This window comes from Dioscorea cayenensis, chromosome 12, assembly GCF_009730915.1.
Source record: "Dioscorea cayenensis subsp. rotundata cultivar TDr96_F1 chromosome 12, TDr96_F1_v2_PseudoChromosome.rev07_lg8_w22 25.fasta, whole genome shotgun sequence".
NCBI lineage: Eukaryota > Viridiplantae > Streptophyta > Magnoliopsida > Dioscoreales > Dioscoreaceae > Dioscorea > Dioscorea cayenensis.
In genome coordinates, this window is record NC_052482.1 from 5875544 (window position 1) to 5947632 (window position 72089).

At 34.6% G+C, this 72089-nt stretch overlaps 1 protein-coding gene across 1 annotated transcript; it reads right to left on the reverse strand.

Annotated features, from left to right (window-relative positions):
• Positions 1 to 31522: 31522 nt before the first annotated feature.
• LOC120273430 (phospholipase A1-Igamma1, chloroplastic-like) lies at positions 31523 to 35204 on the reverse strand. Its single transcript, XM_039280059.1, has 2 exons — positions 33901 to 35204; positions 31523 to 31923 (listed from the first exon to the last, which is right to left on the reverse strand). Exons 1-2 carry the CDS (start codon positions 35184 to 35186, stop codon positions 31680 to 31682), a joined length of 1530 nt encoding a protein of 509 aa, XP_039135993.1. The 5' UTR covers positions 35187 to 35204; the 3' UTR covers positions 31523 to 31679.
• Positions 35205 to 72089: the final 36885 nt, after the last annotated feature.

Here is a 72089-nt window from a genome sequence, read left to right on the forward strand (position 1 = left end):
AAATAGCATCTTTACCCTTTTCTGGCTTTTGCATAGAAAACGGTAAACATGCTACCGTTTTCATTATATTTTACTCAAACAGGAGTTGAAGGGTTGGTGTTGTACCTCAAGTTGCTGCAAAGTGGGAATGAAGACAGGGCTATTTAAATAACCAGCAGGACGGATCTTTGAAATATTGGGCATGGCCAGAGTTGGTGGTTTCTTTGGAGTTGCGAGAAGACCACGCACACTACACCAAAAGAGTGCTTTTGAGGCGGTTTTCAAATCCTATAGAAGCGGTTAAAACCGCCTCTATAGGTATAGCGTTGGTTTTTTTTCACCCGCATTTAAACCGCCTTGTATCAAGCCGACTCTACACTTTAGAGCCGGTTTGTACCGACCATTGGGATAAGTTATATCGATGGAAATGGTTTTTAATAACAAGCGTAGAGGCGGTTTTAACCGCCTCTATAGCTACTAACTTTTCAACACTAGTCAACAGTTATAGAGGCGGTTTTAACCGCCTCTATAGCTACTAATTTTTCAACACTACTCAATAGTTATAGAAGTAGTTATAACCACCTCTATAGCTAATACTTTTTTTATTCCTCATCAAAAGTTTTAGAGGTGGTTACAACCGCCTCTATAACTACTAGTTTCTTACATGATTAGAGGTAGTTATAACGGCCTCTAAATTTATTCATTAATTGAATTGAATTTTACTTTTAATTTATTTTCCTATTAATAACAAATAAATTTGTTTAACCTATAAATAAAAAACCATGAATCTTTCAATAAATTCAAAAATATCCTAAATTCAATTTCAATGACTTTTTATTGACATGTAATAAGTTCAAGTACAAAGTATTTTGATTAATAACAAAATGTGAAAATTTTTACACCATTTATCTACTTTTATTACAAAATATTATTTGGCTTAGTTACACAAAATAAAAAACTTCGTGTATCCTCTTTATCTTCAACCATCTCCATCTTTAACCATGAATTCTCCTACATAAATAAACAAACATTATAAAAAAAAAAAATATAATTGTAATTAAAATCAAATAAAAACTATTAAATGCTAAATTATTTGTAGAATTTCTTATAGCTTGCCATGCTGCTATTTAAGCCAATTATATGATTGCAAAACCAATAAATGCTGCTTGATGAAAGAGCTGAGTTGTATTTGTCATTCTCGTTCAATTACTGCGGTGGAGCAAGTCAAAATAGAAAAACTCACATTGGGTGCCTTGTTGTACCTCACTCCCATCTTCAATGGGGTTTTAAGAAATTACAATGTACACATTTCAAAAATCGGGGCATCAAACATAGTTATAAAAAATATTTCTGCAGATTTGTGTATGTGCGGGCGTGTGTCAATCATTCTACATGTAGATTTATGAGTGTAAAGCACCATAAATTAAATTAGCAAAGTCAAAAAAAGGACCTCTACAATTTGGACAAAAACCTAAATTTATAGTGATAAACATGCCCGACTTGCTTGATGCTTAAAACATTAAATAAAAAAATCTTTTTCTATTAAAAACATATTTTCCTTAAGTGGTAAAAATATACATTTGTGCTTTCATCGAATTCCCATAATTATCATCAAAGAACATTTGTTTACGTTAAACTTTAAATTGCACCTTTCAAGCCAAAGATGAGATTCACACATATGCACATAGAAAACCCGAATCAAAGTTAGAATTAAAAAAACAAGAATAAGATTATTGGAAACAACGTAAGCATATAAACCACTTCGGGTCTTGCCTTCTACAACATATACCACCATTTTGATATATCGGACCATTTTCACCCTACAGTATTGACATTTGAAGTTTTTGAACCACGAGTGTAGAAAAAGTGTAAAAAAAGTGTAACAATATCGAGCTAAATTGTAATTATAGAAGTTATAAGAATCATGCTGCACATATATGCTTCAACAAATAAAGAAGAAAGAAAAATCACACAACCATGTTAACATTAACACGCTTAGAATTATCATCAATTGACATGTGAGTTCAGCCATAACTGTGCATCTAATAAATAACTAGATCATAAAGGCCACATATTTTTGTTTAGAGATTGTAAATCAATAATGGATATGTGTCATCACTGTCAGGTGACAATACTCAAGCAAGTTGTATGTTTCCGACAAAAGAAGTCTTTAGAAATGAACACTAAAGTACTTCTAAGACAATGTAAGTCAAGGTATAAAGCAAATAGTCAAAGGGTAAGCCTTTTCACAGAAATGACTTGAAAAGTATCTATTCCTAGTTTCATTGTTAACAATCTGAATACGAAGAGTTTGACTAAGTTTCAGGCTTTCAGCTAATTTTAAATGTCAAAATTTCAACATGAAGGATGTAAGCTTAGAAACATTGTGAATTGAAATTCCAACCAACCTCTCCGTTCAAGTTTTCAAACTCAAGCAATTGCTCCGCAATAGTTTCAAGGACATGCCGGTTTTTCTCAAGCATCTCTTTTGCTTTGTCATACCCCAAGGCCTATATCTGGAAAAAAAGCACCCATTCAAACTCAATGATTAATAACATGGTATCATTTTAAACCAAAAAAGACTTATCTTAATCTGTAATTACATTGGACAAATTCAAGAAGCCACAAACTAATTGATTTACATTTAATTTATAATAATTAAAAAAAAACCATTGACCATAGTCTGCCTGAAACAATGCGATGCACCTTCTCAACTTTAGCAGCCATCTCCAACTCATGGTCCTTCCCCATACTCAGTGTTCCGAACTAAATTAAAGATAAATAAGGAAGATATGATAAGAGCAAATAGCATATGAACTAGCCTACAAAGTCAATATGCTAATTTTCAAACAATAAAGGAAATTATATTTTAGAACTTGTAAGAGATGTACTATAAAATTGCAATCAGATTGCATGAGCTATATGATGATTGGAAGTTTCAAATCAAGGAAAATACTTCTATATATACATACATACATACATAAATATATATATATATGAATTCAACCTCTCTCATTTTGACAGTTATTTTGGCTAAAACAAAGGCTTCTGGGAGTAGCTCAGTATCGCATTGTTAGTGATGTAAACACCTGGACCAGCCATCAGGACTCCATCCATATTGGATCATCATCCAAGTAGCAATCTGAAGCTAATGCACATAATATTCGTTATAAAGAGAGGAAAGATTATTTTTTTAGTAACCTGCACAAAAGACATGGAAATACAACACAACTTCCTAAATATTATAAGAGAAGCTACTTTCACAATCACAAGGCCACATTCCAGCCAATTCGCATGTGGAATGAAGGATAATGGCACAAACTATTTGGAAGCAAGTGTCTGTGGATTGAACCAAGGATAAATCGCATGAATTCTTGAATACAACTAGGTGTAAAATTACATTGCACATAGTAAAGAGCATTAGCTTCTAGAAATCTAAATTATATCATTATACAGAAACATAAACATACAACCATAAATAAATTGAATTAATATTAGAAGTAATAGCATGATTTTTAAAAAATCATAATAGTTAAGATAGTAAAATTTTCAAAGAAAAAACATGTATCAAGAAAGAAATGATTTAAGCACATCAAAAAACCTTTGATGGAGATTAATATTAATCAATTCTTGCCAAAAAATATATTGTTTATGAATAAAGTATTATATGCATCTACTGCAATGAAATAATAAGTTGTCAACAAGCAGATATTTGATGTTTATTCTTTGAAAGAGAACCTTATCCAATTTAAGGAGCCTTGATGCTCAAAACTATTTTCAAATACTAAGGCACATAAAAAAGAAAAAGAAAATTTTCATTCTGCAATACTCATGGCTTGTCTATCTGTAAATATGTTTTGATAGATAAACCATAGAAAATATATATATATATAACAAAGACAAAGAAAAGAGGGAAACCAAATCCCTAGCTGTTTAGAAAAGTTATCTAACATTTGAAGCACTCTGACCAACCCATAATCCAACCTTTAGTTGTTAAGCTTTGATCACAACAACAGGGAACTTTTAGCCTCTGTAGCTATGGCCAATGCAAGGGAAGTCTTTCTTGTTCCTCTCTCAAAGACAATAAGAATACCCTAAAAATATAAGTACAGTTTTATAAAAGCATTACAGATCTAACATTAGGAGGTGGCATGTCTGTTTTAATGATCACACCACTTCCTTTTGAAATTTGATCTTACTAAAATAAATTTAAAAAAAATTCAAAAATAGATTTTTTAGAATGCTTGTAATCAAATACAAATAATGATAGGAATATGGGTACTGGTCCTAGGTCACTCCAATAAATCTTAGACTGGGAGACCCACAATCCAACTCCACTCATACAAAATAACAAGTGTATACTTCTCTAGACCTTGAGACTAGACATCGATATATAAGAAACAAAATAATAATATCAAAGCCAAAGCATAACTAGAGGTAAAAAATTATAAAAAAATTTTGTTGAATAATGCAATCAAAGGAACAGAAGAGTAATCACCAAAATTTATTTGACATATTCTACGAAGGTAAACCACAAAAGGCACAAGATAAAATGATGCCTAGAATGATTAAGCAAATATGCTCAATAAGGACAACTGAGATAACCATACCCAAGGTGCACAAGCTCCTTTTTCCTCGAAAGCTATGGGATTTTGTAAACATGTCACAATATCATTGATTTCTTCTGTCATAGAGTCAACACTAGCAAACTCACTCAAGCATATTGGTGGATTCTTCACCCTCTAAAAAATTATAATAATGAATAAAATAAGCTTTCAGTGAAACTTATGATTAGTTCTAAATAGAGAAAACCATGATATCATGATCAAATATTAAGCTACTGTCACTATCATACCTTCATTGGATCAATGCCCTCCTTTTTCTCCTAATTCTTCTGTTAAACTGAAATTGATGAGAAAAGTGGTGCACGAGCAGCACGATCAGATCAGTGTCAGTACATTGACGATGATAGAGTGGGGTTGGATACGGTCTCCATGCACAAAACCTTGGTGTCACTGATGCAGATCGCGTCACAAACCTCATCAATGTTGGAGATGTCAACGAAGGTGGTGCAAATCGAGCAGGATCGAGGGAAGAAGCGGGAGAGGAGGGTGTGGGTGTCGCCGTAGAGGCAGTGAGAAGCGATGATGTGCGATCCAGTAGGGCAAAGATGGAGGAGAGCGGAGGAGATAGCGCACATACCACTGGAGGTGCAGTAAGCTGCCTCGGTAGACTCTAGGGCAGCGGCCAAGATTGAGGATGATTGGGTTGAAATGGCGGCTATAAATGAAGAAATCAAGATCAGGGCTGAGCTTGCCGGTGAACACCTGGCGCATAGTTTCAGGATTGATGACGATGAAGGTCACTGAGGCCGCAATCGACATATTGACGCCGCCGTGCTCGCCGAACTCATGGCACGACGATAGGTGGTTCTTCGGCACGATGACGTCATCTTCGCCGGAGCTATGCTTTATGTTAGGGAGAACAAAAGAGAGAGCACGCCAGAGAAGATGGGTTATACGGGGGAGTGTGAGAGAGTTTCATTTCTTTTTATTATTTTAAAATTTAGAGGGGCTTTTTCTAAACTGGCTCTTTTGAAGGACTTAAAATTTTGAAGCTCTATTATTGAGGCAGTTTTTTAAAACCCCTCTACTTATCCGGTTCTATAAGTAGAAAATGGTGTAGTGGCACTGAGAGCCGGCTCTGCTTCTCTTGCTCTTGAAGTTTCATAAGCATCACCTGCTTTGCAGCAGCATAGAGGAGATCATGAGACCTACTCTGAAACCAGTCGAATGGACTCAGAGCTGGCGTGGGAGTCACCGGCGGCACCCAGAAGATGTATTACCTCTCCAACCAAACACCTTTTTCATTATCATCCCCTATTCATTCCTTTCCTCCTCTCTTCATTACTTCATTCCCTCTCATTCCATTACTGTAATCCAAACGCTACCTAAAGTGAATGTTGTTACCTTTGGAACCCATGGAAGTTGAATTATGTAACTAAGATTGAAGAGGTGAAAATGGTGATCAGGCTACTTCTGGTGTGGGCAACAACGATCCTGCTCTGGACTATATATGCTCAGATGATCACATTCTTTGTGGAACAAGCATCAACCATGGAGAGAACCATTGGGGAATTTTAGATCCCTACTAGTTCTTTGATATTTTTCTTTGTTGGAGCTATATTAATCACGTATCACTATGCCATTGTGCAAGAAGTACTGGAATGGAATACTAGGATTCACCTAGCTTGAGAGGGTTGGAATTGGCCTGGTTTTATCAGTTAGAGGAATATTTGTGGCTGCAGTGGCAGATGTAAAACGTCTAGCAGTGGTTAGACAAGTCGGGGAGGCTGGAGCCATGAAGGCCGGCACCATGTTTGGGCTTCCGTTTAGATAACCCCGGCCATCCCTCGACAGCGCACAGTGCAGACTATGGCGACCTGGCCAGGACCTAAAGGAATCCAAACCTTAAGCATTAGAAGAAAATGGTAGCATGTTTATCGTTTTCTGTACAAAAGCCAGAAAACAATAAACATGCTACCGTTTTTTGAAGAATGCATGCAAAACGGTGAATTATTGGTAATTTATTCATAAATTACATATTTATGTAGTTAAATAAAAACTATGTAATATTTGAAAAAAGCCCCCAAAATTGACCAGCAATACTATTTTTTATTTTTTATAAACTAATTCAAAATTTTGGCCGGCCTGCCCATAAATTGAACAGAAATAAAGTTTTATATTTTTGATAAAATATTTTCATCTGTAGAGTTTATATACTTATAATTTGATTTTTTTTTTTTTTCTCAAAAGGTTATATAAGCTATATGCATGGAGATTTATGTTTCTTTGATTGATCTCATCATAGCCATCCAATGTTTAGGGATTGGCTATATATATATATATGCAAGATCTTGCTTTTTATGCTATCCAATGTTTAGGGATTGGCTAAGTATATATATGTCAAGATCTTGCTTTTTTATGCTTTTGATCATGATACGTTCTTGGTGGGAGGTGGAATGCAACTCAACCCCGCCATTAGAGGTTGTAACTTTTTTGGTGAGATCAAGGATATCACCTCTGTGAAAGTTCCCATTGGTGTTTCCTTTGACGGTTGCATCGATCACATGTGAGCTTTTGGAGTAGATCTGATTCATGATCGTTGTGTTATATGGAGTGGTAATTTTTGTGTATAAAATTATTAGGCTAAAACATGTAATCTTACAAAAGCATCTTTTACGTGTGATTAATTAAATTAATTATTATAAGAGTATTGTTACTTTACAATGATACTATTAGGTCAAAAAAATATGACACTACATAAGCATTAGGATTATTTTTTTGGGTGGGCACTTAACTTTGTCCGTGTTACAACTTTAGCACTTAATTTCAATTTGTAACAAAGCGAGCACACATTAATTCAATTTTGTTTCAACGGCAAGGTACTATGACTGTTCCGATAAAGGTTTGCTGATGTATACATCGGTTTGTTGACATGGAATATGTCTCTCCACATTAGCTATGCACGTGGATATTCCACCTAGGCAACTTATCCACTTGTCTTTCCCTCTGCGCCACGTAAGCACCCACCAGCACAAAAACTCGTATTCTCTAGATCTTGATCCTCATCTCGATGTCACAGTTGGTGTCTGGTGAGAACGTCAGTGGCGGCTTCACATTCTTACCCTTGCTCTTCTGCAATGAGCTGTTGATCCTTCCGCAAGAGACTCTAATCATGATCTTCTTCATTTTCAGCGATCCAATCTTGACTATGACCTTCGTCTCCAAATTGATCTCAATCGGAACACTACTCTTATTCTTCTGATCCGAAGCCATAGATGAATCCACCTGGTTCCCCGAGAGCCCAACCATGGTCTTCAACAAGGTGTTGTTCATTGTCCCCTAGATGAACCCTAGGACCAAGTCATCACCGATCGGTAAGCCGTCGAAGGAGAGGAGATGGAAATAGGGTTATAGGAGAAGATCAGTTTGTAGTTAGGGTTTCATGTGGTGATGGAAAGATCTAGGCTGGTGGCGAGTTAGTTGGAGGTGGTGAGGTTGAACACGGAAAAAGAAAGGGTGGAGTTGGTGAAGGTGGGGCGGTATATAAGGTAGAAGATGGTGCCGGCGATGGTTGTGAAGAGGATGAAGGCAGAGATGATGAAGGTGAGTCATATGTAACAGGAGTAAAGCCAACCACAGCGGTGGGTTGCTTTGCTTAGGGCTAGGGCCGGTAAGCCGAACGGGGCTTGATGGTGGGCGGCGAAGGAACCCCATCGCCGTTGGTGGGTTTCCCTAAAACAAACACTGGCTCCACCATTGAGGTACCTCTCTCTCTCTCTCTCTCTCTCTCTCTGAATACTGAGATTAAAAAAGTGGGAGGATTTCTCAGGGGAGAGAAGGAGAAAAGTGGTTTTTGATCTGGTGGGTTCTTGCTTGGTGTGGAGGGAAGCACATGTGGACAAGTTGCCTAGATGGAATGTCCACATGCACAATTGACGTGGAGAGACATATTCCATGTCAACAAACCGATGTACACATCAGCAAACCATACCAGAATAGTTTTAGTACCCTGCCGTTGAGACAAAATTAAAATAATATGCTCACTTTGCTATCAATTAAAATTGAGTGCTCAAGTTGCAACACGGGCAAAGTTAAGTACCCACCCAAAAAAATAACCGCAAGCATTATCTTGAGAGCTAAGGTAAAGGTTGTGACTCTTCAAATAAGTCTTTTGGAGGCTATAAATAATGACTAATTCAAACCATTAGCAATTTGAAGATATTCTTTGTATTTTAACAATTTTCTCTTCAACTATTCTTTCTCCAAATAATGAAATTTTAGAAAATCACATTTTTCCTAAATTATGATTTTAGGTTGTATTATGGGGATATCACATAAAAGAATTTTCTATGATAAGATTCACAAATCTCTTTAAGAAAAACAAAAATATACCACCAAATTGATCTTACTTGTTCAATTTCTACATTTTATGTGAATTATTAGAACACCAACCCTTCATTTTCTTGACATATTACATTAGGCTTGTTGAATTTGCATCTTATGATTTTGAGATATGATTTTTTTATTTTGGATTTGCATTAATCACGTGAGGATGTGATCCATTGCACAAAAATTTCAATTTAGAAACAACTTTTTCCCGTTTCTAATCCGTTTCTAGAGTGAATTAGTAACGGATTAGAAATTGAATGGAAATGGAATTCTTCTATTTATAAAAAAAAACTAGTTTCTACTTAATTAGAAACGAAAATAATACTCCATTTCAATATTTAGAAACCGATTGGAAACAGAATTAAAGTTTCCAACCCGATTTGATACAAAAAATATATTATTTTAATAAAATAAAAATTTTATTAATTCATATAAATTACAAATACTCCAACAAAATTTGCTTTACAAGACAAATAAACAACAAATTTGTTTAAAGAAGGCAAATGTTCCATGCTAATGGCTCTGCCGCCGCTTCGACGCTGCCACGATCTACATCGCCCTGGCAACCACAAGGTCACCCACATGTGCGGTGTGCCCGTCATCTTCAACATGCTTGCAAATGCCCTAATCTCTGATCGCAAACCCTCCCCGGCCACATCGAAGTCCTCATAGCCGGAGCCCAGCCTTCGGCCTCCATCCTCCACCGCGGTGAAGCCCTAGGGTTCTGAGTCATCCATGGATACGACCTCACTGAAACCACCGGCCTAGCCATCTCGCGTGCTAGGAAAGGAGAGTGAAACAAGCTTCTCGCAGATGAGCGAGCCCGACTGAAGGCCTGACAAGGCGTGTGAACTTTAGCCATGGTGGTGATCGACGTGATCAAGGAATCCACTGGCCGGAGCATCCCCGCGACGAATTAACCATAGGAGATCGTTCTCCGGTTAACAACACAAGACGAGGTCTTGCAGGAGTGGCGGCTAGAATGGTTACCAAGGAAAAGAAAAGTTGTAGTTCATGAATATAAACAAATAAATAAATAAATTAGAAGCGGATGAAAAAAAGGGAAAATTACTGTTTACACCTCAGGAATTTCAAATCTTCCCAAATAGCCCCTGCTAGTTTTGAATACCCCGGACAGCCCTTCTGTTATTGTTTCACTTGCTTTTTGCCCCCTGTAGGTCACTCGGGCATTGTCCATGTTGTGAAATTCATTCTTTACCCTTGAAATTGGTGAGAAAAAGGGGCCCAATCACATCATGCCAAACCTTTTTTATACCTTTTTGCATTCTTTTTGTATTCTTTTGGGAAAAAAAACTTTTTGTAATTTTTGTTCATTTCCTTAAACAAAATTTGGAAGACTCATCACCTTGGATTGTTGGAGTTTTCAATTCCTCCCCATTTGGTCTGTTCGATTTGAGTTCTACCAGTAGCCCGATAAAGTGAGAATTTCTTCCTTGCCCTCAGTTTTATCATCACGCGAGAGAGAGTAACAATTTATAAAAATACAGGTTTATTATGGAGAGTTTTTGTGCTATTATTAGATACAATAGGGGGGGACGAGTGCTAGTGTTCACGGCACTGACTTCTTGGGAATCAGTGTTAGTGGAGATATGTAAGCGATGGGGTATTGATGTTTCCCGTATCATGGTGAAGTTTGTCACACCAGATAGACATAAAACGGTTTGTCTGATAGAAAACGAGGTTGACTTCCAGTGCATGTGTCACATGTACTCCCTCTTCAAATGTCTGAAGTCGATCTAGTAATTGAGACAGATGATGTGCCATTATCGCATCCTACTGAAAAACAATTTCTTCTCGTTGTAAAGTTCTTCTCCTTTATGTTTTATGTTTACATAGTTGTACAAGTTAATTATTGCTTAATTATCCCCGTTTTCGCTTAAAAGTATATATTTTCACTTAAATAATCCAGTTTTTCTCTTAAAAAATATATTTCCTCATAAAACAAAGCAAACCCATAAGTTTTGCTTTGCTATCCATTTCCCATCCCAGTTTCTATTTAAAGTTATCCAGTTTCCGTTTAAAAATGTTCTTTTCCACTTACGTTTTTTGTGTTTCCATTTAAAATGTTGGTATTCTGTTTAAAGTTTCTAGTTTTTGTTTAAATGTTTATCTTTCCGCTAAAAATATTGATGTTTTCTGCTTAAACTGAAGTGGTGGCAAGAATTCAGATTCTATGAGCGTATCCGTTCCACCCATGGTGACCTTGACAATGTGGCATGCCTTCCTTCCTCGTCAGATCAATCTGAGGTGTTGTCATTAGATATCGGATAACGTTTTTAAATGTTGACAATTTCAGAGATGCACTTCAAAATTTTGCAATCAAATGGAATTTATATTCAAATTCATAAAGAACGAAAAACACTGGATGACTGTAGAATGCGCTGCCGTTGGTTGTCCATGGTGCCTTCATGCATCAAAGAAATATAATAAGAATACTTTCAGAATCAAGACAATGCACCTGAAATACACTTGCGGTGGTGGAATTGGATCGATATCACATCCGAAAGCATCCAAAAAATGGATAAGTGCACGAGTCATTGAGAAGCTTAAGGGCCAGCTCTTGTACAAGGCCATCGACATTTAGAAGGACATGATATGGGAACATGGTGTCCACATTCCATACAATCAAGCTTGGTTGGGTAAAGAGTATGCCCGGGTGATCCTCGACGACAGCAACATCTCCAGCTATGATTTGTTGCTTTGGTACGTGGATAAAGTGGTTGAGACAAACCCCGGTAACATTGCAATTGTTGAAAAAGACGGTGAGCATTTTAAACATGCATTTTTTTCTTTCTATGGGTGTATCATAGGATTCAATAGGGCTTGTAGGCCGCTGCTATTTCTTGATGGGTGCCACAGCAAAGATGGAAACAATGGTTTTTTCCACATTGCCTTCGGTATTGTCGATAACCAGACTGATGCCAATTAGACGTGGTTCATTTAAAAGGTAGGTGATTCTTTATACGATGAACGACATTATGAAAATATAATTACATCTGTGCTGGACAGGTATAAGGGCCTTGTGAACAACATTGCAAAGGTCTACCCTTCTTCCCCACATACATACTGCCTTCGACACTTGGAGGCCAATTTTATGAAAGCCAATGTTAGACTTGGGCAGGCATTAAAGGAGGAGTGCTGGTCCATATACTTTTGTATTGCGTGGGTATCCACGGCTAAAGAATTTGATGATTCTGTGAATGAACTGCAAGCCACATCACCCGAAGCCTATCACTGGTTGATTCAAAAATCAGATATGTCATATTGGTCGAATTATCTGTTCAGAGGTGAACGTTGGGGTGAGATGTATTCAAATGTGGCAGAGTCGTTCAATGCGTGGATCAACAAAGCTCGGCATTTACCAATGATAAAAATGGTCGACTCGATACGGTATTTGAATGTTGATTTTATTTAATGTTGAAAAATAGTTCTTATCCTATAAACTTGTTTGTTTCTGATTAAATAATGTTGTTTATGTTTAACTATAAAGGTCATCGCTTAATGTCTTTTCTTGTCATTTAAAAATGTTTGATTCTAATTAAATTCCAGTGTCTTAGCTTAACAGTGTTCTACGTCATACAGGTTCAAGCTGATGCGCATGTTATGTACCAACCATGAGCAAGCGAACAAATGGGAGACCGACTTATCCCGACATACATTCAAAGGTAGATGTACTTGTTGCAGAAAGCCGAAATCTCCATGTTGGTCGTTGTGTCGATTATCATTATGAAGTGATTGACCAGTACAGCAACTCCGTAGATCTATCGGGTAAAACTTGCTCATGTCGTAGGCGGCAAGTTTATGGTATCCTGTGCAAACATGCTTGCGCTGCAATAAATAAACAGACACAAACATTCATCGATTTATTAGCGCCTACTTCACATTCGATAATTACAAATTGGCGTATAAGGTAGCTATTTTCCCCATACCCGACCATGACAAGCCTACAGAGTACAATCGAGAATTGCGTTTGCGTCCGCCTATCACGAGAAGGCAACCTGGGCATCCTAGATGGAAGAGGATCGATTCGCAAGTGTCCGAGGTCTGCGAGTTACATTGCAGGTGCTGCCACGAGTCCGGTCACAATCGTAGATCTTGTAATGAATTTGTCGCCAACTAGGCATTGTAAATAAACACAAATTTAAACAAAAACCAACTTATTTACATGTCAATATTTGTTATTTAAACAAAGACTTTGTCTCTTAAAAATTTTACTTAAACATTTTGAGGAACATAAACAGAATATCCTATCTTAAACATATAAGCATTATCTTAATAGTAAAGGGATTATGTTAAACGAAAACATTGATATTTAACTAGAAACAGTTATATTTAATCAGAGACACTGATAGTTAAACAAAAATGCTGATTATTAAATGGGAACATTAAACGTTAAACCGAAACAATGATATTTAAACAGAGACCACACTATTTTCAATGTAAACATAAAAAGTTAAACAGAACAACTGAAAGTTAAACAAAGACAGGTAAGCATACAGACAAGCATGCAGCATTAAACGAACACAAGTAAATTTACATGAGAAAACTTGCCAAGTCAGTGTAAAAAAATGAATGGAATTTAAATTATAATGAGAAACTATTTTACATTTCAAAACAATATTAATTCTATTTTTCCCCAGTCGAAGAATCACCTTTCTCAGTGATGTCGGCTGCTCTCCCTTCCATAAGTATGTGGGCAACATACTTTAATCTCAAATAAATGAGGGATATTATTGTTTTTCTTCTTTTCACAAGCCACTTCAAACGTGGCCCTCTTAGGTTGTCCATCCCAATTACGTCCTCATCGTCAAAATCCGATGTCATCCCACTTACGTTGTCTGCAATTACCGGGGCTACCTCAGCTGCATCCGGGCTATTCCTAGTAGAGTCCGTGTCAGGTACTTCATTTTTTAGGGACATAGTATTCGAATGTGACCGTCTTTCCAACACTTCAACACGAGCAACAAGCCGAGGGAACTCAGTTATCAATATCTCGCAAGCCTGCAACAGTCATAAAATGACATCATCGCCTGTTGCAGTCGGGGGGCTATCACCGTCGGGGGGGGAGGGGGTTGACGTCAGCCGAGGTAGGAGGGGCTTGTCTGGTGCCAAAAAATGCGTGCGCGAGTTGGCCTGGTAGAAGGGGAACGGCGTCGCGCATACCTTGAAGAGGTTGGCCGCTCATCTTTCTTTCGAACCAGTGGTTTGGGAGCAATAGCATCTCCCCGGCGGGTAGCCCAAACAAAAATTCTTCATCTGCATTAGCCGCAATCAGTTCAGGAAACTAACATTTGTAAACAACACAATCTCAGTAAAATGATTTAACTTAAACAATAACAAATATTTTTAAATAGTCAACTCATATATTTAAACGATATCCTATATACTTAAACAACAAATCACCAGGTTAAACAATAAAGCATATTTTTAAATAGAAACTATTATTGTTAAACGATAACAAATAAAATTAAATTTAAACTACTATTGTTAAACGATAATAACAGTATTCCAGACAATTGTAACACATTGTTCATGATTTGTTATCTCCTTTTCTTCGAAAGATGACAACATGGTTCCTATCGACGCTTGCTTCCTATAAATATTTTCGCCGTAACACAGCATCCTTGGTGTCTTGCCAAAACGTAGCTTCTTTCCGATGCTGGTCAGCTCATAAAACAAGATGTTCAGTGCGACCAAGCAACCTTTAATGTACCTTGTGTTGGTCTTCTTCCTAGCCCATCTTGCTTGCACTCAAGTGGCCCTTGTGGAATTATCTGTAGTGAATTTATTTGTATCTGTATTAAGATGCTTATTCAAAAATTGTCTGTAGTTTTTTATCTTGTTTTCATTGTAAAATGCTGGATTTCTATCCACAACATTCCAATTACTGGAATTGAAACAAATTAGAATTCTTAATTCTCTACGAAGTCTAGGAGATAGAATATTTTCAGGAACAAAAAAATCATAATGATTTTTGTCTCCATGTCCTCCATAAGCCATTTGTGCATCGCCTGCGCTCATGCATTTCGTGCCATACCAGGTAGATCATCGACATAATCAGCGATCCAATTCAAAAGCAAGCATGAGGTATTTGGGAAAATGATTATACCCATGAGGTTCACCATCAGGAATTTGACGAAATTTTCTTTTTCTCCCCTTTGCCGAACAAGTTGCTTAAGTGTTCTCTTAATGGAGTCTCTGTGTCTCTCGTAGGTTTTCGATAAATACTTCTCTTCAAAAGCTGAGTGTGTTTTCTTCTTCTGAAATACGACTGCATCTCCATCACATCACAGACCAAGAATGAGAGCTACATCTTTAGGCCTGAAACTCAGCAGGCTTACCCAGATCTTGAATTTATTAGTGCGGTCATCCTAGCTTTGCAACAGAGAATCAAGACGGGGTCACTCTTGGAAAACAGGTTATAGTTTAGTGAATGCTACAAAAGGTGTCGTTCGGATGATCTCCTAGTGTCGTCGACTCATGTAGACTTTCAATTCAGCCATAGTCTCCACTACCGGTGTCAAGTAGCATCGCCCATTAACTAGGTTTACCGCAATAATCACAAGCCTGCGACAATAACAATACATTAAGCAATATTCAAACATCTTAAGAGGAAAGATATGATTTTAAATGGGAAACTCAATTATTAAACAGAAACCTCAATTCTTAAACGGAAAAGCTATAATTTTAAACAAAAAACTCAATCCTTAAATGGAAAACTCTTTTGTTAGACTGATACTATTAAACACTACATAGTGCAACCATATCAAATTAAAGGGGAAACATACTTTATAAACATTACACAGCATAACAATCAAAAAATCTCTTTCGATCGTGTACACATACAAAAATGAAAAACAAAACAAAACCCTAGCCAAGAAATCTCCCTACAAACTTCAATATCATCTAATAAAAACATAACCACAAAACAAAACCAAAAAATCTCTCTTTCTAACAGAATAGTTTACAAATAAAACCATAATCACAACTTCTTTAACGGCATCCACCATGGCTCAATATCTTAAACTGCAACCTGATGAAATGCTGTGATAAGTGCTTGTGTGATATGAATGCGAAGCATTCTTTCCTTATGTTGAGCATTACTTTTCTCGGGTTTTTACACTAATATGTGTGTTTTTATGTTACTTTTGTTCAGGTAGGGTTGTGAGGCCAAGTATGAAGGAAAGAAGCCAATGTGGATCATAATGCATCGATTTTGGAGGAAATCTTGCTAAAGTTCAAACGCAAAGACATAGGTCGCGTGTGAGATGCTAGAGTGTGTGCCAACCTCCTCGTATTCTAGTTGGCACATCCATTTGGAGGGGCACAAGGGCAGTCACACTCGAGCATTCCAACTTATGCACATAGAACAAGAGCTCCACCAACTTGAATTTAGAAAAAACAGGAATTCATAGAATCCACACGGGCGTGTGGAAATTATCCACGCCCGTGTGAAAATTCCACATGGGCGTGTGAAAAATCCACAGGCCCGTGTAGTCGCCCGACTCCAGCCCTATTTAAAGCCGATTCAGCCCCGATTTCAACATTTTTTTCTCCATCTTTTCCCCAACTTAAGAGACGGTTTCGGCTATGGTTTTGAGAGGTATTGGCTAAGGTTTTGGAGAGGTTCTACGGCTCCGACATCGTCATTCCTTAGGAAGAAGGTTGGTAGGGGAGCTTCCGTCAAGCTGTATCCTATACCGGACGAGGGAATCCTTGGACGACGAGTAGAGGACTTTCCACAAGACCATTGGCACGACTATCGAGGGGATTTTAAAATGGATTCATTGCTTTTACATTCTATTTCTTTGATTGTATTTAGCTCCATGGAGAGCTAAACCCCTAGTGAGTACTTGGGTATTTGTGAACCCTAGGATGTATTCATTTCATTGAATCTCTTTATTATGCTTTTAATTAATTGATGTTTATTGTGAGTTCCAACCTTGAATGCTTGATTGTATGAACATTTCCCCTAGAGTGACACTAGGGTTGAGAGTTCTTGTTGGTAACCTTGTGAGTGAGTGACACACCACGAGTGTTAGACAAAGCTAGGTTGGAGAGAGTTGAGAGGGTGAGTCGAGAGGTACAGGAGCGTCCCCTTTCCCCTCCGACGCGATAGATTCTACCTCCGTTCCTCGAGTTCTTTGCGGCCATAATAGAGTGAATGGTCTAAGGGATGACCCTCCGCTGGGGATTAGTTGCGAGTGCAACGGAGTGAAGCGTTGAGGTGATCTTAGTATCTAGGGCTTAATCGTGGTTAGGGACCTTCCACCTGGACCAAAGGGTTAGGTCTATAATTAGGAAGAGATTTATCACTTGGAATCCCTAGAGCTCATTGCAACTCTATGCGAGTGCGAGGTGTTGAGATTGTTCGATTTCTCCTCCGGGACATGTATAGAGTTAGGCATAGTTGACCTTAGATTTGAGACTATGTAATGAAGGATTTCCACGACTCACTATTGCATTGATTAGGAAACATAATAGAGGGTTCTTGCACTTGAAGCGATTGTCCTAGGCGGAGCATTATCCGAGTACCCCATCTTTATCGATTGCCTTACCTTCTCCTTTACTCGTACTCTCTTACTTGTTGATTTTACTTTTGAGAATTGAATCATTGTCACACTTATCACTATTGATTTTTCACATAGCTAAGAAGCGGATTAAGTGCTTTTATTCCCTACTCCCTGTGGATTCGATACCCGCTCATCCGGGATTATTACTTCGACAAACCCGTGCACTTGCCGGATATACGCAAGGGGACCTTGTCATGCTGAATACTTGAATAGGACTTCTCCTTCGAGACATTGGTGGAAAGGGAAATTCCAGTTCTACAAAAGATGTCCAGGAAGAGACAACTATGGAAAGGGAAAAGCTGAAGAAACAAATAGAGAGAAAAAACATAACCGGCGCTAGTAATGGTTGTCTCTTGGGATTACCAAAAAAGAGAAACCCACTTCCTCTCAAACTAGAAAAATGATTGCAGCCAAGGTATTATGGTCAAACCACGTTGCACTGCAACAACTTCCCATGCAAGGGACAATTTTATCCAGAAAATTGAAAACTAACTCTGTTAACCACCGTTACATGCTTTGGGGGTTTGAAAATCATTGTGTTTAAAAGAAAGGGTGTTTAGGGATACACAAATTTAGGGGTTGTGTTTGTGCATATTACAAACTTAGGGGGTGTTTTTGGCAATTTTTTTTAAAAAAAAATTAGTTTGTAATTTTTTTTATAATAATTAATTTTCCAATTATTTTTATAACATAAATAAATTAGAAACGTATTAAGAAATCTGTTTCTAATTTATTTATTATTATTATTATTATTATTATTATTATTACTATTATTATTATTATTATTATTATTATTTATATATTAAAAAATAAAAAAAAATGGTTTAAAATTCATTTATACTCTTAAACTATGTATATTTTTTTTTTAAATTCATTCTATCTATTTATAAAATTTGCATATTATAAATCTTTATAAAGTCATAATCCTTTTACAAGCATATCTATTATTTAATATATTTTGAATTTTTATAATGATTATAAATGTATATTAATTATTTTTTAAAAATAATTACACCATAAACGAAATTTACAAATTTATATAATTATATCTATAAATATTAAAATTTAAATTCATAATATATATATATATAATATTTTTATACAATTTATTTATATATGTAAGTAATTTATTTCTTTTTTTAAATAATTTATAAAATAATAAATATTTTTGTTATAAAATGTAAAATTAGAAATGGATTCAAAAATCCATTTGAAAATTAAAAACAGACTGCATTCCATTTTTAATTTTAGAAGGAAGCAAAATCAGTTTCTAATTTTGAAACGGATTCTAAACTCCGTTTCAAAATTATAAATAGACTACATTCTGTTTCTAATTTTAGAAACGGAAGCAAAATGACTACATTCCGTTTCTAATTTTAGAAACTTCTAAATTATGTATACTATATTAAGAAATTAGAAATAGATTTTAAACTCATTTTTAATTAAGATATATTGAATTTTAAATAATCAAATAACTTAAACTAGTCTAAATATTAAAAACGGATGTTAAATATTTTTTAGTTATAAAAAACATATATAAATTACATATAAAGAATATATATATATATATTATATTAAAAAATAGAATAAATGATTTGGGGTTTAGGTTTTGTGAATTAATATCTTTTTTTTTCTTTTGATTTTTTAATTGAGATATATTGAATGTATGTTAAAATTCTAGATTTCTTAGGTTTGATTTATTTGTTTATTTTGTTATTTGGATGACAGAAGATGCTAGTCTTTTTTATGGGATTTCTTGACCTCGTAATAGTGATTAGGCTTTTTCCAATTGTCGATTGGAATTGCACCTTACTGATGGTTAGGGACGAAGTTAGGTATGCTCCAAGTTACCTTATTTTTTTTACAAATTAGTATTTATGATGTAGAAACTATATATTTTAAAAAACATATTTGTAAAATTATATTATTTGGTGCCTTAAATTTTTATAAATTAGTATGTTATATAAATATTATAATTTTAGCAAAATTTTTGGAAAACTCCCTACTTTATACAAATGGGTATATATTGTATTAAAAATTATATTTTTGGAGAAATATTCAAGAAAATCTATTGTTAGCCCTTAGCTTTTTATAAATTGATATACATAGAAATTATATATCCATCCCTAGTTATAACCTATTAATGTTCTTTTGGAGCTACATATTTCGACATATGTATAGAAAATTTTCATCTAATGTACTATTGTGTTTTTACTAGTTGAAGCTTTCTATTTCTTGATTTATGCATTTGTTCTTGCATGGTTCTATTTACATTTTCTTTTAGGTTTCTAGTGGTTAAAAAATTATACTACTTATTTTTTCTTAGAATAGCGAATGGTTTTTTCTTGTACTAATTTGAAATTTAGTAATTAAGGGAAAAGTATTTTATTTAATTACTAATGCATGGCAACTCAATATGACAAGGGTTAATGCTAATGATGAAGATTCAGTCAAGGTTACACTAGAGATGGAAAACTAGTATATTTTATTCTATTATATATTTCTCTCTAATTCAAACTTATTTTATTCTGTTTAGGTTGCCAAATGGAGGAAGTGCTCTAAATGAGATTGAGATTGAAATTTATGCTCCTCAAGTGCAAGTTTTGATGGAAACCAACATGAATGGAAGTGGTAATCAATTTAATATTTTTTATTTAAAAAATTGGTATAATATTTATTCAAAAGAGTAACACTTTCTACTGCAGCAATTTCACTGTAACAGTTTTCTGTAGTATCTGGAGATTTTTTGAGACATAAATTTTGGCCTAAGTCATGAGACTTCTATATGGGTCCATATATATCAAACCCGTATGCCCTCTGGTATAGACCCCGGTGTACAACGGGATTTCATCATTCTAGCTTCGTACGGTCTTCATACGGCCTCTATAAGACTCATATGGCTCGGGGTATTTAAGGGGTCTTCTAGGGCTGAAAGAGGGGTGCTTGGCTACCGAAAAGAAGGAAAAAAACCCTAGAAATGACAGCGATCTTTGAGACAATTTCAAGGGTTCTTAAGGTTCCAAACCACTGCACTCAAAGAGGAGATCCACCACCTTGGGAAGAGAGGAGTTCTTAGGATTGGGAAGCCGTCTTCAGCTAGGGGAAGCGTCATTCGGCCATCATTGTAAGAGGGAAACGTCATTTGACCTGATCTACCTCATCTTCATCATCATTTTCATCTAAGGAGTGTCACTTATGAACTTTTCTTGTGTTTTTATTTACATTGTTGTTTACACTTGTTAAATGGCGCACTAGACCCCCAAGGCCACCAAATGTTGGTGAACCTTGAGAGGTTCATCATGTATTTTGGATGATTGGTACTTAATTCTATTGTATTGGTTTGGTTTGTGATTTAATCCATTGTGCTTTTATGCAATGTAGTCAAATCGAGATTCCAATCGTAAATCAAAATTCTAAATTTGTGAATCGAGAATCTTGAATAGAATCAAATCGTAAGATTCAGTTCAACATTTCAAAATCAAAATATATATATATATATATAATTATATACATATATATATAACATGATTATACCAAAAATTAAATAAATAAATTCTAAGTCATGTATTAAATATAAAATATAAACTTAAAAACAACTTAGATCAAAACACTTATCTACCAACCAAGTTAATATTTAAAAAATATAAGAAGCTCAAAGGCTCAAACTTAGTTGCTCAAACTATCAAATTATAAGTTTCATGTCCATGATTCCATATCAACACCCATTCAAATTTGTAACCCTTCATCGTCGTCATCATCATCTTCTTCTACCATAACATCTTCTTGCTCCTCTTCCTCTGTATTAACTTCTTCATCATCTTCTGCCTCCTCTACCTCCTCTTCATCTACAATAACTTTTCCTTTCCTTTTCCTGTCAAGTTTTAAGTTTCTTGGTCATATATAAAATACATTATATATTATATAAAATAATATAATTCAATATTTTAATAATGAATGCTTATGCATTTAGAGAGTGTGTTATTTACCTCATTTTCTTTTGTTATTCGATCCAAGCCCTCCATCATCTTCAAAATAGTCATTCATATCCATCTATGAATTGTCTTGGGGTAAACAAGCTTCCATTACTTCGGTGATCAACTCATCATCCGACTCCATATAACTCAAACAAATTAGATCATATGTCCACTTTTTTTCTCCCTTTTTTCTTGTCTTGATTCAAGTTGAATGTTGTACTTGACTAACACGAGCATTTAATCTTTGTTCTTTGTTGCTCCAAACGGTTTCTGTTTTTGGAATGTACGTGTTGTACTCCAATTTCTTTCGCATCCTGTAGCGCTACATGTAAGGCTTAGAACCCGAATGCCAAGATTTTGAAGCTCTTTCATTCTTCCCCACAACTTTCCCACCATAAAGCTATATTACATAAGATAGGTAGTTAGATTTTTTTTTTGGCAGAACTAATACTAAAAAAAAATTCACAATTCATCTACAAAATTAAAAAACATTACCAGGTTGCTTCTTTTCTCTTGTTAAAATAGCCATGCTCATGCCAAATAATCCCTCTACCTTCTTTAAATTTTCTAATTATTGATCAATTTTGATTCTTGTTTCAAGATTGGGATACATTTTTTCAATTGTCTTGTACAATCCCATTTTCACTTCCATGTCCGCATTGAAAGAATCACTATATTGGAACCTATAAAATTATAAAATTTAATGCAGTGCAAGTAAAAATTGGCAAAAATTGAAAATTAAAATTAACAAAAATATTTTGTAAATTAATTTGGGATTGAGAAAATAGGCCTCGCCGTGAAGTGGCCTATTGAGTTGCAAATCCCATCTTGTGTCAATAATATGTCAAATGCGTTCGTATCTTGCCTTTTGACAATTGAAATTTTGATCAATTTGTTCTTTTGCTCTATCCATGGCTTCATATACGTAACCCATTGCGGGTTTTGCATCAACATCCACAAGTCTAACTTTAATGAGATGACTTGGACACTTCAAACAATACTTAATAGATTTCCAAAACTTTTCATCCAATAACAAGTTGGCCTCTACCCCCTTTGTCTCCATCTTAGAAGAATAAGAACATCTAGCCCACTCTTCCAATGCAAACATTGCCCTAAGAGCAAGTTTAGAGTCATCAATATTTTTCAAAGAGAGAAATGATGTAGCAAATCTTGTAACCCCCGGCCTCTTCTTGGAGTACTTTCTAAACATGTTAAGAACCCAAACATGTCAATAGATGTAAGCACACACTTCCTTTGCTTTTTTTATAGCATCTCTAAAAATTTGCGATTCACCCATGTCATGCAAAATCAGATTAATGCAATGTGCAGCACATGGAGACCAAAATAATTTTGTCCTATTCTGCATTAATAAATCACCAGCAACCACATAAGCTGGAGCACTATAGGTCACCACATGGATAACATTTTCCTCCCAATTTCCTCCACAATTGAATCAAGCAACTTAAACAACTTCTGAGCATCTTTTACTACATCTAATGTATCAACAGATTTAAGGAAAACAGTTCCACTAGGGCTATTAACCAAAAAATTAGTGAGAGATCTATTTTTCCAATCACTCTATCCATCGGACATCAAAGTACACCCTGCCTTTTTCCACTCCTTTTTATACTTCTCCACCATTAAGTTCACATTATCAACTTGTTTTTTCAAAAATGAAATTTAGCTTCATGATAGGAAGGAAGTTTTAACCCTCTCCCATAATAACCAACCATCTCCATCATTGAAGAAAATAATGGACTTTTTACCAAAGTAAAGGGCAAAGCATATCCATACAAAAATTTGCAAATGCTCTAGACGACCGGTTCTCTTTTTTTAACCATTGCATTTATAGTTTGTTGCTTGACTCCCTTCTCTTTGATGATAAAGGCATCCATAGCTTTTCCTTTTCCTTTTCCTTTTCCTCCTACACATTGAACATCTTCTCCCACTTGTTCTTGAAAGCATTCAGTCCCATCTAAAACTTTTTGGTTTTCCATTTCATTTAAAAGCTTGGTAAAATTTTCTCAAATTATCTGGACATTGTTTGCAAGGAGCAACATCATGAGTCCCAGCTAAGTGATGTTTCATTTGAATTATCCCTCCCCACTTTTCAGATCCACAATAATTACATTTCAAATGCATTCTATTGTCTCCAATTCAAAAGCAATGTTTCTAAGTCGGATCTATTTTCTTAGTTTGAGATCCTTTTTTAAACGTGTAAGACATTATCAAGTATTAAGCAAACCTATATATATTTTAAAAAAAACAAATTAGTTATTTCAAAAATAGTTCAGATTTAAAAAATAATGAAATAATCACATAAATATTAAATTATGTTAAAGATTAGATTTTTAATTAAAAAAAATTCTTCTATAACAAGCTTTTTAAGATAACAAATTAATTTGATATTAAAATTTTAAAAGAAAACATTATCTTTTAATTAATCTTTGAATTTGTTTTTGATAACAAATTTAAAGATTAATTAAATAAAAACTAATTTAAAGAACTTTTAAAATAACATAATAGTTGACCGTATATATTAATAAAGAATTAAAAATAAAGAAGAATGGCAAGAAAGATGAAGGGATGATGAAAAATACCTACTGTTGAGGATGTTGGAATAAAACCACAAAATTTCTCCTAGTCCTTTCTCTTTCTTCTATTCTTCTTTCTCTTTTTAGTCTTCCTTTTGCTTTGATTTTTTTTTAAAAAAAATTTGGTATCTGGATCATCGGCCTTCGTTTTCTACAAAGGCTAATTTGTCTTTTTCTTTATTTAAAATGATTGATTTGTTTTTTTTAATTCAAAACTCAATAAATCAATAACTAAATTCTTGATCTTCTCGATTCATATCGATTCGATTAATTCAAGACTGATTCAAACGATTCATTCACGATTCTGGATTAATTTCGATTCTTTTATAGGATTCGAACAGTTACGGATGGAAAATGATATGAATCGTACAATTCTAACTATACTGCTTTTATGCTTGAATTACATGTGGAGAGATCTGTAGTTCTTTTATGAGTTGTTCACATTGATGTAACTTGCTCATGTGCACTAGATCTTGCATGTATTAGAAGGGGTTGCTTGTACTAAAACTCCGAGAGATCGGGTACTGGTAGCCCTTCGGCATTTAAGAATAAACCTAGGTTGTGTTTACTCTTATTTTGAGATTTTCTCATTCTTAATGCAATCGTATGAGGATTGGTCTGGAAGAGATTCCAATCAACACTCGTCTGGGATTGGAGTTCAATCACCAAGAGATTGGGATTGACCTAATTTAGAAATCCCTTGGTCCAAACCACCTTTGCACTTTTGTTGTTCATCCTTGTTCATGATGATCCCCTAAGGGGATCCATATTTGTGCCCTGTTGATCATCATTGTTGTGTTTGTAGCCTCTTGCTTTATCTTTCACTTTGTAGTGCCCTTTTATTTGTTTTCCCATAACTAGTTAAGTAGAAACCCTTCACTTAAAAGTTAGGTTAGAAAGTAGATAGCGAAGGAGTAATAGCAAATCCTTAACCCTCGAGGAATATGATCCTTGTGTTTTACATGAGGTATTACTTGGCGACCCCATGCATTTGCCGGATACACCACCATCCTGCTTAAAAAAAATTGGTTATGTTTAAAGATGTTTCATGAACTTTAAAATGTTGATTGTTTATTGTTACTTTAGAATGCTGCTTGTTTTTTGTTTTAAGAACTTTGTTAGTTCTAGGGGGATATTAGTGTGGTGATTTTCACTCAATCTCTCATGTAATGTAAACACACACTCTCAATGTAAAATCAAACAAGGAAAAGAAAGGAGATACACGAATTATTTACCCAGTTCGGCACAACTTGCCTATATCTGGAGGGATCGAGCTTGGAGGTAATAAATTTACTAAAGAGGGGAATAAGAATGAGTACAACTCTCACACTCATCCTCACAAAGGCAAAGAATAACCCTCTCTAGATTTCCTGATGCCTACTCTCACTTACACACACACTTGGGTCTCTCTCTGGTGGCTCATCCTAAATCTCAGAGGATAGCCTCTTATATAGACGTCTCAACGTCCTAAATATAGCATGTCTCTCCTTTAAAATCTCTACAACTCCTAATTTGAATACCTTCCAAACTTAGACATTACAACTCCTGTTGTAAACGAGATTGCAACATGACCAACCTGCTGACCTTGATTGAGTCGCAGTTTCTATTGCAACGCAACTTGTAGACACCTTCAGTCCTCCCGATTATGTCCAAGTCTGAGTCACTGTAGTGGAACTCTCCAAATCTCAACCTACAAAAACCTAGCTTGCCTTCTCACATCCTTATCAACAATACTCTCTCCCGAGGATCATACCAACATGGTGCATCTCTATCTCACCAAAGATGTTCTTTAAAATCTTTTTTCCAAACTTGATTTTTACTTCATCCAATTTTGGTTCATCAATATTCTTATTACTAAACTTGATCTCATTTCATCCAAGTTTAGCTCTTTAGTATCTTCCAAACATGATTTTCATTCATCCAAGCCTAGGCTTCAATTATCTCCATGTATATATTTATGCCTTCAAATAGATTGGTCCTTGAATAGTTTGTACCTTCAAATAAATAGCTTTGTCTCCTTAATTAGTTGTGACCATAGATATTCTCCATTTATCTTTGCCACATCACTATGTGCCTTGTCACCTTGGCATGTAATCTTGTTTGCTACATCATCTTTTACCATATCATTTTTTTTTCCCAAGTCATCTTCAACATGTGTCAAATAATGCCAATTATGGAGCTCCATCTCTAACAAACTTGAGTGATATGCACCCTTTGATATTTTATTTTGATTTACTGGAATTGTTTAATATTAACTTTGTGTATCAATTTTATATTTATCACATTAATTAGAATATTGAATTAAAATAATTGAGATCCTATATACAGGTTTATATTCGGATCCTTCTATATAGGTATTTAAATATAGTAATAAATCCAAAAACATAGATCTGTTAGTAAAATATTTATACTCATTTGTAAATCAAAAAACATAAATTCATTAGTATAGGTACTTGATTCCATTGGTAATTCAAAAAAATAAATTTAATTAAAAATATATGAATCCATTGGTAAATTCAAAACATAAATCCATTAATATAAGTATTTAAATCCATTGGTATACATCTACAATATACACTAATGGATGTTTAAACCATTGGTATAGGTACAAGGTCTACACTAGTAGATGAGAAACTACTGGTATATTCTTTCCGCTACGAGGTTTTGGCCAACGAATTGAGATTCCATTGGTGTGGTATGTACAATAGGCTTCAGAGGTACATACTGACAGTTTAGTCTAGTGTTGGTAAATAGCAACTAGTTTATAATGCTTAAAGCTTGCAATGAATTATGTCTGTTAGAGCTAGGCTCTATAGTTGGCATCATTTGACACTAAGTCAAAGTGACTTGGAAAGATGACATGGCAACCAAGATGGTGTGGCAAAGAATGATGACATGGCAAGACCTTAATGACAAGACAAAGTGATGTGGCAAGAAATAACAAGAAGATATGAAGCTATCTTTGAAGGGAGTTATTTTTGGCAAGCAATCAACTTGGAGGATCTCTTGAAGTGCAAGCAATGACCATGTGAAGGGTAAAGCTATATTTGGCAAGTGAATCAAGCATGGAAGATCAACTACCATGGAGGCCAAGTTTAGTGGAGCCAAATGAAGGCAATCTCTAAATTGGAGAGAAGATAATTATGGGTTGATCTATTTGAAGACACAAGCTATTCAAGGACAAATCTATTTAAAAAGACAAATATATTTGGAGATAATTGAAGCCCAAGCTTAGATGAACGATCATTCTTGGAAGATATTAAAGAGCTAAACTTGGATGAAAGGAGATTAAGTTTAGTGACAAGAATATTAATGAACCAAACTTGGATGAATGAATATCAAGTTTGAAGATTATGAATACTAAACTTAGTAACAAGAATATTGATGAACCAAACTTGGATATGAATGGAAATCAAATTTGAAGATTATGAAGACCAAACTTGGATGAATGGATATCAAGTTTGAAAATAAGATTTTGAAGATCTTTGAAGACCATCTTTGGTGAGATGGAGAATCGCCTTGGTGGGTTCGACCCTCGCAAGAGGGACCTACTGATATGATATGATGAGGCAAACTAGTTTCTAGCAGGAAGAGCTCAGGAAAAGTTGACTGCATTGACTTGGACTGCCACAACTGGGAGGGTTGGAGGCATCACAAGGTTGCGTTGTAACGGAAGCTAGAATTCAGTCAGGATCACCAGGTGGGCCGTGTCGTAAACTCATTTACAATAGGAGTTGCAACATCTAATTTTGGAAGGTATCTAAATTAGGAGCCTTGGAGATTCTAAAAGAGGGAGATGCTATATTTAAGACGTTGAGATGTTTATATAAGAGACCCTGCTCTTAGATTTAGGATGTGCCACTAAAGGAGACCCTTAGGTAAGGATGAGTGAGAGTGGACATCGGGCAATCTAGAGAGGGTTCATGTACTGGTTGTGAGAGTGAGAGTGAGTGTTATACTCTTCTTTCTTTACCTCTTTTAGTGGATTGTTATCTCCAGGCTCGGCCCCTAGACGTAGGCAAGTTATGCCAAACTAGGTAACTAATTCGTATGTCTTCTTTCTTTTTCTTGTTTGATTTGACATTGAGTGTATGTGTGTGTGTGTGTGTGTGTGTGTGCACTTACATTACATGAGAGATTGAATAAAATCATCACATTAATGCCCAACTGGAGCTAACATTAATATCCAATAGTTTGTTCATATCTTGCTGCTCTTCCTTGGATCATAACTCATATTTGTGTTGAAATCCTTGGAGCTTAGTGCGCGCTAACTCAAGTATCTATGTTTTGACCATTCTTTGTAAGGGATAACTACTACAGTGGTTAGTGAGTGGTATGTTTGTATGCTTATTTCCCATCCAAGACAGTATGAAGGTTTTGTTGAGCCTTGCCATATAAGAGTGAGTTAATATTAATTAAGCATGGGAAATTCTCTTGTTAGCTTTCTGTCATTGTTGGCATTAATAGTTGACCATCTTCTATTATGGCGTACTTGGGAATTTTAAAAAATTGTTAGCCTTAAATCCAGAATTTGGAAAGATGTTAATTTTCATTGCATTGCATGTTTATAAGATTGTGGAACCTCTTCAAGAGTGTTGTTTCTAGTGTTTGGATTGAGAGTTTTAGAGTTCGAGGAATTTGTCCAAGTGATTCAATCACCATGTAAAATAATTATTTCTTTATTAATTGTTTATTTATCAATTATTTAATTACTGTCATTTATTTGTTTTTTATATTTCATCTCTATATTCAAGATTATTTATTTATTTATTTGTCGTTTACCCAATTATTCATTTCATTGTTGGGTTGCATTGGATAATTATTGTTTATTTATTTATTTTAAAAATCAATGGTTTGACCGTGAAATTTTGTATTTCAACATATATAAGAACTTGGAAAACTTATGAATATTTTTATACTTTGGCTCTAAGATTTGTTTAGTATGCGAATATATTTAGTCTCAAAACGAGCTATGCTCAACCCTATCAATGGGGCCAAACATTGGGTATGTCTAGAGGGGGGCACGGGATGTCTTTTGGCCCGGCCCGGCCCGCCCAAACCTGTCGGTTCAGCTGACCCGGCGGGCCGGGCCGGTAACCCGTAACCGGCCCAGCATCAGCAGGACCCGAGTTACGGGTTGAGGGTCAGTCCCAACCCGGCAACCCGGCTGGTTGAGTCCTTTTTTTTATTTAAAAAAAAAAACTCAAATTCAAAGCACCAAAGATTTGAACCCATAACCTCTTCATCCTTCAAACACACCTTATGCACCAACCCAAATTTTTTCCTTGTTTAATTAAAGGAAGGAAAAATATATAAACATATTTTAAAAAGAATAAAAAATTATTTTTTCACTTTCTGTTTAATTATATATATCCTTTTAGATTCCATTATTTTTTTGCATTTTTGTGTCAAATTATTTACTTTTAATTGTTAGTAGCAACCATTATAGGGTATTACTCAATCTTTTTTTGTGTTACTCAACATTATAATCCATTGTTTTTTTATATGTATTACTTATCTCCATTATTAATATTATTTAAAAATAAATATAAAAATATAATGTCATTGATGTGTAATAGTATAACCTTATTGTTAATTTAAAAACTATAATCTTTCATACATATTTTTTTGTATATTTTTTTGGGTGAAAAATTCTAAAAATTTTTATGTATTTCTAGATATATTATTAACTTAAAATTAGAATATTCACCAAAATCCTGGTGAATAAATAACTAATAAAATTTTGTTAATAATATATTTTAATGTAAGAAAACTAAATTATGTTAAAAAAATATTTATCATAACATAATGTTAAATAACGGTAAAAAAACATTATTATTTTTAATTTCTCAATTATATATTTAATTGTTTTTTTATAGAAAAATTAAATTTCTTATATAATAAGTTTTTTTCAATTTCCATCGTCTCATGTTCCCTTTTTAATCAAATCTATGATTCTTGAAAAATATTTAAATTTAATCCTATACTAACAAGTATCATCTTTTTAAAAACATTATCAAAAATATTCAATAATAAGCATTTAAAAAAATAAATTAATACTAAAAGTTTTTAATTTTTGTGATTTATTTGAAATTATCCTAAATAGTTTTTAAAATTTTAAAGTTTAGATTTGATTTAAAACAAATAAAGAACAACAATTGTGGTCACCAAGATTTGAACTCAAAACTTCATCAACCATTAAAACCAATCATATACTACTCTAACCAATCTACCAATAAATTTTGTTTTGACAAAAGTGCTATACTAAAAGCTAGAATCAATAAACAAGTCTTTTACTATTGTAATTTAGTCCCACATCGACTAATTTCAAATAAATTGCATAACAACTGCCTATAAAATCAGTCACATACCAACCTTGTTTGTTATTATTTGTTTTGGATATTTTGTTTTATATTTAAAATTATATTGATAAATTTATAAATTTATTTAAAATATTAAAATTTTATAAAAAAACCTGGCGGGCCGGCCCGTGAACCGGCGGGTTCTGGCCTGGCCCGCCGGTTTGGCACTGTACCCGGGCCGGGTCCGGGTCACCCTCCCGTGACCCGACGGGTTACGGGTCGGCCTTGTTGGCCGGGCCGGTTACGGGTCGGCCAAGACCGACCCGGACCTGCCGGGTTGGGCCCAGCGGGCCCGATTAACTGGCATGTGCCCATGTCTAGGTATGTCGATATAAATTTCTAAGAAATTAGACTGTAGTTTCGCATGGATCTTCAGTAAAATAATAAAGGCTTCTGTTAATATGGTTTGGGTAATCGAGCTTAAGTAAATGACTTTTGCATTCATTCTCAAGTTATAGAGGATAAATAAATGACTTCTATTATTCAGTCTCATGTCATAAAAGATAAATAAATAATTTCTATTATTCAACCTCCAGTCATTGAAGGTATTATGCTAGTTTTAGTATATTTTGGAAACAATTATCCTTTGGGTTTATATCTCTGATGAATTACTTTACTTTGTATTTTGGTCAAGTTTCTGATAAATTATGAAGTTGTTTTAAACTTTTTTTCAGATTAAAAGTAGTAGAGCAGCGAGTTATTTCTCAAGTTATCAGTATCTGGTGTTTTTTTGGTGTCATGTTTGGGTTATTGTATTTGTTTGTTATGGACCCTAACTCTTGCATTTTGGACATTCATGTATATGTGTTTCTATTTGTTTGTTATATTTTTCTACTCTGAAACATAATCTAAGGGCTTGTAAGTTTACTGGGTTCGCTGGATCATGGGCGTGACAATTAGATAATATATATAGATTATTTCCAATAAAAACACTATCTAAATAGATATTTCTAATATACTAAGATGCTATTTAATACTGAAATAGTGTCTTGATATAATAAAATACCTAACATATATATATATCAGCAACAAACAACTTAATTTATAATACACTACAAACAATTTGTTATGATACACCATGACTCATACAAAGTCCGCTTAATTATTTATATCCATTGTCATTCCTGTACTTTAAAAAAAAAAAAACAAAATAAATAATTACCAAAAACCACAAAAGAGATCAAGCCTAACTAGACCCAAGCTCCAAAATATGAACGTAAATCTAGTGATCCAAATTAAGGCCAAGTTGCATGAGACGATGGTACATGTCAGGAGGATGTTCATCCATCTTTTGCCTCTCTGGTTGCACCCACCTGCCATCTCCTGATCTAACCATCCCCTTGTTCAAATCTTGTCTCCAATATGGTGGAACCATGTGATGGTCTTTGAGGAAATCACAAGCCTTATTAATTAGAGCTGGATCTCTTCCACTTGCTAGAACAAATCTTTGTCCCTTTCCATGGTATCTGTTTCAATGATTTTCGTAGCAAACTTTAGGTATATTTGCTTCCTAAGTTTTCTGAGGCCTATAACAATCTCTTGGATGATATTTGTTCTATTTTATATCATAGATTAAGAGATGTAACATTGCTTTTGTCAAAAAATAAAAACAAAAAAGAGATGTGACATTGGGGCAGTTTAAATTCACTTGTGCAACTAGTGCATGTGTTCTACCTATCAAGTATTAAGTGACGAGCCAACGATCTTTGGGTCTATTGGTACATGGGTCGTTGATAGAGCTCTCACCGAGTGGTGAGAGTTCGATTCTCGGCTGAGGGCACATTTCTGGGAGTTGTGAATAATGATTGTGTACGGGTGGTTCCAGCGCCCACGTGAGCGCGGCCCCGTCCCCACTTGTTCCACCGAGGCTTGTGCACGCCATTGGGGTCTCTAGTGGGTTCGTCCCGCTCTTCTTCCTCAAAAAAGTATCAAGTGACGAGCAACACTAAAATTTGATTATTAAATTTATGTATTTAAATAATTAAATTAATATAAAAAAAAAAATATCATTGATGGTATAATTCTTGGGTGTTTGGTTAAAAGCGAAATCGACTTTATCTCCTAATCTTACACTCCCCTTAAATCTCTTGCTTAACCTGTCCGTATGACTTTATCTGATCTAATGAGTTTAACTAATTAGCCTGACTCTGCGTTTGGATGAATCTAGCATTTTAATAATACTAAGTTGTAACAAGTTTCTTGTTCCATTGTGTATGTAATTAACATTAAAATAATACTAAGTTGTTGAGATTTATTTTTATCACATATTTTATGTAAAACTCTTATAAATTAGACAGCATTATAGATCAGATGGCATCATTAATAATCCAAGATAATTTCTATATATTAATTGGGTTTATGCATGCAAGCAGCAAGTGCAAGCAAGCACAACCCCAACCTTGGTATGAGCATGGCAATGTTTTTACTGAAGCTCAACTGGTTTATTTTCCAAACAAGTTGAGTGAATAAAATATTCATAGTTCTTGTGAAGTTTTCACCTTGGTTAACAACCCTAATAATATCCAACATACCAACTAGATAATAATAAATATAACACTATTTTTTAAAAAATAATTTATATAGAAAAATATAGGTATAATTACCAAAATAGTCCATGTACTTTTCTCCATTTTTTTTTTGGTCCCTCTACTCAGAAATACTCCCGACTAGTCTCTCTACTTTGGAAAATGTGTCCATTTAGTTAAAAATGCTCTCAACCAGTCCCTCTATTTTTAGAAATGTGCCCACTTAGGAGCATTTTAAAAGTAGAGGGACTGGTTGGGAGCATTTTCAACTAAATGGACACATTTTCAAAAATAGAGGGACTAATCAGGAGCATTTCTGAGTAAAAAGACCAAAAAAAAATAGAGAAAAGTAGAGGGACCAACTAGGGTATTATACCAAAAATATAACACTATTCTTTTAAAAAAAAATATATAGAAAAAAAAACTCAAATCCGCTACATTTGACTTGAGAGAATATGAATCTTTCTTCTCCTAATGTAAAGGTGGTAACTAAAAATTCATATTAATGCTATCAACGCTACCGATGGCATCTTTAATTCAAATCTTTAAAGTAAATATATATTTTACACATGTACTCATGAAATTGTATAATTACAACATATATATATATGTATATATATAAGAGGATAGTTTAGGGGTTTTTTTTTATACGGATAAGCCACTAATGCAAGGTAGATTATAACTCTTATATTTCAATCAAAAATTAAAAATTAAAAAAATAATTAAATTATCCTTTATATTTTTTTTACACCTCCATGTGTAAATATTTATTATTTAATATATATATATATATGTTATAGAATTATCCTTTAATTTATTTATATAGAATTATTATTATATTATACACTTCATATATATCTATATATATAGAAAAAGAAGAAGAGTTTACTATGAGAGTGGTGTAATAGTAATACATACCCATCAAGAAGGTGGAGATGAGCCTCAAGGTTATGGAAGCAAGAAGGATCACCAGTATCCTTGAGAAACGGCGAGTTCTTGTGATCCAACGCCAGCTCCACCCCAACATGACAGTAACTCCATGGCAACCCTTCGGCCAACCTCTGCACCAACGCCGGCACCCTTTCATTGAACAAAATCCCCGGCACCTTCGGCACTGTATCATGAACATTCACCACTCTCAACGCCTTCAATCCCAACCCTTCAAACCTCTCCTTGAAAGCTCTGTTCCCAACCCTCGGTCCTGAGAATGAGAACACGCACACCGTCTTCCCTCCGCTGACCCCGGTCTCGACCAGATCGTATGCGCTTAGCATCGCCAGAGCGCTGCCGAGACTATGCCCAGTCACCGAGATGCTCACTTCTTCTCCATTTTTAACAGCGTAGTGGTCTATGAGCTTCTTGACCTCAGCTAGTACCTGCTCGCGAGCAGAGTATTTGCAGAACCGGCAGGATGGGTCCTTATCGGTGTACAAATCTACGAACCCTGATTCGACCTTGACGGAAGGATCTGGGCAAGGGATGCCTACGGATGAGATAGGGCGTAGGAAATCCATGAGATCTGCGATCCATTCGAGCTTGGTGACGGTGCCGCGCCAGGCGATGACGATGTCACGGCGACCGAGAAGGGCGGTAGTAGCATCAGAGGAGACTGCGATGTAGCCGATCCAGTTGGCGCGTTCGCTCCAGGTGCGATCCCAGCGAGATCGGGAGAAGAAATTGGGGAGGTTGATGTTGGAAGTGGCGTAGAGGAAGCGGGAGACTTCGTAGCCGTAGGAGTCCATGGCGAGACTAGAGAAGAACTTGCGCCGAGGGTACTTGGAACTGCCGCAGTAGCGGGAGAAGGGGTCGAAGTCGAAGGCGTCGTAGCAAGCTTGGGAGAACTCGCCGTAGCGGATGAGCTCGGAGCGGAGAAGAGGGTCGATAGGGTCGAGAAGGCCGGACCAGTCTTGTTCGCCGTGGAGCTCAGGCCATCTGGAAGGGAGATGATGGTGGTGAGAAGGTGAGAGGGATCTGGTTGTGAACTCGTCGGTGTCGATGAGGGGATCGTCTTGGAGGTCGGAGAGAAGGGAGGTGAGGGAGGAGTCGTCTTTGGTGGTGGCGGTTGTGGAGAGGTGGAGTTGGTGGGGTTTGGGAAGGAGAGGGAATGAGAGGAGAGATGGATAGGGATGGAGAGGGAGGAGAGGAGGAGTAGGAATAGGATGATGGAGAGGAGTAGATGGGAGCTTGAGGAATGGGATCGCCATGGAATTAATGGAACGGTGTTGTTGCTGGGGATGGACTTGAGGAAGAGGGAGTTGATTATTTATAATATTATAATATTGTTATGATATGCATGGTTGGTGTGGTCCATGTTAAAAAAATATTATAAACGTGATGTGACAAAATTTATTTTTTTTTCAAAAAACAATTTAAAACAAAAACTAGGTTAGTGGTCTAGCCGGATTGCCGCCACTGCCATAATTGTTTCGTGCAAAATTCAAATAATTATAGTCCTGGTTTATAACAGCGAACTTAAAGTCTAAACAGAATAGACTGAATTAGCTGTAAGTGAAAATGCTGTAAATAATAACTCTTACAATCACCACTCTTATCATCCACACTTTTGCCGCCATCCTATCAGCTCCTCCGACCTCATGGTCCCCACCTATTCTCCCGACCCTTACGCAGACTCTCGTCGATCCATGGAAGAGATTGTCGCTACCCTCTGCTTAAGCCTCGCCGGCCATGTCGCCTCTAGGAGATCCTCCTCTGCTACCTCGACCTCAACCGCTGCCACGCTCACAAGTACATCATCGGCGCCTTCGATGATCTCCTTGTCGGCCTCTCCACCGCCTCTGGATCCAAACCTTATAAGAGGTTTTTTTGGTTTAATATGGAAATGGTTTTATAATGTTGTGTATGTTATAAATAAATATTATAATGGATACATACTGCAGCAAATCATTGTAGCAACCGGCATTACTCTTGAAACTTCTAGATGGCACTGTAACAGATGCAACACTATAGCAGTCGGCCATGTGGTACCGTAGCAGCTGCCAGTATTATTACTATTCCACTAACCAGGGTATTTTGGACCGTCGAATCAAATTGATCCTGGCTGTTCATTCAACTCTTGTAACCCTATAAATACTCCCTTCATTTGTATAATTTGTGATAGAGAAGAGAAAGAAAAGAGAGAGAAATAAAAGAAGAAGAAGAGGTCAATTTACATGGTTTTTGGGTTTTTGGTAAATATTCTGGCTCTCTATTCTTATTACTCTCTTTATATTTATAAAATATTCTTAACATGTTATCAGCACGAACTTGCTCATATGACTTTAATTTTCTTTGGCTTATCTAATATATATGTTATATATATGGCATCTATTTTTAATACTGAATGAAAGGAGGTCCTGCAGGTAAGCAAAATACTGCTAGCAAACCATACATTTTGTTTAATACATAATTTCAGTCAACCATATATAGGATTTTCTTAGAAGCATACATAAAAAACATACAATACAAAAGCCACTGAGGCTAACAATATTAGTACATCTAAAATAAACATGAAAAACAATAATATTAATATTACAATGCGTTTTTCTATCAAATCCAAATCCTCTAGTATGATCTTCCCCAAGTTTGCCATGGCGAACCTCAGATCTCGGCAATAAGGTAAAAACCCTTTTTTCTTCTCCGCGGCCCCTTCGATCTTCCCCGTTGGGTCTTCTTCTCCGTCGGCCCCTACTTTCTTCTCTCCCTTATTTTTCATTCTTCTTCCTCTTAACTCATACTCACTTTTAAACAAATTTTCATTCCCGATGCTACAATAATTGCATCGTATGAACAGTATGATATGAATAGTACCGTACATGAATAGTATTGTATTTATATACAGTATCAATCAGTATATAGAATTTATATTTTATTCTGTACACTCTATTCTAATTACCTGCTATATTATTTTGAAGAAAATGGCAAATATCGCAAAAAGAGAATTCGAGGCCCTTCATATCTCAAGAAGCAATTATATATCTTGGAGCCTCGATATCAAGCTCCATTTGAAAGCAAGGAACCTGAGCAAAACTATTGAGGCTAATAACAATGAGCCTAATGATAATAAGACGAAAGCCTTAATATTTATAAGGCATCATATTGATGATGGCCTGAAGAATGAATATTTGACCATTGAGGATCCATAGGAATTGTGGTTATCCCTGAAAGAAAGATTTGAGCATCTCAGAATGGTCTACTTGCCTAAAGCACGTAATGATTAGTCAAGCCTCAAGCTTCAAGACTTTAAAAGCGTGCAACAATATAATTTTGAGCTATTTAAAATTGTTTCAGTGCTACGTCTTTGTGGAGAAACAGTGACGAAAGGTATGATGCTCGAGAAAACATTTACAACATTTCACGCACGAAATGTTATATTACAACAACAATATAGAGAAAAGAATTTCACAAAATTCTCTGAATTAATTTCTTGTCTCTTTGTGGCGGAGCAAAACAAAGAATTGTTGATACAGAATCATCAATCTCGATCATCTGGATCAACACCACTGCCAGAAATTAATTTTGTGCAAAGAAGATGGCGTAGTCGCGGTACTGGTTTTAAAAACCGCAGTGAACGAGGATATTATGGTGGTCGAGGACTACGCGGCCGTGGTGGGGGCCGAAATAATATCGGATCACGCGATAGCAAAATTGATGTACATCAACAAAAGCAACAAAGTCACAAGATGGGGTTAGAGACAAAGAAGGATACCTGCTATCGTTGTGGCCTGGAAGGTCATTGGTCCAGAATTTGAAGGACCCAAAACATTTTGTCCATCTTTACTAAGAATCACTTAAAAATAAGAAAGGTAAAGATATTGAGACAAATTTTGCTGACAACCACATAGTTGATCCAATTGAGGATAATTCTATAAATAATTTAAATATAACTGAAAATACATATTTATATATGTCAAATTTCCTTATAGACTAATTTGTAATATGTCTTTATGTTTTATTAAATTATATTTTTCTTCTGTTTTGTTAGAATATGGCTGATGATGAATGCATTATTGATTGCGGGGCAACGCATACTATTTTGATAAGAAAAATATATTTTATATCCTTATCAATAAGAAAGGCATGTATAACCACAATAGTAGGGTCATCAGACCTGATTGAAGGTTCTGGAGAAGCAGCATTGATGTTACCAAATGGGACATCCTTGCAGATGAAAAATGCTCTCTATTCCCCTAAGTCTAGGAGGAACCTTTTAAGCTTTAAAGATATACGTCTCAATGGATATCATTTAGAGACGGTTGATAAAGAAGGAAAAGAATATCTTTATATTACACAAGTAATTTCATGCCAAAAATGTGTACTTGAAAGCTTTCCCTGTATATCCTCAGGATTATATTTTACACGTATTAAAGTGATGGAATCACATACGGTATTAACCCGGAAGGTTAATGACCCAGAGATATTTAAAATATGGCATGAAACACATGGACATCCGGGTGCTATTATATTGCGCCGGATTATTACTAGTTCTCATAGACACCCACTGAAGGATTATAAAATCCTAACACATAATGAATATGCATGTTCAGCATGCTCAATGGGAAAGCTAATAACCAGACCTTCTATGGCTAAGGTGACTGGTGAATCTACTAAATTTTTAGAAAAAATACAAGGAGACATATGTGGACCAATACATCCATCATGTGGACCATTTAGGTATTTTACGGTTTTAATCGATGCATCGATTAGATGGTCCCATGTTTCACTTCTGTCTACAAGAAATGTAGCATTTGCAAGGTTATTGGCACAAATTATTAGGCTTAAAGCTCAATTTCCAGATTATCCTATAAAGACAATTCGTCTTGATAATGTTGGTGAATTTTCATCAAAATCATTTTATGATTATTGTATGGCAGTTGGATTACATATTAAGCATCCAGTAGCTCATGTACATACCCAAAATGGGTTGGCAGAGTTATTAATTAAAAGACTCCAGATTATTGCCCGTCCAATGTTATTAAGGACGAAACTGCCTACAAATGTGTGGGGTCATGCTATTTTGCATGTTGCAGCTTTAATACGGATCCGAACCACTGCATGTAATTCATATTCACCACACCAACTTGTTATGGGTAAAGAGCCTGATATTTCATATATAAGAATATTTGGTTGTGCAGTATATATGCCAATACCACCACCAAATCGTGCAAAAATGGGTCCATAGCGCAGACTTGGTATATATGTTGGTTATGATTCCCCTTCAATTATACGATATTTAGAGGTATTAACAGGGGATGTATTTACTTCAAGATTTTGCAGATTGCCATTTTGATGAATCTGTCTTCCCTACATTAGGTGGAGAAATGATTACTCAAAATGAGCCAAAACAAATTGATTGGAATGCATCACGATTACATACATATGATCCTCGCACCAATGAATGTGAACTTGAAGTTCAAAGGATCATTAAATTGCAAAATATTGCAAATGAAATACCTGATGCATTCACTAATACTAAAATGGTAACCAAATCATATATACCAGCTGTCAATGCTCTTGCAAGAATTGAGATTCCTAAGAATCCATTAAAAGAAAATCAAGTAGAAAATAAAACATGACAAAAACGTGGAAGACCAATTGGCGCCAAAGATTCAGCTCCTAGAAAAATGAAGGCAGAAAAATAAAGAGAAGGATCTCCCATGCAAAACGGGAGAGGAAATTATAAAACCCTAAGAACAAGTTAGTGGGGAATCAATGGAGAATGATATTTCTGAAAATGTTGAAAACTCAATTTGTTATGTAGATGATGGTCAAAGATTGAATCGGCATGAGACCAAAATAAATGATATATTCATTTACAATGTGGCTACAGATATAAAAATAAATACTGATAATGATCCAGAGCCATGATTTATTGAAGAATGTTGACAAAGAAATGATTGGCCAAAATGGAAAGAAGCTATCCAGGCTAAGCTAAATTCCCTATCAAAACGTGAGGTGTTTGGGCCGATAGTGCCAACACCAGAAGGGATAAAACCAGTCGGTTATAAATGGGTGTTAGTGAGAAAAAGAAATGAAAATAATCAAATTATGAGATACAAAGCAAGACTAGTTGCTCAAGGTTTTTCTCAAATGCCTGGTATTGATTATGAAGAAACATATTCTCCTATAATGGATAAAATTACCTTTTGATTTTTAATTGCCATGGCAGCAAGTAATAAATTAGATATGCAGTTGATGGATGTTGTCACAGCATATCTGTATGGATTACTTGAAAATGACATATATATGAAAATCCCTGAAGGATATAAAATAATAGACATTACAAATCAATCACATTTATACTCTATTAAATTGCAGTGATCTCTTTATGTATTAAAATAATCTGGACGGATGTGGTATAACCGTCTCAGTGAATATCTTATAAAAGAAGGGTACCAAAATGATAGTATATGTCCATGTGTGTTTATTAAAAGTTATACTAACGGTTTTGTTGTGATAGCAATATATGTGAATGATTTAAATCTTGTAGGCACTCCTTCTGAAATTGCAATTGCAGCATCATATCTGAGAAAAAGAATTTGAAATGAAAGATTTGGGAAAGACTAAATTTTGTCTAGTTATACAAATCGAACACTTATCCTCAGGAATATTTGTGCATCAATCAACCTATATAGAAAAGGTGTTGAAAAGATTCAATATAGAGAAGGCTTATCCACTAAGTACGCCAATGGTCGTCCAGACTCTTGATGTTCAGGAAGATCCATTTCGCCCACCTGAAGAAGGAGAGATCATTCTTGGTCCAGAAACTCCATATTTAAGTGCAATAGGTGCATTAATGTACCTTGCAAATAATACCAGACTAGATATAGCTTTTGCAGTACATCTTCTAGCAAGATACAGTTCTACACCAACACGAAGACACTGGAAAGGAGTAAAATATGTGCTACGTTATTTATGAGGAACTACAGATCTAGGTTTATTCTATCCACAAGAATCTTCATCCAACCTCACAGGCTTTGCTGATGCTGGGTATTTGTCTGATCGTCACAAAGAGCAATCTCAGACTGGATGCATGTTTTCTTACAATGGTACAGCTATCTCATGGCGTTCCACAAAACAAACTCTTACAGCTACTTCATCAAATCATGCTGAAATACTAGCTCTCCATGAAGCAAGTCGTGAATGCCAATGGTTACGATCTATGATTGGGTATATACAGTCATCATGCAAATTACCATCAGTAACAACAAATGCTACAGTAATTTATGAAGACAACAGTGCTTGTATTTCTCAAATACAAGGAGGTTATATTAAAAGTGACAGAACGAAGCATATATCACCAAAATTTTTCTACACTCATGATCTCCAGAATGAAGGCGTTATAGAAGTTCAAAAGATTCAATCCACTGAGAATCAAGCTGTTCTATTCACAAAATCACTTCCTAAGTGCATTCACCAATGACTTATACACAAAATCGGGATGAGAAGACTTAAGGATGTAAGGACTTCTGATATAAGTTAAAGGTTATTTATTTGAGGGGGAGACTGCACTCTTTTTTCCCCTCGCCAAGGTTTTTTATCCCAATGGGTATTTCCGAGGCAAGGTTTTTAATGAGGCAGTAACCCTCAAATATACCAAGGATAGTGTACTTTTTTCCCTTAGCTAAGTTTTTATCCCATTGGCTTTTTCCTAGCAAGGTTTTAATGAGGCATATCCTTTGGCCGTAGGCATCCAAGGGAGAGTGTTATAAATAAATATTATAATGGATGCCTAACGCAGTAAATCACTGTAGCAGATGGCATTAATGTAGCAATTTCTAGATGTCACTGTAGCAGCCGCCCATGTGGTACTGCAGCAGCCACCAGTACTGTTACTATTCCACCAACCAGGGTATTTTGGACCGTCAGATCAAATCGATCCTGGCCGTTCATTCAACTCTTGTAACCCTATAAATACTCCCCTCATTTGTATAATTTGTGATAGAGAAGAGAAAGAAAAAGAGAGAAAATAAAAAGAAGAAGAAGAAGAAGAAGAGGTTAATTTTACAAGGGTTTTGGGTTTTGGTAAATATTCTGGCTCTCTATTCTTATTACTCTCTTTATATTTATAAAATATTCTTAACGGTGTAATGTTTTAAGGTTTTTCTTAATTTTGCTAGATCAAGTCTGGGAATTTCAAGTGTTATTTCTTCTTCTCCGGCGGTTTTTTATTTATTTTGGTGTCAGTGGTAATGCACTCAAAATGTTTAATGGAATGTTTGTTTGAAAAGAATCCAAATATTTGTTTTTGATTGTATGTTTTCACATTCGATGGTTGTTGTTTCTTGATTCTATGTTGATGGTTGTTGAATGTTAATGCACTTGAGGTGCTTGATGAAATGCATATTGAACAATATTGTTGTGAATTTTTTATTTTGAGGTTTGATTGGTGCTTAGTGAGTGTGTTTTGAGAAGGCCAAATTTTTGTTTTTGATTCTATGTGTGTAATTTTGAAGGATATTGCTGATCTTTGTAGGATTGTTGTTGTTTTATGCTAAATTCCTTTATTTTTATTTTTATTTTATTTTTTGAATATTGATAAATTTTTTAAATTAGTATTAATCTTAAATAATGAGAGTTAAAGTAATTAGTAATTTTTAGGAATAAAATTGAAACATAGTATATAGTTAAAAGATTTTATAAATAATATTAAATAACTAGTGTTAACAATATGTAAAAGTGGTAATCTTACCATTTTACTTACATGGTAATTATACCCTTTAGTTTACATCAAACTAAACAGCCAAAAAGTAAATATAGCATTTCTAGTTACAATAAACTAAATAGCTATGTTGTAAGTTAAAATACAGTATTTTCACTTACATTGTAACTTCGCTTACATGTAATTTAACTTATAGCTAACCAAACAGCCCCTAAATCACTACGAGGACCGAATTATCTTAACAGCTCTTGATGTATTTATTATATATGTATATGTCAATTATTGACGTTCATAGAACGTCTGCAGTTAAGCATAGTGGTAGTCATAGAAAGAGACAGAGAAGAAATGACATTGAGTGAGTATTTGGTTCTTAACTTCTCTTATCGTATCTATCAATATATATATATATAAATACATCGACTATGGAGGTAAAAGAGCACAGTTATAGAAAGAGACATAGAGAAAAGGGATCGAGTGGGAATTTGGTTTTTATAAAATTTAGCTGGAGGTACTAATAAAAATATAATTGATTGAATCATTGTTACAATCATGATCTGACAGTTCAGATAAAAGTACTGTACATCACATTTTTCATTAAACTATTATTTATTAGTACAATATAACTATTTTTAAACAATGAACAAACTGTTGGATCAAAATCTACAAACATTCATAGATAGTATGTACTATACACACACACACACACAAAGACCAAGGCACCATGACTCCCTAGAACCGTGGCAAGGAGGCTGCAACTTTAACGAATCCACCCTTCAACGCTATATTTGGTTGGGGGAGTGGGGAGTGGTGAGAGGGTGTTTAGGGTTGTGGTGCATGTTTGGTTGGACGAGTGAAGAGGGGTGAGAGGGGGTGAGGAGGGTGAGGCACCCCTCCTGGTCCCTCATAACCCACTCCCAGAAATTGGGTCTTTTGGGGGAGTGGGTGTTTGTATATTTTTTCTTTTTTTAAATGATATTAAATACAATACTATCCTGCACTTATTTCAATAATTTCCATCATATCCTTTACTTATTAAAAACCCTATCTTTCTCATTTCCCCAATGAAAAGAGATGGTTGCCATTGATACATGTACTGTGGAGGCAATCACTAGTTGATCGGCATCCTATCTCTAAATAGAGAGAAGTGTTTCAAGCTCACCAACTTGGCTTCCACAGAATTGAAAGAACTTTGTCATTTTTTTATATTTAATGGGATTTTCATGATGAGTTTGTCTAGAAATCATGGTTTTTTCTTTTCTTTTTTTTTTTTGTTGGATGTTAATCTTGATCCTTTGTGTGCCTCTAATCTCTTGCTTTTTTTTGTATTTCATATTGTATACTCATAAATTTCTCACATGATATAGTTTTGGTTTGTTTCAAGTATTAAAAGGCCTGCACATATGTTGTTTGTTAAAATAACTAGATCCAAATTTGTTCAAATGATACAATAGCTTGTCCAAATTTGTTTCAAGTATTAAGTCGTAGTGAAAAAAAAATGAAGATTTGGAAAAAAAAAAAAAGAAAAGAATGCATGTAGAATGGATGATGATGGTGACCGCATAAATGACAGTATGAATATGTGTGCTATTGGAATGGATGATGATGATGATGATGATGATGATGATGGAATGGATGATTGACCCCACAATGTCTCAATTTTCAGCTCAAAATGCAAGTAATTTTCTAGATGATGATATAGACCTAATCCTACCTTCACCTACTGAACATGTGACTAAATTTTTATATGGTGATAGTGGTGGCAACAAAAAAATCTAGAAGAACTATAGACAAAGAGAAGGTGTTGGGGATGGGATGAAAAATGCAATCGAAAAAGTTGCAAATGCAATTAGGTCTTCTGCTCAGGTTATTATAGAGAATATTAAGACTTGTAGTGAGGTTATTGTATGAAAAGCTCCAATTTCTCCAACGAAAACATATCAAATCCTATTGGACTTAGTATTACCTATTTTATTGTAAAAGGATAAAATAGTTAAATATACATTACACACATTTTCTCTCCTCCCCACTTCTGTTTTTAACCAAACAAGAAAAATAAATAAATTACTCCACACTCTTTCATAAGCCGAACACAATATTTTCTGAAATCCTCCATACTCCTCGTTACCTTCTTCTTTAAACTAAACAGGGGATTAATGAATTACTAATGATTAAGAATATTAAATTTGTAATTTCGGTTGGCCCGTTCATTGCGCCATATGTAGACAAGAATTTCCCTGGTATGAGGATCCATGAGATTGAAGGGTTTGGTTTGGCAATTATTGTTGGTTCATTGGATTAATACATTTTTTTGTTTAACTAATAAATAATGTTATTTTTTAAATATTTTGAAATAGATATAATATAATATAATATAATATATAACCAATACTTGTTTTTTAAACTTTTGAATTTGATTTTTCCTTAAACAAACCTATTAACTAAAATTACTTGCTAGTTATACCAATAATATTTAATTTGATCTTTTCTTGCATAACCGGATGCGGTAGTTCACCTGATATATAATGTCAATTATACTGTATAGCATTTTATGTGTGATAGTTCACCTGATATATTGTCAATTATACCGTATAGCATAACCGGATGTGGTAGTTCACCTGATATATAATGTCAATTATACTGTATAGCATTTTTTGTGTGGCAGTTCACCTGATATATATTGTCAATTATACCGTATAGCATTTTATGTGTGTCATTTTTATAAAAAAAAAATATATAGTTTTTTTTAATAAAATTTTAATGGTGATTTGTCCAAATGATTATACAAATTTTCTAACATATATTATTTAAAATACAAGCGTGGCTGAGTTCTAAATGTTGAAATAGATGTAAGGCATTTCTAGGAATGGTCAATTGAATAATGAGTTTATTTGTCAATAAATTGAGAGTTATATCTATTATTACAAGTTAAGAAAAAATAAATTAAGATGATATAGACATATTTTTAAACAAACCACATATACTCATAAGAAATGTAGCAGCTCTCTAAGTGAAAATCATAGGAGAGGGAAACATATACTTAAAAGGTATTTAGTCAAAATTTTACATAATCATATGATAGAGCTTGATTTTGTAGTTTTTTTGTTCCTTGAGAGATAAAGCAAGCTAGACGAAGATAATCCATGTGATTGATTTCAAATAATTGAGACTAACTGCATGTAAGGGACAGTGCTACATAGCTAACGAAAGGTGATAGCATGATTAAATTGAACATTAATTGTTCGATGAAAAAGATAATAATGAACATCATATTTTTTTAATTTAAATATTAATTATAATACAATTATTTTTGGGACACTACACATTTGATTAGTTAGTCATCTAAACTCTCTTATTTAATGAAACTTAGACTGAATTAAGTAACAACATTATACAGAACACTTAATTGTTAAGGGTCATTTGATTCAAGAAATCTTACATTATCATCTGGAATATGATTACTACCAATGTGATTCCCAAATCATATCGAGAAAAATATGTGTCATTTCTGTTTGGTTGATAACATAGTAATGTGGTTGAAATATAATATTATCATGTTTGGTTAGATGGTATTCTTATATTATCAGTTGTATTTTTGCTAAAATACACTTCCTTATAGGTATCAAATCAATGTTTATAAGATTTTGATCTAATAAACAAAATTGTTTAATAATAAATGTGTTAGTATAAAAAACACAAAGTAAAATTTAAATTTTAAAATATTTCATTTTTATTAATATTAATTAAGTCAAACATAATTATTTTAAATAAATATAAATTTTTTTCTCCAAATTAATATTTGAAAAAAAAAGTTAATCGCAAATGTTTTTCTTTATGCCCAATCAAATATTTTAATAAATATAATTTCATATAAAAATATACGAAGAAAAAAATGAAATTTTCTTATTTTTTAATTTTTTAAAAATTGATTTTTTTATTATTTTAATGAATTTAAAGAGTTTAATGAAAAAAATACATTCTACCAAGAATGTTACATTGGCATTTATTTAGTTTGGTAATCACATTACTAATAATATTAACTAAGTTATCAGATTCCGCACTAATGTAATATTTCTACTCTAAACAACTAAACAAAGTAATATAATCTTACATAACGTTGTTCAAATTTCAAAAATAATCTAATGTTACCTCCAACCCAACACCATCTTTAGGTAAAAATACTATATATTGAATGGTGGAATGTAATCTGGCATAGATATATATATATTTATATATATATATATAGCAAATCTTAACACCAAATGCTGAAATCTAAAGATTAAAACTATAAACCCTTTAGTTGAAAAATACTAAATGAATGGGTTATTGACCATAAAATGCCTCACGCGAGCCAAATTATGAAACACTTTATTAAAAAATGCCTCATGCAGCTTAAAAAAAGCAGGAACTTGCATACTTTGAAATGTGGACACAATCATCCATAAAATATGAACACGCTAATATATAAAATTTATATTTTTTACAACAAAAGAGGCAAGAAAACTCTTACTCAACATCAGAATGTGCTGCAATCATCTACTTGCTCTCCACGTCCACGCCAATCCTCTCAAAAAACTTATGGATGCTGGATTTCATCAAAAAATCTCCATCCATCTTTAACTACCATATATATTGTCTTTTGTTAGTTAGAATGAAATACTTGAAGAAATTGAAATTTATATTTTCTATTGTACTTCAATAAAAAGTTGTGTTAGAACTAAAGCTCTATAATTGGTATTATTTGACACATGTAAAAGCTGACCTGGAAAAAGCAATGATTTGGCAAACAAAATGACAAAGATGATGACATGGCAAAGACATTTGATGTGGCGAGATATGACAATGAAAATCTTCGTAGGAGCTTTTGTTTGAAGGATCTCTCTTAAAGAGCAAGTTTATCTTAGATATGATTTAATCTATCTTTGGTAAGATCCAAAATGATAAAATCTATCTTTGATAAACTCTTTTCTCATGAGAGATTTATTTCTTGAAAACCACGTGAAGGATATTCTAAAAAGAAGAATAATCTATTGTTGGCAAGTATGAAGATCATCTCTTGAAGGCCAAGGATTGTATGGAGCCTAGTTTGGTGTAAAACTATTTGGAGACACAAACTAAGAAAGGCAAATACAAGCTAACATAATTCTCAAGACCATAATTATCAAAGCAATTTGAAGGAAAGATCCAAAGTTAATTATGGGCAGAGCTATTTGAAGACAAAAGCTATTTTTGGCAGGTGTATAGATATGGAAGCAGATTGATGACCCAAGCTTTGATGAATGAAGATCATGCTTGGAAGATCTTAAAGAACTAAACTTGGATGAAAAGAAATCATGTTTAGTAGCAAGATATTGAGGACCTAACATGGATGAATGAAGATCAAGTTTGATGATTTTTGTAGACCAAACTTGGATAAATGGAGATCAAGTTTGGAAAAAAAATTCGTGGAAATCTTTGAATACCATTTTTGATGAGATGGAGATGCGCCTTGGTGGGTGCGACCCTTGGGAAAGGGACTTGTTGATATGATGTAAGGAAAGAGGCTAGTTGTTGGCAGGAAGAGCTCGGGAAGAGTTTACTGCATCGACATGAACTGGAGCAACCGGGAGGATTGGAGGTGTCGCATGTCGTGTTGCAAAGAGAGCTGGAACTCAATCAGGATTAGGAGGTGGGCTGTGTTGCAAGCTTGGTTGCAACAGGAGTTGCAATGTCTAACTTTCGAAGGTGTCCAAAGTAAGAAGCCGCAGAGATTCTAAAAGAGAAAGTTATTTTGAAATGTAGAGATGTCTATATAAGATACCATGTTTTCAGATATAAGATATGCCACAAGTGAGAGACCCTAGTGTGTGGTTTGAAGAGGTGGGCATCAGGCAATCTAGAGAGGGCTATTCTTTGTTATTGTGTGAGTGACAATGAGTGTTGTACTCTTCATTCTTTCCCACTTTTAATGGATTATTCTTTCCGAGCTCAGCCTCCAGACGTAGGCAGATTGTGCCAAACTTTGTAACCAATTCGTGTGTCTCCTTTCTCTTTTATATTTGATTGTGTGTAATTCCATTATATGCGAGGTTGAGTAGAAAATTATCACATTTCTACCCCCTCGAAAACTAACAAGTTGCAAGGCTATTTGTACAATTCTGTGTCAAAAAAATAAAAATATTCTAAAATGATTACATGGCTAAAAATATGTAATTAAATTATTAAAAATATAAAAAATATATTTGCTGAAATTATGAACATTATGTCCTGTGTTATCAGCCCAAGAATATTTGAAAGAATATTTGTTAAAATATGAAAGCTATATCATTTATCAATAATGCACTCTCATGCCACTTGGTTCAAACCACCTCCACCGTACATGCAGATGCTTCCTATAATAAGTCTCCACTTTCCTATGCAGATGCTTCCTATAATAAGTCTCCACTTTCCTATGAACAATTCTAAATAATGTGCTTCTTCCTAACATTAAGAGGGCGTTTAGATGAGGGGAATCATTTCTCATTCCCATGTTTGATAGAGATTTTAAAGTAGTAATCATTACCTTGTAGGGGTTATCATTAACCCACATAAGGTAATGGTTCATTCCCCCCATATTGGGAGGAATGAGGGGGATGGAGGGGTAATGAGTGTAAATTATCAATTTTACCCCTCACTAATATATGTATTTGGGTATATTAATATATTAAATAAATATAAATATGTTGATATTAAAATAATTAACATTTAATTATAATAATCATATAATAATTATATTAAATGAGTATTTTTATTTAATATAAATATATATTAATACTAAAATAATTATATTAAATAAGTATATTTAATTAATAATAATTATATTATATAAATATTTCTATTTAATATGAATGTATTAATATTAAAATAATTAATATTTTAATTATAATAATCATATAAAAATTATATTAAATAAATATTTATTTCAAACATAAGCCATAAAATAATTAATAAGTAATTTAAATAATTAATTATAAAAATAATTAAAAATATTTTATAAACAACAAATTTTATATATTTATATTAAGTACATAAAAGTAACTTTAAATCATATATTTTCATTATTTTTTCAATTCCCAATATATTACTTTTCTACTTTTCCAATTCCCAATGAATTATTTATTCTTCATTCAAACATCTTTTTTATTACCATTTCATATCCATTCCTTTTCTCTTTCTTTGATTACCTCATTCCCCCTCATTCCATTACGATAATCCAAACGCACACTAAGAGTGTTTGTTTGGCTGTTTTTAGTTTTACATGTAAAACTAAATACCTTGCTTTACGAAATCCATTGTTTCTTTAGGTGTATATAGAAATCCTGGTGTAATTGAATTTACAGCATAGTGTCTTTTTGGGTGTATTTGGTTTTACGCCCAAATCGGGAGTAAAACCAAATTCAGGGAAAATAAAAGCAAAGAGGGAAAAGGAGAAGCTGTTCATCCGAGTGTTGTCATCCTCTGCTCACACCGGCAAGATCTCGTCCAAGGTCTCCTGCGCTCACACCGGCAAGGGTCCTCCAACTTCGTCCTCCACTCACACCGGCAAGATCTCCTCCAAGGTCATCCTCCGCTCACACCGGCAAGAGTCTTCCAAGGTCATCCTTTGCTCACACTGGCAAGATCTGCTCCAAGGTCATCCTCCGTTCACACCGGCAAGAGTCTTCCAAGGTCGTCCTTTGCTCACACCAGCAAGATCTCCTCCAAGGTCAACCTCTGGTTGCAAGAGATCATCTCATCCTCCAAGGTCCAACTTCAGGTAAATAATTTTTCTAATTTTTAGATATCCAGATCTTTGTAGATCTAGCCTTTCCTTCATCTTTGTAGATATCCAGATCTTGTAATGCATTAATGTTGTCTGTTCTAATTTTTCTTCATAAATTTCTAATACTCTGCACATCATTATCAGCCAAACAGGAATTAATGTTGCCTTTTCTAGTTTTCTGTTTACATTGGTTTTCAGAAAACCAATGATTCTTTGCATCGCATATGTATATATATAACAAGAGAAACCAGAAAGCATTAATCTTTTCCTCTCTAAATTAAAGTTTATATATATATATATATGCAGGTTTGTAAGGAGAGAGTTGTTGGTATATGAGTCTCATAAGACTGTTTTGGTTTCATTTCTTATTGTCTTTATTATGTTCATCCAGGGAAACCACTAATTTGGTAAGGGATTGCTTTGCAGAAAGCTTTCTGACGAACAAGGAAGATAATTTTAGCTTATTTTCAATTATTTTCTCTATTAATATATTATGAATGGTTTCTATGTAGAAGAAGCACTTTTTGGTTTTTAACGGCCTTGATTAAAATTTGAGAGACTAGTGCTACCCCATTAGAAAAATTCATGGTTACAGCCAGTTTAAGAATAATATTGAGTAAAAATAACATTAAACACTTTTCTTCATGGTTGTATGACATATGGGGTGCTTATGTTGATTAAATTTTATTTAACTCCGAATTGTTTAATTCAAATTTAAGAAAACAAGTAAAATATTATTGGGAGAAGTCATATTTGATAATATATTTAAAAAATATATCAAGAATTTATAAATTAATTTAATTAAAAATTTAATGCTTATGTTGATTAATATGCTAATTATATTAAACAAGATATTCAACATTGACATCATAAATAAAAACAAACAAAAAATATTGTGAGTTTAAAGGTTTAGGGGTAATCTCACCATGGGTGCCCACACTTCTTAATACATCAAACCAAACACCGGATTTCGTAATACAGATTTTCAAATCCCTCCAAACAAACACAAAATTCTGTAATACAGTATTTCCGGTTACATCTAACCAAACACCAGATTTTGCATTACTATATTTTTAAATCCATGAATTTTCAGTTACATTGTAAATGAAAATCCAGTGCATTTACAATTACATCCAAACAAACACACCCTAAGATTTCAAGTGAAAAGAATCATGCTAGGATGTGAAAGAAAAAGTTCACATAAAAAATGAAAGGAATTTTTTTTTTTTTTACCTACCTCTTATGAAATAAAGCAAAATTATTTTGTCGCCTTTTGACTTTCAAATATTGGTCTATATCTTTTTTTTTTTTGAAAAAACTTTAATTTACTAGTCAACTTAGAATACTTTTTAATTTTTAACATAACATTGAAATAATCTTTCTATACACTGTTTAATGAACAGTATCACTGTAGTTATGAACAGTAGTCAGTAACATAGTAAATCATAGGATGCACAGTATTTTGATCTCAACCGTTCAATCAATTCAGCTTACTAACTGAATCAATCTCAGTAGTCCAAACCCATTTCTACTAGTCCTGCATTTGCAAATCCAAAAAATTTAAATAAAAACAGAGGGACACTAGAACAACCCTAATGAACCGGGTACCATGGTTAAAAACTGTTCATGACACTATTTTATGCACCAAGATGTGCCTATCTCTCTCATCCTTACTCTCTCACTATCCCTTTTGGGGCCGTCTCTGTGGACGTCCCCAGATGGTCTTTATTCATATAAATTTATATTGGTTTAACCCTAGTTAGCTTTGTACGGCACAACAAAATTATAATACATGATACGTGCAGATATTATACATAATTCAGTTGAAAATTTTAAATAAAAATATGGTAAATAAAACGGAATGTTTTATAATATTAGTGGCTATTCATACTGGCTTTTCACATTTTATATTAAAAAGTATGTCATAAAAAAATATGTCTATAATATATAAAAAAAACATATATAGCATATATTTCAAATAAATCATATTGACGTACCAAAATATGAATATCCAATAAAATTAAACGATTTAGAACACCAATATATGTATAGTAGGAGTAATAATTCCCAAACAAACCTAAAGATAACAATAAACAATTAAGTTCATAATACAAAAGACAACTAAATATTATCTATATAACCCTGAAAGATAATCATCAATATTCTCATTTGCATCTAATGTTTCTTTGTTTTCCTGACTATCATTTACATTAGGCCGCTTTAGTTCTGGTGGATCTTCTAAACTTAGAGGTCCATTAAATTTTCTCAAATTAATAGGTTGTATATCTCATACTTCTAGAGAATTGAATTTTTCCATCATCATGGTATTCATTTGAATATAAAAAAAATCATTTAATATTTTTGAAGATAACTTATTTTTTTGTTCATATGATTTCAAAGATAATTTAATTTCACTCATATGGAGGAGCTTCATGACTAGCTCAAAATTTGGATTGCATACCTTTTAAGTATAGAGAGTGGATCCACACAATAATTCCACCACACATGTTGAATATTATAGTAAAGAATGTTAGATTTATAATTATATATATATATATATATATTTGAATTATAATAGAATATACATTCATAGCTTCACTTAGAAGGATGCGATGTTTTTAACATTGTTAAAGGAAGGAATTTACCTAGCAATAAAAGAGAATCAAAGAAAGGAAGATGGGGGTAGAAGTTTGAAAATGAATGATCTCAATTATAAGGTTGACTTTTTTTTGTTTGTTTTGATTTGTTTTTGTGTCACATGCAAAGCATGAAAATTATTTATGAATAAAAAACATGTTAGACCAAATAATGTTTTTAAGTCACAGGTGACATCATTTGTTTTAACTTAAAAATAATATGAATGTATTCATTTCACAAAACGTGTTGATTTAAGAAATCAAAATAATAAATAAAAAAAAAGCCCCCTCTTTTTTTCAAAGACAGTCATTAGCTTTGAACTTGTATTCAAGAGTGTGTAAAATTTTGAATTTAAAAAAAAAAATATTTTGATAACATCTTCAAATGAGGTTTTTTTTTTTTCATTCATGTATTCACATTATTTGGGTTTATATTTTGACACTTGGCATACATGATGTATATAAAGAAATGCATCCAATAAAGAAAACTACATAAGGGTTGCTTAATAATTATCTCTGTAAATAAAAGGCTAATTCATGTTTATTAACCAGACAAAGTATGTTCTATCATGTATTTTTATAATAAGAAATGACAATATGTCACTCGCTCTGTGAATAAGAAATTGGGGTTATGTTAACAAAAAAACATTATGCTTTTTATTTGTTTTTTATAAAATAGTACAAAACATGTCATTTTTATAATTATTTAAATAAATTTGGATAGTATAAATATTTAAATTTCACTGAGCATGCCTATATTAGGAGGATTCCATATATATTAAATATGGATGAGCCATGCATACATGTATGGAGTGAATCTCTCAACACAGTGGCGGCACTAGAAACAAAATTTAGGAGGTGCTGAATTCAAATTTAAAAATTTTATGTATATTAAATAACTTTATTAATTCAAACTTGAGACAATGATAGTCAATAATTCAAAAAATATTAAATATACATCCATCTAAAAATTTTGGTTTAGATGTTAAAAAGCCTACAATATTTAGATAATTAGCAAATAACTTAATTAACACTTAAACACTAAATTGACAAATAATACAATTAAAAAAATAACTTCACACAAATTCACAATAAAAATTCATTTATACAACAATTATTTAACAAATAATCTATAAATAATCAATTTTTCATAGCAAATAATCACAACAAATATCTAACTATTTTCACAACAGTTTTCATAACAAATAGTCAAACAAATATTTAACAAATGTCCAATAATTATTTAATAAATATAAAATATTTTTAAACAATAAAAATTAAACATATTAATTTAGATATAAAATAAATTTTAAAAAAAATACATAATAAAGCTCTCTAATGAAAGATAAAGTATAAACTCGAAAATCGGAAGAGATTGAGTAAAGAAAGAAAATTCACAAACTAGAATGATTGTTTTTAGAAATTTTGAAATAGCAATAGTATTTTTTTAATGGTTTTATTTATTTATATATTTATTATAACTATTTTTTACATTAATATCCTAAAAAATTAATAATAATGTATTGATAAGTTCAATAAAAAATATATCTAAATATAAAATTTTTAAAATAAAATATTTGAAAATCCATGTCAGATTAACCATATTATTTATTATAATCACCCAACATCAATTTTATTTAATATAATAATCTTATTATTTTTATATAATTTATTGTAAATATTGTGGGTAGAATTTTGAAAAAAAACATAATATCACTTTTTATACAAATTATAATTATTAATATTATAATAATATATATATTCATGAGCAGGGGGTGCTTGAGCACACCTTTGCCCCCTAAATCCGCATTTATCTCAACGCACATATGATCTATGGCTTTAGTCTGCCCAAGTTAAAAATTGAAATCCATCTTATTGGCGACATATTAACACTCTATGCAGGAGATCATGGCTAAAAAAATATTAATAGTGCCTCACATTTGATAATATAAAACATGCCATGAGTGTGACATCATCAATTGTATATAACCTTCATAACAAAAAAAAATTATTTAAACTAATTTAATTCCTGGATTGTTTGGTTCTTATATAACATTTGAATTGGAAGTAAATGAAATGCAACTGAAATTATTATACTTTAAATTATAACAAACTTCTTTGGTTTTATATGTATAAAAAATATATGAACTTTTGCGTCGACCGATTAATATGAATACAATCACCACAAACCAAACAACGACTAAATGATATGAAGAGTCATAAAAACCTTTTAACTACAAACTTTTTTTTTCATAATTCTTCCTGGCAAACAATAATTAAATAAGACGTGCATCATGTGCATGTGAGATGTCCTGATAAAGTTAGGCAGAGGACTTGGAAATGAACTTTCTAGAGGATGGCTTACATGGAAAAATTGGGGATGTGTTTGGTGCAAACAGTGGAACGATGACGTATGAAGGAAAATGTATATTCAATGCAGGGAAGATATATATTAATTTTCAAGATGCAAAACTCAAAATTATCATAATATATATTTCTTACGGTCCTTTTATTTATTTTATTTTTTTAAAAAAAATTATCTTTTTTACCTGTGTATTTAAAAAATTTAAAAAATATTAAATACTTTTTTTTGCTAAAATTTTACTTTCATCTTTAACATCCCTCTACATTTTTAATATTTTTTTTTGAAAAACTAAAACAATAAATTAAGAGAATAAAAAATATAATTAAATTATAAAAATAAATTAATAAAATCTTGGTGGAATTTTAAATAAAGATAATTTTAAAAAATCAATAGACTTTTTTTATAAATTAATAAGACAATAATTAATTTTAATTGATTTTTTAACAGGCATGAATTAGTTAAAGTGAACTTACATTGGACTGAAGGAGTATAAAAATATGGTGGTGAAAAAATTTGTTTTGCATGATGTACAAGAGTGTAGACTTATTTATACAAAAATATTTTAGGTATATTGAAAAAAATTATCAAAAATAATATTTATAAATCACTAACAATAAGTGATAATCTGCAAGGATAATTTGGTAAGGATCCATTAAAAACATAAAATCAAACCTTCTAACAATATGCAAAATTCATGCAAGCATAATCTGTGATATCAGCATTATATCAATACTAATTATTTTATACTTTTTGTGGGTGGAGTTGCATAGAATTCTTCTATGTAAATACATCCTATTATTAAAAATTAATGATTTAGATAAATTTATTTTGTTAAGTCTAATAACGTGGATTGACATTATATGACAAGCCATATAGTGACATGGTAAGAGAATGATGACGTGGCTAAAGATGACTCATTAAAGGAAGAAGTGACTAGGATGATGATGTGGCAAAGGATGATGTCATGACATGTGATGAAGATCATCGTGGAGATTTTATGTAGAGGGTTATGAAGATCAAGGTTGAAGGTTTTATTTAGTAGATATTCCTCTCAATACAAACCTCTCAATCAAAGTCATGTGATGATAAACTATTTTTGGAAAGTACATCAAGTCTAGGCAAATTTTATTTTAGGTATGATTGTCTATCCTTGGTAAGATCCGGGATGACAATTCATATATTTGATAGAACTCCTTTTTAGAAAGATCTATTTGAAGAGAGAGAAATATTCTATCATTGGCAAGAATTCAAGATCATAAACTTGGTATGAAGCTTTAGAAGACACAGATTTAGTTTGGTGTGAAGCTATTTGAAGACATAAATTAAATAAGGTAAGAAGACATGCCAAGAAGATTATCAAGACCATATTTAGCAAACACAATTTGAAGAAAGATCCAAGAGCTATCTATGGGTGGAACTATTCATGGAGACTTATCATGTGAGGAGATTGTTTGAAGATTGCATGAGATATGATTGAAGATTTGGAGATCCAAGAATGGATGATTGAAGATCATGATTGAAGATATTGAAGGCTAAACTTGGATGAAGATGAGATCAAGTTTAGTAACAATATTTTCATGAGTCAAACAAAAATCATTTGGGAAGACCAAACTTGGGCCAAGTTTGGAAAGAAGATCGGGAGATCTTCTGTGGCTATCTTTGGTGAGATGGCCGCGTGTGCCTTGGTGGGCACGTCCCTCGGAAGCGGGAGACCTACTGAAGTGACCTGAGGAAGGAAGCAGCTGCAGGCAGGAGGAGCTCGAGTCAAGTCAACTGCTAAAAGGCGGACTGAAGGAACCGGGAGGTTGAAGGTCGCAGATTCGGGTACATCTGGCTAGAACTCAGTCATGTTCAGTATGGTGGGCTTTGTTGCAACTGGGTGTTGCAACATCTAACTTTGGAATGTGTCTCTGCGGAGAATTCTAAAAGAGGTAACTGTATGAGACATCGGTGCGTCTATATAAGAAATCCAGCTCAAAGATTTAGGATGAGCCAACCAGTGAGAGACTCTTTGGTGAGAGTTGAGTCTGTGGCCGTCGGGCAATCTAGAGATGATATTCTTTGTATTGTGAGAGTGAGTGAGTATTGTACTCCTTGTTCCTATACCTCTTTTAGTGGATGTTTCTCAGGGCCTGCCCCCCCCAGATGTAGGCAAGGTTGTGCCGAACTGGGTTACCAATTTGCTTGTCTCTTTTCTCTTGTTTTGATTGTGTGTGTGTGTTTAATCCTTGAGTGAGTTTTTGAGTGAACTTAGCACATCACACCCCCACTGGAACCATCAAGTGGTATCAGAGAATTGGTCATCATTGTGTGCTTTGGTGTCAAGGCCGGCGAGATCCAAGCAGAAGTTCCGACGATGGCTGCAAGAGAAGGAGCATCGGTGACTTGACCACCTTTACTCAACGGTTCCAACTACCCATACTAGAAAGCACGGATGAGGGCGTTCATCAAATCCCTTGATGAAAGCGAGTGGACAGCTGTTGAAGAAGCATGGTCTCCTCCAGTCGAGCTTGATGATGAGAAGTGTGAGATCAAGAAGAAGAAAAGCAAGTGGAGTTTGAAAGATATGGGCAAGGCTAATGCAAACGGGAAGGCTCTCAATGCTATTTTTGAAGGAGTAGACGAAAATCAATTCAAATATGTGGCTACCTGTGAATCAGCTAAGGAAGCCTAGGACATCTTCCAAAGGATACATGAAGGTACAAACCTGGTTAGAATCTCTAAACTCCAGATGTTAACAAGCAGGTTCAAAAATCTGAAGATGGAGGAGGATGAAACTATTGCTGCCTTGAACTCCAAGCTGATGGACATAGCAAATCAGGCTTTTCAACTTGGCAAGAGATATTCTGACGAGGAGTTAATTCAAAAAACTCTAAGGTCACTAACCAAGAGATTTTAAGCAAAAGTAGCAGCAATAGAAGAGGCTCGAGACATCTCTACTATGCGCTTAGATGAGCTGATGGGATCACTCCAAGCATATGAGATGAATCGAAAGATGGATAGAAAAGATGAAGGGGTGGCATTGAAAGTCGAAGCTGAGATGCAGAAGATGTTACAACACGGGTAGTTGCAACATCAGGAAGACTGCGATGATAAAATCGCATTGCTATCAAAGAAACTTCATAAGATGTTCAGACAATACCAGACTGGGAACAGAAGAGTTCAGAAAGATAACTACAATGAAGAGGAGAAGAAGGATGAAGGGGAGAGTAATAAAAGAAGCAGGAATATCAAGTGCCGAGAATGTGGAGGCATTGGACACATTAGGAGTGAATGTGTCAATACCTTGAAGAAAAAGAAGAAGGCACTGAAAGCTACATGGAGTGATGAGTCCGAAGGAAGCGAAGAAGATAATGAAGAAGAATCAGAAGGCCTAACAAATCATTATATTGGCTTTCCAGCTATACTCTCCTTAAAAAGCAACAGTGTTGTTTGTCCTGAAGTAACATCAGAAGATAGTGATGACAGTAACAAGAGCATATAGTGAAAGTGACTTGCTGAAAGCATATGAGCTCATGTTGAAGAAATTTGATAAGATGATCTTGCTATACAAATATCTCAAGGAAGAGAAGGAAAAGTTACAGAAGAAGCTGACTGAATGTGAGAAGAAATTGACTCATGCTGAAGAAGCTATCAACTTCATGAACAAAGGAAAGATGAAACAGGATGAAATTTTATCTACTCAAAGACCCCTGAAGTCTAAGAGAGGTCTCGGTTACATTGGTGAATCCTTAGGAATAAAGAAAAACAAACTAGAAAAAGTGTTTATGAAGCCTCATCAACACATGGAGAAGGATGAAAGAGAAGTTTTCACATGTTTTCATTGTGGAGAAAGTGGGCATATCCGGTCTAAGTGTATCAAGTTAAAAGATGATTTGAAAGAAGGAAGAATCTTTGCATATGAGCATGAAACCATCAAGAAGAAATTCAGAGGGAAGATGATAGTTGTCAAGAAGATATGGATTAGAAGAGACTACAAGGAGAAGGAATGCTCAATGAATCAATCTAACCATACTGTTAATAATGCCTGCCAGAAATAAAATAATGGAAGGACAGTATGTGTGATGAGATGTCTTGATCCACCATGATTTTTTTTGTTCTAAAAATAAAAAATAATAAAGAAAAGGGAGGTTTCATATATAAAAACAAAAAAACAAAAAAAATATATACGAAGAAAACCCCCAATATTTTTTTAAAAAAAATGATGAAAAGTTTGGGGAGTTATTAAAGGAAGTTATTTAGTTTCAACTCCCAACATTCAAAAAGGAGTCTTTAAAAAACCCTAACCTCAAATTCCAACGGGCTCTCGGGTTTCAGAGAAGAAAGGGAAGAAGGAAATCAAGATGAAGTATAAGAGGGTGGCTCGTAGGTTTCCTGGTAAGAAGATAGGGTGTGGTGATTCCTCTCAAGGCATGAAGACATCCGGGGATGCTAGCAACCCCTCGGTAGAAGCCCAAGAGGATCCATCCAAGGCGTTGATTCCGTATGTTCCACCTGCACCATTGAGGATTGCCTATCCAGAGACATCAGAAATAGAGAGAAAGGACCGCCTACCATGGCTCACTCGGAGGTTCCCAGAGTTATTCGGGAAGGAGAAAGGGTTTGTAAGTTCTTCTACAGCAGGTAAGACCTCTACAACCGATCCTTAAGGTTGGATGAATGACGCCTTTCCAAGCATCTTCAAGGGAAAGAGCAATTTGGGATCTCAAAGGGAAGGTTCTGGTTCTAGTAAAAAGAGCAAGACTGCATACGATTGGAAGAAAGATTTGTTCGGTGATTATTCAGAAATTCAGAAGGCAATGAAGTTTGCAGAACAGTACAATGCAGAGGAGACCCCTTGATGATGTTACAACAGAACCCTTAGCAAAAGGAGTTCAGAAGGATAAAGAAGCCCAAGAACCTATTGCTAAAGACATACCTGGTAATGACAAAGAAAGAGCAATTGTTAAAGAATCTGAAGAAGAATCAAGTGATTCCTCTGGCAGTCACAGATCAGAGTTTGATGAAGACCCCGAGGAGACAGTCCAGAAGATACTGATAGACTTGAAAAACTTTGGAAAGAAACCAAGTGTTGAAGATGATGACTATGTTCCAACCCTTGTTGCAACATCCGATAGTTCACATAGTTCAAAGGATGTCCCCTTGAAGAACAAGATAGAGGAACTCAGAAAGAAGAAGAAGACTAAAGAAAGTGGGTTGAAGAGGAAGAAGGGACCAGTTCTTAGGAGTCAGAAGAAGGCTAAAGAAGAATGTGGCAACTCAACCCAAGTCTTCAGCAAAGAAGACCCCCATTGTTTCAACAAACAAGAAGAAATCTACAGTACCAGACTCAAAAAGGTTCTTAAATGATGATTGTAGGAAGAAATGGGAGATTTTATGCAAATGAGGTGTAATTGCTGAAAGGACCATTGATGAACCTGCATTTGATCAATATGGCTTGATAGATTTTTTGAATGAAAAGGGGCTTATAAAATCTGTCACTTTCGGGAAGCACTACAGCCCTATTCTTGTTCAGGAGTTTTACAGTAACTTAACCTCAGAAATCAAGTCTCCTAGGGAATCAGGCTACCATCAAATCATTCTGAGAGGAAAAACTGTGAAGTTCTCACCAGAGGGTATTAATGATTTCTTGGAGTGCCCTACAGAATATGAAAATGAATCATATGTGCATAATGATGACTTTGATTACTCTGATGAAATAATAGAAGCATTAGCTGGTGGTAAATGCAGCACTTGGGGACCAAAATCAAGACTCTCCACCTCAAAGTTGATAGTGAAATACAATGTATTGTTCAAATTGGATGCTTTCAATTGGTTTCCTACTGCCCATACCTCAAGCATTCTAAAGGAAATGGCCATAATACTCTATGCCATTGTTACCGGGAGACAGTTCAATCAGAGGCAGTTTATCTTTAACAGAATAGTAGACATGGTTAATGTCACCTCGACTGTAAATCATCTTGCTTATCCAGTCTTAATCACTCAGTTTTTGATGCAGAATGGTGTTTTGATGGAGAAGTCTGAGTTAGTGTCTGGAATTAAAAAGTTGAAAATCTCTTCCAAACTGTTTGGTATTGGAAAGGTGATTGATCTACCTGTTGGGGGACATTCGTCCATAGAAGTAGGGAGTGTAGATGGAAGTGCACCATTATCAAATGACTGTGAAAAGCTGCTGGAGCAACAGCTTGAAGATCTGCAGAGGAGGCATAAAGGTTTATCTGCAGAACTCGTCATACTTACTCAACAAAGGCAACGCATAAGAAGCCAACTTCAAGCTATCCGGCAGAAGCAAGGGGGAGTCTCCATCAACCATGCAGCAACCTAGGGGGAGTTTTCAAGATCTCTTTCCCATGATTTTGACACAATGGGGGAGATAGGACTGATGCTGCTTTCATTTTTTTTATCAAACAATTCATGTGTGATCAATTTATTTGTCCTTATGTTTGTTGAACTAGACTGACTTCTATTTGTAATATCTAGTTGATTGTCCGTCTGATATCTCGTGTATACATCAACTAGTTGTTTGTAATAAGTTATTCATTCAGTCCTGTAATAGTCCTAAAGTCATGTCCAGTTGTCAGTACATGTTGTAACATGGTTTTGTAACAGGCATCAGCCTAACAGGAGCAAAATCAAGAAGGTTGTGTCAAATAATGCTAAAGGAGGAGATTCTTAAGTCTGATAACGTGGATTGGCATTATATGACAAGCCATATAGTGACATGGCAAGAGAATGATGACGTGGCTAGAGATGACTCATCAAAGGAAGAAGTGACTAGGATGATGATGTGGCAAAGGATGATGTCATGACATGTGATGAAGATCATCGTGGAGATTTTATTTAGAGGGTTATGAAGATCAAGGTTGAAGGTTTTATTTAGTAGATATTCCTCTCAATACAAACCTCTCAATCAAAGTCATGTGATGATAAATTATTTTTGGAAAGTACATCAAGTCTATAGGATCTCTTCAAGAAAGGCAAGTTTTATTTTAGGTATGATTGTTTATCCTTGGTAAGATCCGGGATGAAAATTCATATCTTTGATAGAACTCTTTTTTAGAAAGATCTATTTGTAGAGAGAGGAATATTCTATCATTGGTAAGAATTCAAGATCATAAACATGGTATGAAGCTTTTAGAGGACACAAGATTTAGTTTGGTGTGAAGCTATTTGAAGACACAAACTAAATAAGGTAAGAAGACATGCCAAGAAGATTATCAAGACCATATTTAGCAAACACAATTTGAAAAAAGATCCAAGAGCTATCTATGGGCAGAACTATTCATGGAGACTTATCATGTGAGGAGATTGTTTGAAGATTGCATGAGATATGATTAAAGATTTGGAGATCCAAGCATGGATGATTGAAGATCATGATTGAAGATATTGAAGGCTTAACTTGGATGAAGATGAGATCAAGTTTAGTAATAATATTTCAATGAGTCAAACAAAGATCATTTGGGAAGACCAAACTTGGGCCAAGTTTGGAAAGAAGATCGGGAGATCTTCTGTGGCTATCTTTGGTGAGATAGTCGCGTGTGCCTTGGTGGGCACGTCCCTCAGGAGAGGGAGACCTACTGAAGTGACCTGAGGAAGGAAGCAGCTGCAGGCAGGAGGAGCTCGGGTCGAGTCAATTACTCGTGGCGGACTGAAGGAACCGGGAGGTTGAAGGTCGCAACTTTGGGTGCATCTAGCTAGAACTCAGTCATGTTCACTTAGGTGGGTCTTGTTACAACTGGGTGTTGCAACATCTAACTTTGGAATGTGTCCAAGTTAGGAAGCTGCGGAGAATTCTAAAAGACATAACTGTATGAGACGTCGGTGCATCTATATAAGAGATCCAGCTGAAAGATTTAGGATGAGCCAACCAGTGAGAGACTCTTTGGTGAGAGTTGAGTGTGTGGCCGTAGGGCAATCTAGAGAGGATATTCTTTGTATTGTGAGAGTGAGTGAGTATTGTACTCCTTGTTCCTATACCTCTTTTAGTGGATTGTTTCTCCGTGCCTGCCCCCCGGATGTAGGCAAGGTTGTGCCGAACTCGGTTACTAATTTGCTTGTCTCCTTTCTCTTGTTTTGATTGTTGTGTGTGTGTTTAATCCTTGAGTGAATTTTTGAGTGAACTTAGCACATCACACCCCCACCGGAACCATCATATTTGATAATTAGTTTTTAAAAATATTAGCATGGATTGAAAAGATTAATTTTAATAATATTGATTTTAGTTTGTGTTAATTAAATCATTTTTATTAATGAATGCAAGTTCTTTCTCCAAAATAATTTTAGACTCACGAGTCTTAATCTTCAATTTTTTTTTTAAAAAAAAAGAATATGGAACAAAATGTGTATAATATATAATTTGTAATTCCACCATATCTCTCAAAACTTTACCAAAGAACCTACTATTGAATTAAAAACACATATATTATCGAGGCGGATTATGACAATTTTTTTTTTTTTGGTTTTTATCATGTTGCACTTTGTTTTTTTACAAACACTCTCATTCAAGGTTCAAGTCAGGGATGGGTACAGATATAGAGCACACTGACAAGCTCAACAACACCTTGTCCTCATCTTGAGCAGGTTTTGATTTCGGGACCCCTCCAAAATAAGAACTTTATGCAAAAGACCCAGTACCAACAAACCAAACAACTGTTGATATATTGCACTCTTATCAGTTAATCTTTTTTATTTTACAATATATCACTCTCTAGCTTAATTAATTAAGTATAAAAAAGCAATAGTTTATCAATATATATATATATATATAAATATATTTTGTCATGTAGCAACAAGCTGCACCGCCCCACAAGGGGGTGTTAAAAAAGGACAGGCACGTATGGTGGTGCACTAGTTACGGTGGTTTAACAAATCCCTAAGAATCTTATGCTATGTTTGGATTGAGGGCCGGTGAGGGAAATTAAAGTAAAGCGGGAGTTTTGGAGGGTCAAAGTCAGCTCTTCTCTCGTTTGGATAGATATTTTTAATTTCACGAAGGGAAAGGAAATGTTAACTCTGACCCTCCGAAACCCTCCAAAACACCACTTTTTCTGACCCCCCGATTTGGGCTGGCGGGGGAGGGAGAACCTCCTAAAAATTTTATTTTTTTAAAAGACCTTAATACCCTTCATTTTTAAATTAATTACATATTACCGCTTTCTTTGAGTGAGAAAAAAAACTAATAATTATCTAATTCAACATAATTATTATGCTATGAATTAAAATATTAGAATAGATTTACTAACAATATGACAAAATGATCTTGTGATGATCCAATAGAGCTGTAGGAGAAATTGATCTTTAAATAATATATGATATATTTCCAAAGAAAAAATTAATGGTGGTATTTGAGAAGAGGCAAAATTAAAGTATAAAATAAAAATCAAAATAATAATGATAATTATAATAATTTTAGTATTTTTTTAAAAACTATGCTTGAAGTGTGAATTTATTTGAGATATTTATAATTCATGTGTTTAAATAAAAATAATTAATTTTTTATTTAATAATAAGGGTATAATTGGTAAATTATATTATTATATATGCCTTCCTTTCCTTTCCCTTTGTTAACCAAACAAGGTTTATTAGAAAACCCTCTTTTCCTTTTCCTCCATAAAATTTGTCTATCCAAACAAGGGTTGAACCCTTCCTTTGCCTTCCTTTCTCTCTCCTTACTTTCTCTTCTACTTTTAAATCCAAACACTATGTTAGGAATTTACCATGTGGGACTAGCTAACACATGGGGTAATTAGGGCTGAAAACAGATACCCAAGATGATATATCAATTACCACAACTCCACAATAGTAAATCCCCCTACTATGCAACCTTGAGAGGGATAGAGAATACAACTATTTCCACAATGGACCCAATAAATAATAGGTGAACAATATCGATATAATATTTTATAATTTATCTATAGTATGTTTGCACAGTATTACACAGTACTACGGCACAAGAGATTTGACCTTGCATCAATCATCCACTACTCATGATAACTTTCACTAGACTATCTGGTGGTTATCTTATCAACAAATTATGTTTTTAAAATTTTATAACAAATTTGAAGATTACACATATTTCATAAATTTTATTTTATTTTCCATATGATATCACCTGTGGGACACCAACTATATCTTTTAAAAATTTGGCTATATTTCAAATTTAATTTTTTCAAATAAGCATTTAACTTAATGGAAATTGCCAAAAACACCCCTTAACTTTACAATATGCATAAAAACACTCCCTAACTTTGTGTATCCCTAAAAACACCTTTCTTTTAAACTCAATGATTTTCAAACCCCTAAAGGTTGTAACCGGCGTTAACAGAGTTACTTTTGAATTTTATGGACGAAATTGCCCCTTGTATTAGAAGTTATAACAGTACAATCATGTTTCCGGTGTGAGAGAAAGTGTGGGGGGGTTATTTTTTCGGTAATCCTTAGAGATAACCATTACTAGCGCCGGTTATACTTTTTTTTTCTCTCTTCCCTCTTCAACATTTCCATTTCCAAAGTTGTCTCTTGCTGGGCATCCTTGTCTCAAAGAAGAACTTCGCTTTCCACCGTTATCTCGAAGAAGAATTCCCGCTCAAGTATCCGGCATTTCATCAGTTTGCAATGTAAGGTATTGAGCCAAGGTGGACACCATTAAAGAAGTTGTGTTTATGATTTTTTTTATAAATGATTCTGTTAGAAAAAGAGATTTTTTCGATTTTGTTTTGTGGTTCTATTTTTATCGGATGATATTGAAGTCTGCAGGGAGATTTATTGGCTAGGGTTTTGTTTTGGTTTTCATTTTCGTCTGTGTACACGATCGAAAGAGATTTTTTAATTGTTATGCTTTGTAATGTTTACAATGTAGGTTTCTCTTTTACGTTGATATGGTTGCAGTTTTAAAAATGAGATTTCCGTTTAAGTAATGGGAATTTATTTAAACATTTGATGTTTCTGTTTAAGAGTTGTTGTTTCTGTTTAAAATGTGTGGTTTTTGTTTAAATATTTATGTTTCCATTTAATAATATTTAGGTTACCATTTTAAAAACTTTACTTTGCAATTAAATTTATCAGAATACTGTTTAATGTATGGTTATTGTCGCTGACTTGTGATTATGGCGGTCAACCTAGTTAATGGGCGATGCTACTTGACACCGGTAGTGGAGACTATGGCTGAGTTGAAAGTTCACATGAGTTGACGACACTGGGAGATAATCCGGAGGACACCATTTGCAGCATTCACCAAGATTGAAGCTGTGCTCCAAGAAAGCACCCCCTTGATTCTTTGCTGCAGAGATATGATGGCTACACCAACAAATTCAGGATCGGGGGAAGTTTGGTAACTTTTATGGCAAAAGATGTGGCCCTCGTTCTTAGACTGTGATGCGATGGAGTCGTAGTCGTACTTCAGAAGAAGAAGAAGAAGAAGAAGAAGAAAAAGAAGAAGAAAGTACGCTACGCTTTTGAAGATAGATATTTTTTAAAACCTATGAGAGACACAGAGACTCCATCAAGAGAACACTTGAGCAGCTTGTTTAGTAGAGGGGAGAAGAAGAAAATTTTGTCAAACTCTTGATGGTGTACCTCATGGGTACAATCCTCTTCCCAAACACGTCCTGCTCGGTTCTGAACTGGATCATTGATCATGTTGATGACCTACCTGGCATGGGACGATATGCATGGGCGCAAACGACACATAAGTGGCTGATGGAGGACATCCCACAGGCGGCCGCTCGAGTGTAAGTGAGATGCGCCGGGAAGAAGACGAACATGGGGTACGTCAAAGGTTGCTTGGTAGCATTGAACATCTAGTTTTACGAGCTAACCGGCATCGGAAAAAGGTGTGATTTGGAAAGACCCCGAGGATGCTGTGCTATGGTGAAAGTAGTTACTGGAAATAGGCGTCGATAGAAGCCATATTGTCATCGCTCAAAGGAAAGGATGTAATAAATCATGAGTCTTTGTTTAAATATCAAACGTTTATGTTTAAAAATATGATTTAGTGTTTAAAATATCGGTTTTATGTTTAACTACTTAGGATATCGTTTAAAAGCCTATGTAAACTGTTTAAATTATTAAGTTAACTGTTTAAAACCATATGTTATTATTTAAATTGAATACTTTCACTGACATTGTGTTGTTTAATTATGTTAGTTTCCTGAGCTAGTATTGCTCCCGAACCACTGGCGAGAAAGTAGGATGAGAGGCCATCCTCTTCAAGGTGCCCTCGACGCGGTTCACCTAATGACAGCCCAACCCGGGCATGAATTCCTCGGCACTGAAGGAGCCCCGCCCGGCCGAAACACCCCCTCCCCTAATGGCAACATCCCCTCCTACCGGAACAGCCCCCGATTGCAACAACCCCCCCCCGATAGCTATGGCTCCCTTGGCGATGATGTCACTAAACGTCTGCTGTAGGCGTGCCACATACTGATGATCGAGTTCCCTTGGCTTGTTGCTCCGGTGGAGATATTGGAAGGACGGGCACAATCGAATGCACCATCCCTATAAACAAATGAAGCACCTGCCACGGACGCCACCCAGAAAAGCCAAGATACAGCAGAGATAGCCCTGGCGATTGCCGAGGACGTTAGTGAGATGGCGTCAGATTTTGATGACGACGATGTCATTTGGACGACCGTTCAAAGAGGGCCACGTTTGAAGAGAATCGCCAAAAGAAGAAAAACATAATGTCTCTCCCTCCATCGGCCGATAATGAAATAATAGTAGCACCACCTGCGGTTGATCGGCCGCCACAACGGTAGCGGCTGAGGAAATTACTCCGGAAGAAGCTGCAGCTGTAGTCGATATGATGGCCAAAGAGATCCCCATCTCGGCGGAACTGACAGACGACAGTGTTGCGCCAAAAGTAGACATAATCTCTCAACAACAAGAACCAGCAAAGATTGTGTCTCCGGTTGATGCTGTCGTAATGCCCGCGATTGACAAGATTGTTGACAGCATTATCGACGAAATCCCTCCCACAGTTGTCAACAACAGCACCTGGCGATAAACCAAAAGATTCTGTTAACGAGGGTTAAGGAAACGTCAGCGAAAAAACAACGACGACCGGTGTTACGGTTAACAGTATGGTCCTCGCCAACCAACAATACAACTAAGTGCGGACGGACTTTTGACAGAAGAAGAAAAGATACCCCGGATAGGGACACCTTGATGTGTTCGATCATGAGTTATTAAAGATCTACCTAAATTGCATGATGGATTCGTAAGTATCAAGTATTTCTGCGATACTTTAAATATATATGATATCATTTAACATTATGGGTTACTATTTAAATATGTTAGTTTAAATTTAAATATTTACGTTAATGTTTAAATTTATGAGTTACCACTTAAATTGTTTTTTCTCCATTTAACTTTATCTTTTACTGTTAACCATAGGACTGTCACATGGAAGAATGACTATGTTAGCACCACACGAGCCAGCCTATACACAATGCTGGATGGGAAGGAAATGGTGATAGACAATGTGATGGACGCGTTCGTTTGCATAATCCAGAAATCTATGACGAGAGTACCATATCCATATATGAAGCGCGCCTCCATTACACGACCGTTGGTACTATTCATGTCCAAGCAAGAGGGCGCGAATGAAACGACTCTCACTATGATGGGAGATGCCCCACGTAACATCCATGATGTTGAATTAGTCATCCTACTAATCATCATGAATTGCCACTTCCATTTGGTCATTCTTAATAACGACAAGCATGAATATAGACACTATACTTTTGCCGAAAAGGGAGGAGTATGACAGAGACGTCGGAGAGATGGTAAGTGCTTTGATAACTAGAGTTTTATGAATAGTGCTCTCTTAGTTGGGATTCTAACATCAGTTTTTAAATCTCGACAGCGGAGACTATTCGATTATTGTGTCGATATGAACCTCGGCGAGTCGGCACCTATAACCCGGAAGTGTCAACTGTGCCGTCTATGTCATATGGTTTATCGAATAGCTACTCAACGGTGAAAAGCTATGGCTACCGCGAGCATACATCCCTTACTAATGCTTAAAATATGTTACTCGCATACTTAAGAAAGGGAGCGCAACCGGCATCACTGAGAAAGGGGATTCGTCGACCGGGGTGATAAAAGATTAATATGTAATTATGTAAAACAGAGTTACCATGTAAATAACATTGTATCTCATTTAAATATCATTGCTTTTGTTTAAATATCATTGTCACTGTTTAATTTCTAAGTTCCTCTGTTTAAATTCTTAATTTTTTGTTTATCTTTCAGAGTTACCATTTAAATAAGATTGTCTCCCTATTTAAATATCATTGGTTTTGTTTAAATATCGTTGTCTTTGTTTAAATTCTAAGAGTTTCTGTTTAACTTTTTGTTTATTTACAATGTCGTTTTTGTTTCTCAAAATAATTAAGTAAAACGTTTAAGAGACAATGTCTCTGATTAAATATCAAAAGTTGACACTCAAGTAAGTTTGTTTCTTTTTAAATATTTGTTCATTTACAATGCCTAGTCGGCGACAGTTTCATTGCAAGATTTACGATTGTGACCAGACGCGTGGCAGCAGCTACAACATAACTCGCAGACCTTGGACACTTGCGAGTCGATCCTCTTTCATCTAGGATGCCCAGGTTGCCTTCTCATCACAGAAGGTCACAAACGCAGTTCGTAATTTTTGTCGGTGGACATCTCATTGTCCAGTATGGGGAATATAGCTTCCTTATTCGCTAGTTTGTAATTGTCAACGGTGAAGTAGCCGCTAATAAATCGATGAACATTGGTGTCTGTCTGCATTATTGTAGTGCAAGCATGTTTGCACGGGATACCATAAACTTGCCATCTGTGACATTTGCAAGTTGTATTGGCAAGATCTACAGAATTGCTGTACTGGTCAATCATTTCATAACGATCATTAACACAATGACCAACATGAAGATTTCGGCTTTCCTCAACAAGATCTACAGAATTGCTGTAGATCTCTCATTTGTTCGCTTGGTCATGGCGGTTGCATAACATGCACATCAACTTGAACCTGTACAACGTAGAACACGAACACTTAAACATGGTTAAGCAAAGACACTGATATTTAAATAGAAAAAAATATTTTAAATGGTAGGATAAGAAATTAAATGAAGTGCCAGATAGTTAAACACAAACAATGATTTTTGCACAGTATGGAAAACTTTTTAAAGGATAAGAATAATTCTTAAGCATTAAATAAAATCAACATTCGAATACCTTATGGAGTCGACCATTTTCATTACCGATAAATGCCGAGATTCTTTGATCCATGCATTGAACGACTCCGAGGCATTTGAATACATCCCGCCCCAGCGTTTACCTCTGAACAGATAATTCGACTAATGTGACATATCCAATTTATGAATCAATCACTGATAGGCTTCAGGTGATGTGGCCTGCAGTTCATTCACGGTTCATCAAATTCTTTAGCCGTGGATGCCCACGCAATACAAAAGTAAATGGACCAGCACTCCTCCCTCAATGCCTTCCTAAGTCTGACATTGACTTTCATAAAATTGGTCTCCAAGTGTAGAAGGCAGTATGCATGTGAGGAAGAAGGGAAGACTCTCGCAGTGGCATTCACAAGGCCCTTAGACTTGTCTGACATGAATGTAATTATCTCTTGATAATCTCTTTCATCGTATAAAGCATCACTTAACTTGGAAATGAACCACGCCTGATTGGCATTGGTCTCGTTGTCGACAATACCGTAGGCGATGTGGAAAAAACCATTGTTTCCATCTTTGCCTGTGGCACCCAATAGAGTACCCCGATACTTTCTAAGGAGGTGGGTACCATCGCGAGACAGCAGCGGCCTACAAGCCCTCTTGAATCCCACGATACACGCATGGAAATTAAAGAATGCATGTTTAAAACGCTTACCGTCTTTTTCCATAATTGTAATGCTGCCAGGGTTTATCTCAACCACCTTATCTAGGTACCAAAGCAACAAATCGTAGTTCGAGATGTTGCTGCCGTCGAAGATCACCAAGGCATGCTCTTTTCTTAACCAAACCTACTTGTATAGAATGTGGACACCATGTTCCCGCAACATGTCCTTCTGTATGTTGATTTCCTTGTACAAGGGCTGGTCCTTGAGCTTCTGAATCACTCGTACACTTACCCATTTTTTGGACGTTATCGGATGCGACGCCAATCTAATTCCACCACCGCACTTGTGTGACAGGTGCATTGTCTTGATTCTGAAATTATTTTTATTATATTCCTTTGATGCATGAAGGCGCCATTGATAACCATCGGCAACGCATTCCACAGTCACGCGGTATTTTTCGTTCTTAAGGAATTTGAAGTCAAAATTTTGTTTGATTGCAAAATTTTGAAGTGCATCTCTGAAATGTTCAAGGCCTTGAAAACATTGTCTAATATCCAACGACAATACTTCATATTGATCTGACGAGGAAGGAAGGTATGCCACAACGTCAGGGTTGCCATGAGGTGGAACGGAAGCACTCGCAGAATCCGAATTCCTGCCAACACTTTAGTTTAAATGAAAACGATCAATATTTTAAGCAGAACATAAAATTTTTAAACGATAACTAGAAAATTTAAACGTTAAAACAAATATTTAAACAGAAATAGAATAATTTAAGCGAAGAAGACAATTTTTAAATGGAAACTTGACATGTTTAAACAGAAACTGGGATAATT

What these genes read in the sequence shown, in the direction of transcription:
- LOC120273430 (XM_039280059.1), bottom strand. Translation starts at nt 35,186, where the DNA reads ATGGCGATCCCATTCCTCAAGCTCCCATCTACTCCTCTCCATCATCCT. An exon ending in CATCTCCACCTTCTTGATGG is followed by an intron (nt 31,924 to 33,900) that starts GTATGTATTACT and finishes TCATTGAAACAG; the next exon opens with ATACCATGGAAAGGGACAAA.